The sequence below is a fragment of the Triticum urartu genome, chromosome 7A (genome assembly GCF_056163025.1).
Source record: "Triticum urartu cultivar PI428250 chromosome 7A, HENAU_Tu73, whole genome shotgun sequence".
In the NCBI taxonomy this organism is placed as follows: domain Eukaryota; kingdom Viridiplantae; phylum Streptophyta; class Magnoliopsida; order Poales; family Poaceae; genus Triticum; species Triticum urartu.
Window position 1 is genome coordinate 417,587,514 of NC_141879.1, and position 71,281 is coordinate 417,658,794.

Below are 71,281 nucleotides of genomic sequence, written 5' to 3' on the forward strand. Positions count from 1 at the left end.
TTATTTTTTGCTTGTGATAGAATTCCCGGAGTGCGAAGCGTGTTACTACGGGTCTCTAGGATTCGCGGATCGTCAGCAAGGCAAGTAACACTTTGATCATATCCCATTATTACCCAGTTTTTATGCATTAGTTCCAATCCTCAAACATTGCATGATTAGGATGTCATTAACTTGTGGGTTGGGAAGTAGTTGCTGAGGTAGAACCTATTGCCCTGTTATATTCAAACCCTTGGGAGTTACTTCTACGTATTGCTTATATTGCTATGCTATGCTCGTAGACGTGGTTTGGGTTTGAGTGAAATTCATGTCAGATGTGAGATTGTTAATTAATGGTTCAACTTAAGGTGGCAACTTAATCAAACAACTGGGTGGATTGAGGCACCTGGGAAACCCAGTGTTGTCTGTTTTTTTTTGGAAATCCCGGGGTACCCGTGTGATCTTCCTATGGACCGCCACCAGGCTCAAAGGGAACTGAGATGATTCATGCTAGAAACTTCTGTGTGCAGCCACAAGCTATTATGGGCTCTAGCATAGTTGAGTAAGTTACGTGAAGCTCTTGAAGAGGTAGATCAGCAGGTAGTGGGTTTTGTAGGTTTGGTATGGTCTACCCGGAGTAGAGAGTTAACGTTTCTGAAAGACTGTGTCTCGGTCATCCGTTTCTCAAACACCTAGTAGTGCGAGAAATCCAACGGAGGCGATCGAGTCTTGTGGGGAAAAGTGCGCAAACCTCTGCAGAGTGTACAATCTAATCATGGTTAGCCGTGTCCCCGGTTATGGACAATTCTTGAGTATCTAGTACTTGGGTTATCACATGTATCTCACCATGTTTAATTAATACTGTTGGGTTGTTAATCACTTTAATTGGGATTGAGTTGGGGTTACCTTCTCAATGATGTTTCAACCACCATGATAGTTAAATTAAAATCTATTCCTTTGTTGTAGGGAAAAATTGGCTTTTCGCAAAAACTATAACCATACAGCTTTCCACCAGCCATATGTGCATATAGTGATAGCATTATTTTGTTCTTGCTCTACTGTGTTACTTTGCCAGCATATTCCATGTGATGACCCGTTTTCGGGCTGCAACATATTATGTTGCAGACTTTTCAGATGAGGAGTAAGGTTCGTTAGGTCGTTGCCGTGCAGCTCAGCTATGCCGTTGGAGTTGATGGACTCACCTTATCTTCCAAGCCTTCCGCTGTTATCGCATTAGATGGCCTTAAGCCATATTATTGTAATAAGTTCTCTTTGGAGACATTCGATGTAATAAGTGTGTGATTGCTACTCTGTTATAAATCCTTCGAGTACTGTGTGTGTCAGCATTACCGATCCAAGGATGACACTGAAGCACAGAGTCTTGACCATCTGAGGTCGGGTTGCTACAAGATGGTATCAGAGCACACGCTGAGTGTAGGACACGACCCCTAAGATAAACCCTAGGTCACACTTCTCTTCTCATTTCTGACTCCTCTCCATTTTCTACTCTTTAGGATGACGGAGATGAAAAACAAGTTTGCACAACCGGATGAAGACACACCTTTTGGACGCCACTTGAAGGAAGTCACTAGGTACTTGAACATTGGAATACCAAGCTTCACCGGGACGTACAACGCCACTTTACCAGAAGAAGAGCGCTGGATGATTCAAGTACAAGTTCTAGGAAGGACGTTCTCGCCAACCTCTAAACCCATAGAATTTTCCTTCAACGCACCAACCTGGAGTTTAGGAAAGAGTATGGCAGCTCACATCACCATGGGATGCATAGGAGAAGTGTATCACAGGGATCTCCAGGACACTATCTACCAAATATGTGGGCGCCGAGACAAGCAATGGGAAGTAATCAGCACTAAGAAGGATAGATCCGTTGCAGCTTTCATCCAGGAGTTAAACCAGCACATTCGATGTCAGGAGAACCAGATGTGTGCGGACATGATGGACTTGAATAAGGTGAAGACTAGGATCATCGAGCTGGAGGAAGAACTCAAGTTTACCCACAATGGATATGAGGAGGAAATCAAGACACTACTGGAGAAGAATGACGACTTAGTCAAGAAGATCGGAGTATTCATGGGAGGACCAGCACCAATAGAAGAAGAAGAAGAACCCAAGGAAATACGCCCCGAGGACTACATCATCATCGACGACACCAACTCCGACCCTAGTGATGATGACTTTGAAGACGAAGCTGGAGCAGACATCATGGAGTCTTCCACCGATCAAAATTTCTAGATGACTACCATATATCACTAGTATTCCCCCATGTATTTAGTAGTAGTTGAGCACTTGTGCGATAGTTCTAGATCATTTGTATGCCCTTGCTTGATTGATTGAGTGAAATGATTGTGTTTGTCTCATGTGCATATGGGTAGTGCTTTCTCATTAGACCCCTTTTCTATTCTAATCTCTTCCATCTAAACCCATCAGATGCCTCCGAGACATGACACCGGTTTTGCCTTCCCGCCGGAGCTCACCCAGTTAATCCAGCAGCAGAATGCCTTGATGCAATTGCTAGTTCAAAACCAGGGCAACCACAACAACAACAACAACAACAACAACAACAACAACCCACCGCCAGTGGACAACCTAGCCCGTTTTCTAAGGTTACAGCCGCCGGTATTTTCCAGTAGCACCGAGCCTATAGTTGCTGATGATTGGCTACGCCGTATTGGAAGGGAGTTGACCACCGCAGGTTGCACAGATGCTGAGAGGGTGCGCTTTGCCACACATCAATTGGATGGACCAGCAGCCTCATGGTGGGAGAATTACACAGCCACTTTTCCTGTAGCCAGCGTCACTTGGGACCAGTTTCAGCAAGCTTTCCGCACCGCCCATGTCTCAACTGGAGCTATGCAGATGAAGAAGCAGGAGTTCCGCAACCTACGCCAAGGGAACCGTACTGTGGCTCAGTACGTGGATGAGTTTAGCAAGTTATCACGCTATGCCCCTGATGATGTGGCCACAGATGCCGCGAAGCAGGAGAAGTTTATGGAAGGGCTGAATGATGAGATGAGCATGCAGTTGATGGTAGCAACCTTCAACAACTACCAGGAGTTGGTAGATAAGGCTCTTATGATTGAAGGGAAACAACAGCAGATTGAGAGCCGCAAGAGAAAGTATGGACAAGGGAAGTATAACTCAGGAGCTCAGCAGAAGCCTCGCCTAACCCCGAACTCGGGAGGACTTGTTCACAACCATGGAGGTCACAACCACACTGGAGGAGGATCACATAACCACAGTGGTGCTAAGAATGGGAATGGGAACGGAGCTAACAACAATCAGAACTGCTCCAACCCGTCCACTCCTGCCAAAAGAGACTTAAGTCAGGTTACCTGTTTTAAGTGCGGGAAGACAGGGCACTATGCCAATGATTGCCCCGAAGGAAGGAATGGAAACAGAAATGGAAGCGCTGGGAAGAAGCCCAATCCATTCAACAAAGGACAAGTGAACCACGTTAACATGGAGGAGGTTGAAGAGCAGCCGGACGCGGTAATAGGTAAGTTTTTGGTTAAGTCATTTACCGCTCTTGTTCTTTTCGATACTGGTGCATCGCATTCATACATATCAAGGGGATTCGTGGATAAGTTTAAACTACCAACCCAAACCCTTAGGACCCCTCTTTTAGTGAGTTCACCCGGAGCAGAATATATGGCTAGCCGATGGTGTGACCAGATACCCTTAACCATTGGCACACATGTGTTCCCGTCCGACCTAATTATCTTGGAGTCGCAAGGATTGGATGTGATATTGGGTATGGACTAGATGTCAAAGTATGGAGGAAGCATTGACTGTGCGAGTAAGTCTATTTATCTCACCACCCCGGAGGGAAAAAGGATTAAGTATGTGTCTAGGCATGTGCCAAAAAGGAGCCTAGTGAATGCCCTTACGGGAGTTGTTCAGGAGGAAGTGCCGGTAGTAAAGGATTACCCGGATGTTTCCCAAAGGAGTTACCAGGCATGCCACCGGACAGAGACATTGAGTTTTTGATAGAGCTGTTGCCAGGTACAGGACCCATATCCAAGAGACCCTATCGGATGCCCGCAAATGATCTGGAAGAAATTAAGAAACAAATCAAGGAGTTATTGGAGAAAGGATACATCTGAAGAAGTTCATCACCTTGGGGAGCCCCAGTACTTTTGGATGAGAAGAAGGATAAATCCCTAAGGATGGTTGTTGATTATCGAGCCTTGAATGAAGTGACGATAAAGAACAAGTACCCACTGCCGATGATCAACGATCTGTTTGATCAGTTGCAAGGAGCTAAAGTGTTCTCAAAGATCGATTTACGATCAGGGTATCATCAGTTGAAGATACGAGAGAAGGACATACCAAAGACGGCGTTCACAACGCGATATGGATTATACGAGTACACGGTCATGTCGTTTGGACTGACTAACGCCCCTGCCTATTTCATGAGCATGATGAACAAGGTGTTCATGGAGTATTTGGACAAGTTTGTTGTGGTGTTTATTGATGATATCATGGTATACTCGAAGAACGAGGAGGAGCACAAAGAGCATTTGCGTTTAGTTCTCGAGAAGCTCAGGGAACACCAGTTGTATGCTAAGTTTAGCAAATGCGAGTTTTGGCTGAAGGAAGTCGGATTCCTTGGACATGTTATATCAGGAGAAGGTATAGCAGTAGACCCCAGCAAGGTTCAGTCAGTCACTGAACGGTTGGCACCCACCTCAGTTAGCGAGATCCGCAGTTTTCTCGGACTCGCAGGATACTACCGGAGATTCATTGAGAATTTTTCCAAGATTGCAAAACCAATTACTGAACTGTTGAAGAAGGATACCAAGTTTAAATGGACAGAAGATTGTGAAGCAAGTTTCCAGGAGTTGAAGAGACGTTTGACTACAGCCCCAGTGCTAGTACTGGCAGATATACATAAGGAGTTCCAAGTGTATTGCGACGCCTCTCGCTTAGAACTTGGATGTGTGCTTATGCAGGACGGAAGAGTTGTTTCGTATGCCTCACGACAACTAAAACCTCATGAGTTGAATTATGCTACGCACGATTTGGAGCTAGCAGCCGTAGTGCATGCGTTCAAGACTTGGAGACATTACCTTATTGGAAACCGTTGTGATGTGTACACGGATCACAAGAGTTTGAAGTACATCTTCACCTAGAAGGAGCTGAACCTTAGGCAGAGGATGGTTGGAGCTTATAAAGGATTATGACATGAAGCTACACTATCATCCAGGAAAGATCAATGTCGTAGCAAACGCATTGAGTCGGAAGAGTTATGCTAATATCCTTGAAAGTAAAGGACTGCCGAAGGAATTAGCAAAGGACATCATGGAACTTCGATTAGAGATTGTACCTAGAAGGTTCATTTGCCACAATGGAGGTTCAGTCAACATTGCTGGACAAGATTCGGGAAGCTCAGAAAGATGATAAAGAGATTGCCGAGATAAACGAGAAGATGGGCAAAGGAAAGGCCAAAGGTTTTCGTGAAGATGAGCACAATACCCTATGGTTTGAGGACCGAGTTTATGTGCCCAACAACCAGGAGATCAGGAAGTTAATACTTCAAGAGGCCCATGACTCACCTTACTCGATACACCCCGGAAACACCAAGATGTATTTGGATTTGAAGGAACGTTTCTGGTGGACTGGTATGAAGAAGGATATTGCCGAGTATGTAGCCGTATGTGATGTATGTCAGAGAGTTAAGGCAGAACATCAGAAGCCAGCAGGACTGTTACAGCCTATGCCAATACCCGAATGGAAGTGGGATAAACTTGGCATGGACTTTATCACCGGATTACCCGGGACTAAAGCAGGATATGATTCCATATGGGTAGTAGTTGATCATTTGACCAAAGTAGCTCACTTCATCCCAGTGAAAACCACCTATACAAGTGCAAAGTTGGCCAAGATCTATATGTCCAGGATCGTATGTCTGCATGGAGTTCCGAGGACCAACGTATCAGATCGAGGAACACAGTTTACTTCAAAGTTTTGCCATCAGTTACACCAGACTTTGGGAACGAGATTGGAGTTCAGTACATCGTTTCACCCGCAGACAGATGGACAGACTAAGAGAGTCAATCAAATTTTGGAGGACATGTTGAGAGCCTGTGCACTAGATTATGGATCTAGTTGGGATGACAATTTGCCATATGTAGAGTTCTCATACAACAATAGCTACCAAGCCAGTTTGAAGATGGCCCTGTTTGAAGCCCTGTATGGACGCAGGTGCAGAACACCGTTGATGTGGGATGAGGTAGGAGACCGGCAGTTGTTTGGACCAGACTTGATTAAAGAATCTGAGGAGAAGGTAAAATTGATCCGAGACCGACTGAAGATTGCTCAGTCCAGGCAGAAGAGTTATGCAGACTCAAAACGCAAGGAGGTAACCTACGAAATTGGAGACAGAGCATATCTGCGAGTATCGCCCTTGCGAGGAGTGAAACATTTTGGAGTTAAAGGAAAGTTAGCCCCAAGATTTGTAGGACCGTATCGCATTTTGGAACGGATGTGAGAAGTTGCCTACAAGTTGGAGTTACCCAAGGGATTGTCAGGAGTCCACGATGTGTTCCACGTTTCACAGCTAAAGAAGTGTCATGCTGAGATGGCTGATATACCATTAAGAGATACAGTACCCTTGGAGGCGATTCAGTTGGACAGTGATTTGACTTACGAGGAGAAGCCAGTTAAGATTCTTGAGTTCGCCAGCAGAGTCACCCACAGTAAGGTTATCAAGTTTTGCAAAGTTCAGTGGAGCCACCATACCGAGGATGAAACCACCTGGGAACGAGAGGATGATCTCCGCAAGGACCACCCATACCTATTTTCTAGCTAACCCGAATCTCGAGGGTGAGATTCATCTTAAGGGGGGGTAGGTTCGTAACATCCCAAATTTTCAATTTGGAATGTTATACATAGATCATCCATGAATATCATGATTTATTGCATTCCCTTTCCGCAATCCTCGAAATCCTAAGCAACTCAAGGACCCACGGAGAGAGTTGGGGATTTTCCGGTTTTCATATTTGATTTTTATCAAATAATGAAACGAGGATTTTGATTTTAATAATTTTTCTCTCCGAGAAATATTTCATATTAAATCAAATGAGTGGAGATAATATGACTTCTCCAAAATAATTGAAATATTGGAGGAAAATATTAAAATCATTTATTGGATTTTATTTGGTTTTATTCGGATTTTATTTGCATTAGAAAAATTGCACGTTTTCAAAATTTCATTTTAGGGCCAAGAAAATGTTCAACTCGTCCTAAATATTTTATTTAGACGGTGACAATTTATTTTGGCATTTTTAGATTTTTATTTATTTTATTTTTTTTAGAATTTTATTTCGGTCGGCGAAATTATTTAAAAAAAATTCGCGCCCGACTGGGCCTAAGGCCCAGCCGAGCCAGGCCAGCCCGAGCCGCCACCGCCTCCCGCGCGCGCGCCGCCGCCGCCGACCCGGACTCCCCGCCGCCGCCGCTGCCTTGCCCCCTCCCCCAAGCAACCGCCGCCCCCCTGGAGCCCAAGCCGCCGCCGCCGCAGCCCCTCGCCCCGCCGCCGCAGCCCCGCCTCCCCACGCCGCACCGGAGCCCCGCCGGAGCCGAGCCAAGGTAGCCGCCGCACCGCCCCGGTTTTCTAAAGAAAAACCGTTCGGGTTTTTTCTTAGAAACCCTAGATCCGTTTTTTTCGGATTCGCCGTTTTTTTTTCTCTCGGTTCTTCTAGTTAGCGGATGTTCGTCCGAACATTCGTTTTAACGAACGGTTCCTCGCCCATTATTTACAACTAACGAACGCTCGTTCGTTAGTCTGTTCGTGAGTTTTCTTTTATCGGATTTATTCCGTGATTTTTCTCTGATCGTGATTTCTGATCCAAACTTAGTTTCTGTTTATCTTTTCGCTCGTTAGTCGGAATCAGGCGATTGAAGCGCCTAGAGTTTCATCTCGAAACCCTCTTTCCGTTTAACCAACTCAAACAAGTTTTCTCTACTATAAAATTTGACCTAGTTTCAGATTAGTAAACGAAGCTTCTTTCTTTCGCCGTCTGAGTTTCGTTGCTCCGTTTGATTTGATTCTTTTTGCGTACCGGAATTCTTAAGTTGAACTTTCTGGTCAACCTCTCTTATTTGAGTTTTGCTTGTGCATCGTTGCTTGGTACTTTTGTATGTTATTGTTTGCTTGCGACAGAATTCCCGGAGTGCGAAGTGTGTTACTATGAGTCTCTAGGATTCGCGGATCGTCAGCAAGGCAAGTAACACTTTGATCATATCCCATTATTACCCAGTTTTTATGCATTAGTTCCAATCCTCAAACATTGCATGATTAGGATGTCATTAACTTGTGGGTTGGGAAGTAGTTGCTTAGGTAGAACCTATTGCCCTGTTATATTCAAACCCTTGGGAGTTACTTCTACGTATTGCTTATATTGCTATGTTATGCTCATAGACGTGGTTTGGGTTTGAGTGAAATTCATGTCAGATGTGAGATTGTTAATTAATGGTTTAACTTAAGGTGGCAACTTAATCAAACAACTGGGTGGATTGAGGCACTTGGGAAACCCAGTGTTATCTGTTTTTTTTTGGAAATCTCGGGGTACCCGTGTGATCTACCTATGGACCACCACCCAGGCTCAAAAGGAACTGAGATGATTCATGCTAGAAACTTCCGTGTGCAGCCACAAGCTATTATGGGCTCTAGCATAGTTGAGTAAGTTACGTGAAGCTCTTGAAGAGGTAGATCAGCAGGTAGTGGGTTTTGTAGGTTTGGTATGGTCTACCCGGAGTAGAGAGTTAACGTTTCTGAAAGACTGTGTCTCGGTCATCCGTTTCTCAAACACCTTGTAGTGCGAGAAATCCAACGGAGGCGATCGAGTCTTGTGGGGAAAAGTGCGCAAACCTCTGCAGAGTGTACAATCTAATCATGGTTAGCCGTGTCCCCGGTTATGGACAATTCTTGAGTATCTAGTACTTGGGTTATCACATGTATCTCACCATGTTTAATTAATACTGTTGGGTTGTTAATCACTTTAATTGGGATTGAGTTGGGGTTACCTTCTCAATGATGTTTCAACCACCATGATAGTTAAATTAAAATCTATTCCTTTGTTGTAGGGAAAAATTGGCTTTTCGCAAAAACTATAACCATACAGCTTTCCACCAACCATATATGCATATAGTGATAGCATTATTTTGTTCTTGCTCTACTGTGTTACTTTGCCAGCATATTCCATGTGCTGACCCATTTTCGGGCTTCAACGTATTATGTTGCAGACTTTTCAGACGAGGAGTAAGGTTCGTTAGGTCGTTGCCGTGCAACTCAGCTATGACGTTGGAGTTGATGGACTCATCTTATCTTCCAAGCCTTTCGATGTTATCGCATTAGATGGCCTTAAGCCATATTATTGTAATAAGTTCTCTTTGGAGACATTCGATGTAATAAGTGTGTGATTGCTACTCTGTTATAAATCCTTCGAGTACTGTGTGTGTCAGCATTACCGATCCAGGGATGACACTGAAGCATAGAGACTTGACCATCTGAGGTCGAGTCGCTACAATTGTGAATATCCCTCGATTTAAATGGATCGAAGATCCATACGGTTTATTTGGTTGAGTTTTTAAAACAGGTTGCATGATGACATGATGCAATGCACATGATGCAAGGATGAATGCAACGAACCAAACAAAACACACGATGAATCTTGGAATCCATTGAAGGCATCTGGAGTGCCGGTCTTGGGGCATCCCACCTGCCTCCTCTCTTCCACCACTAGGCCCATGAGGCCCAATAATTTCCCAGGGGGGTTCCGCTAACCCTCGGTTCTCTGAAACTCATCCGAAACAACTCGAACCATTTCGGTGTCCGAATGTAACCTTCCAATATATGAATCTTTATGTCTCGACCATTTCGAGACTCCTCGTCATGTCTTTGTTCTCATCCGGGACTCCGAACAACCTTAGGTCATCAAATCACATAACTCATAATATAAATCATCATCGAACGTTAAGCGTGCGAACCCTACGAGTTCGAGAACTATGTAGACATGACCGAGACACATCTCCGGTCAATAACCAATAGCGGAACCTGTATGCTCATATTGGTTCCTACATATTCTACAAAGATCTTTATCGGTCAAACTGCATAACAACTGTAACACCCCGGATGTAACTTTCCCAATTTGTACTCCAACTCTTGCCGTTTCCGGCGTTAAGTTATATTTATTATCTCGGGTTCGGGTTTTTGTCTCCGTGTGTTGTTGTCATTGTCATGCATCTCATATCATGTCATCATGTGCATTGCATTTGCACACGTGTTCGTCTCATGCATTCGAGCATTTTCCCCGTTGTCCGTTTTGCATTCCGGCGCTTCGTTCTCCTCCGGTGGTCAATTCTACCTTTCTTTCGTGTGTGGGGATTAAACATTTCCGGATTGGACCGAGACTTGCCAAGCGGCCTTGGTTTACTACCGGTAGACCGCCTGTCAAGTTTCGTACCATTTGGATTTCGTTTGATACTCCAACGGTTAACCGAGGGACCGAAAAGGCCTCGTGTGTGTTGCAGCCCAACACCCCTCCAATTTGGCCCAAAAACCATCAAACTCTGCTCCAGGTCCTAGAGCGTTCGATCACGATCGCGTGGCCGAAAACCGCACCTCATTTGGACTCTCCTAGCTCCCTCTATGCCTATTTAAAGGCCCCCCGATTTTCGGATCTCCTCCTACCTCCGAAACCCTAAAAAATCCACCGCGCCGCGCCGGACACGTCCGGTCCGGGCAGACGAAGCTGCCGCCGCCGCCCCGCCCAGTAGCGCGCTGCCACGTGGCACCCGGCGCCCGCCGCCGCCGCGGCCCGCACGGGCCCGAGGCCGGCCCTCTCCCGCGCCGAGCCGGGCCGCCTCACCCGCGCCCGCCGCCGCCTTCTTCCCCGCGCTCGGCCGCCGCCTCGTCGCCCTCCGCCGCCAAGCCCCTCGCCGGCCGGACCCGGCCACCGCACTCCTCCCCGCCGCCTCGCGCTCCGCCGGCCGGAGCCGAGCTCCGCCGCGGCCGGCCATCTCCTCCTCCTCCTCCGGCCTCGCCTCCCCGCACGGATCCGACCGCCCCGGCCGTCTTCTTCTTCTCCGGCTCAACTCCGGCGAGCTCCAGCTCACGCCGCCGAACATCGGGCCGCGTGCCCCCGAAACCCTAGATCCAGATCCGGAGGTTGAATTTTTCCTAAGTCCTCAGAATTTTTGGTTCATATGCCCATGTTCGCGGCTCCGTAACTTTGCATCCGTAGCTCCGATTCATGCATACAGCATATCAAAATGTTCAACTCAGAGAGTACATCATTTCATTCCAATGCATCATTTTCATTTGAGTTCATCTTGATGCCCGAAATTCTGTTAGAAGAGGGCTACTTGAGTTAATTGTCAGATCTGCTACTCCGCTTAGCACTTTTGTCATTTTTGCCATGATTATTGTGTGCATGATATGCCCGTGAGTTCTACATATGTTTTGTTAAGGGTTTTGTCATCTTTCCAGAGGTGCAACCCATGTATTTTTAGGATGTGTGTGGTGACTTGTGCAAGCTTACAAAGTGGTGCACTTGCTAATTCTGTTTTCAGGGACTTAGTAATTTCACTAAGTCCTGGAGCTGTTTATCTCATGATGCCATATGTTCTTGTTGTTTCCTAGTGATCCGTGCCTCTTTTGAGGATGATCAGTAAGGGAGTTTTGTTAATCTTGTAGTGCTCTATCCATCCATGTCTTTGTTTGCAATTCTGGAGCACCCTATCTTGAGTCAATCGAGCTCTACTTTTACTACTTTGTGAATCTGGGCAGATTGTCAACTTGTTTGCAATTTTGCCGGTGATGTTGTAGTTGATCCGTGCATGCTATGCTATTGTTCTTGCCATTTCTAGCTTGCATTTTGTGCCTTCTTGATGGATGTATGCTTGTCTTGCCATGACTTGCTCTGTAGTGAGTGCATCGAGCTCGTAAACATGCCTACTTGAGTTATATTTCAGCATGTGTCAGTTTTTCACTAAGTCTGAAACTGATTATGTTTTTGCCATGTTCACATGCTTGCAATTGTATTTTCTGATCCCTTTTGGCTCAAGGTCACTAAGGGACTTTTGTTAAGCTCTTTAAGTAGCTCCATGCCATGCTTTACTTTGCCATGTTCAGGTCATGTAACATGTAGTTTTGTTGCTCCGAAGAGGGTTACCTGATCTGAAATTCCAGACAAGTGTTAATTTCACTAAGTCTGAGATCTATTTGTCACTTGCATTTTTGCCATGCTTGTTTGAACCTGTTAATGGATGATTTGGCCGTAGCTCAGTGCTAGACTTTTGTTAAGAATCTTGTGTGCATCCCTGTCATGTATTTTGTTGCCATGTTTGGGTGCTGTAGCATGTTCATCTTATTGCATTTAGATGCCTACTTGCTGTAAATCGCAGACCGGTGTCATTTTTGAATCGCTTGCCATTTCCAAACAGTAACTCCGATTCCGGCGTTCTCTATATCGTTTTCAAGCGATTTCATCTCATCTTTCCAGTGGCACACTTGGTTTTCCAAGTTGAGGCCAGGTTCATGCTTTTCCTGCCATATCTTGCATTTTGCATCCTGCATCGCATCCCGCATAGTATATCATCATTGCATCATATTGCTTGGTCTTGCACGTGGTTGATTGTATCCTTATTGCTTGTTTGTCTTGTTTGGGTAGAGCCGGGAGACGAGTTCGCTAACGAGGAGCCCGTTGAGTTTGCTTTTGAGGATCCAGTCAACTCTGACAACTGTGCAGGCAAGATGATCATACCCTCGAAATCACTACTATCTTTGCTATGCTAGTTGCTCGCTCTTTTGCTATGCCATTGCTACGATGCCTAGCACTTGCTTGCAAGCCTCCCAAATTGCCATGTCAAACCTCTAACCCACCATGTCCTAGCAAACCGTTGATTGGCTATGTTACCGCTTTGCTCAGCCCCTCTTATAGCGTTGCTAGTTGCAGGTGAAGATTGGAGGCCGTTCCTTGTTGGAACATTTATTTACTTGTTGGGATATCATTATATTACTTTGTTATCTTAATGCATCTATATACTTGGTAAAGGGTGGAAGGCTCGGCCTCTTGCCTAGTGTTTTGTTCCACTCTTGCCGCCCTAGTTTCCGTCATATCGGTGTTATGTTCCCGGATTTTGCGTTCCTTACGCGGTTGGGTTATAATGGGAACCCCTTGACAGTCCGCCTTGAATAAAACTTCTACAGCAATGCCCAACTTTGGTTTTACCATTTGCCACCTAGCCTTTTCCCTTGGGTTTCGCGGACTCAAGGGTCATCTTATTTTAACACCCCCCCCCCCCCCGGGCCAGTGCTCCTCTGAGTGTTGGTCCAACCTAGAGCACCGTGCGGGGCCGTCCCTTGGCAACTTGGGTTACGTTGGCTCCCATACGCTTAGCTTATCCGGTGTGCCCTGAGAACGAGATATGTGCAGCTCCTATCGGGATTTGTCGGCACAGTGGGCGGTGTTGCTGGACTTGTTTTACCATTGTCGGAGTTGTCTTGAATTACCGAGATACCGAGTCTGATCGGAACGTCTTGGGATTAGGTCTATTCCTTCGTTGACCGTGAGAGCTTGTCATGGGCTAAGTTGGGACTCCCCTGCAGGGATTGAACTTTCGAAAGCCGTGCCCGCGGTTATGGGCATATGGGAATTTGTTAATGTCCGGTTGTAGATAACTTGAACCTTAATTTAATTAAAATGAATCAACTGAGTGTGTTACCGTGATGGCCTCTTCTCGGCGGAGTCCGGGAAGTGGACACGGTGTTGGAGTAATGTTTGCGCAGGTTGCTCTCTAGTTTCTCGCTCGTGCTTTGCCTCCTCTTCTCGCTCTCCTTTGCGAATAAGTTAGCCACCATACTTGCTAGTCGCTTGCTGCAGCTCCACTCATATTTACCTTGCCTTACCTATAAGCTTAAATAGTCTTGATCGCGAGGGTGCGAGATTGCTGAGTCCCTGTGGCTCACAGATTACTATTACACCAGATGCAGGGCCTGATGATTCCGCTCCAGGAGACACGTATGAGCTCAAGTGGGAGTTCGACGAAGACTCTCAGCGTTACTATGTTTCCTTTCCCGATGATCAGTAGTGGTGCCCAGTTGGGGGTGATTGGGACCGTGTCGCATGCTGGGTTCTCTTTTATTTTGGCACCGTAGTCGGGCCATGAGTGTTTGGATGATGTAATGTTATTTATGCACTTGATTGACGTGGCGAGTGTAAGCCAACTATGTTATCTCCCCTTTTATTATTATATTACATGGGATGTTTGTGAAGATTGCCTAACTTGCGACATATGCCTTCAATGCGATTATGTCTCTAAGTCGTGCCTCGACACGTGGGAGCTATAGTCGCATCGAGGGTGTTACAAGTTGGTAATCAGAGCCTTCCCCGACCTTAGGAGCCCCATTGCTTGATCGTTTTTAGCGGCCGAGTTGTGTCTAGAAAAATGTTTTGAGTCATTTAGGAATTATATATCGGAGAGTTTAGGAATTCTTTTTACTTCCCAGCCTCCTCATCGCTCTAGTAAGGCATCCTGACGTAGAGTTTTGACTCTTCTCTTCTCAAATTTCACTAAAAAAATTTAGGATCACGAGGGTATCTTGGAATCGTTCCGATGGTTTTATGATGAGAACATTGTCTTCGTGCCTCCTGTCAGGGGTTTAGTGGAAGTGTCCCGGGGAGTTGAGCTCTGAGGTGTTGTCATCATAATTTTATCGTTGCAGTTCTGGAATACCTAAGTTTAGTACGCCGACATCAAAAATCTCTTTTATGCAGTTCGTTGGTGAGATAACCTCGACGCCACCCAGTACTGGGGCGGCAGTTCGGGAGTATCGCCATAACTTGTATAACGGATGCTTTTCGAAAGTTGAGGTAGATGGTTTCCGAAGTTTTTCTTGGTTATGTGTTGAAGGATGGATACAGCTGGATGTAGGATTTGCTAGTTTGGGTGAGATATTATGCTTCCCCTGTATCCCCAACACCTGATTGCATAACCGGAAAGGTTCGGGAGTTTCATAGGTGGGAATTCTTGTAGCTCTAGTTTTTCTTCCACGAATATTGGTTTGAGATTGGGATTTCTTACCGATTATTCGTTCTTGATCCGTACCTTGTTGATTTATTTCTCTACCTTAATTCTACGTGGCTTCTCAATTTATGGATATGTGATCATTTCAAGAGGAATGCATTCGTTCATTTTGTTCGGATGTGAAGACTATATGTTGCAATTTTCATTCCGTTGGATTCAGCTTCAATACTTATCTGTCAATGCGCTAATGGTGGTCAACCTCTTCAAGATGGCTCCTCCAACACGCACGACTCCGAATCCTGATCCGCCACCACCTCCACCTCCCCCAGAGGCATGGCAAGTTGTGATGGCCGCAACCAATGCAAACACACAGTTGATCATGCAAATTCTCCAAGAGCGCAATCAAGGCAACCAAGGGAATCAAGGCAGCAATCAGAGTCACTTTGCTACACTCAACCAGTTCCTTGCTAACAGGCCAAAGACTTTCAGCAATTGTGTTGAGGCAACCGATGCTGACGATTGGCTTGTGGATCTGTGTAAGCATTTCGAGTGCAGTAACGTCAGGCCTGAGGACTTTGTCAAGTTCGCTTCCTTCCAACTCAAAGATCAAGCTGCAGAATGGTTCCAGCAGTACAAGGATTCTAGAGGTGGACGTGTTATCACTTGGGATGATTTCCGTCGAGATTTCCGAGCTCATCATATTCCGCAGAGCGTGGTTGAAAGCAAGCGTGAGGAATTCCGCAATCTGAAGCAAGGCTCTTTGTCTGTCTATGACTACAACAAGTTGTTCCAGAAGCTCGCCCGCTTTGCCAAGCAGGACGTCCCTGATGAGAAGAGCATGATATATCAGTTCAGGGGTGGTCTCAGAGAAGATATCCATCTAGCTCTTGTTCTCTTTGAGCCCTTGAGGTACGATGAGTTCTACAACATGGCACTGAAGCAAGAGGCTGCTCAGTTGAGGTGTGATGCTTCCAAGAAGCGAGTCAGAGATGTTACTCCTTCTTCCTCTACTCAAGTGGCCAAGCAGCAGAAGTATTGGCTTCCTCCTCCTCCGTTCTGTCAGCCATATCAGCAGAAGAGCAAAGGTGGCAGTGGTTCTTCCCACCCACCCAACCTTGGCTTTCAGAACAAGACTTCGTCTCAAGCTCCAAGATCGAGTGCTCCATATCACCGTCCGCTTTTAGAGGTCACGTGCAACAAGTGCCAACAGAAGGGTCACTATGCCAACAAGTGTTTCAACCAGAGGCGTCTTCCTCCTCCTCCTCATGTCAGATCGGCAAGTACAGCTGTGGTCAAGCATAACCCCAAGCACGCCAAGGTCAACTTGCTGAATGCAGCTCAGGCAGAGGAATCATCAGATGTCATCATGGGTAACTTTCCAGTTAACTCTTTTCCAGCAAAAGTTCTTATTGACACTGGTGCATCGCATTGTTTCATGTCAAGATCATTTGTTTCCAAACATGACTTCGTTTCACAAATGTTGGGTAAACCTATGGGAGTGGTTTCTCCGGCTAAGTCTATGAGGGCTACTTCAATAGTCCCGGATGTTTCTATCATGATGGGTGATTTCAAGTTTCTGGCTTCTCCAATGGTTCTTGGTAACTCGGATATTGATCTTATTCTCGGGATGGATTGGCTTTCTAAGCACAAGGCTCAGCTTGATTGTGCAGCCAGGTAGATTCAATTAACTCATTCGTCTGAGGATGTAATTGTCTTTGCCGCGAATGACGATACCATCCGTCTGTTTTCTCTCAATGAGAAGGGTGAACTCGATGCTATCTCGCAAATTCCAGTCGTTTGCGAATATCAAGACGTCTTTCCAGAAGAGCTCCCAGGAATGCGTCCGCACCGGCCAGTTGAATTCGTTATTGATCTTGAGCCTGGCACGGAACCTGTGTGCAAACGTCCTTACAAGCTCGGACCTAAAGAGTTGAAGGAGCTAAAGAAGCAACTCGATATTCAAGAGAAAATGGGTCTCATCCGGCCTAGTTCTTCTCCGTGGGGTTGTGGTGTTCTTTTTGTGAAGAAGAAGGATGGAACGGACCGACTTTGTGTTGATTACCGTCCAGTGAACAAGAAGACCATCAAGAACAAATACCCACTTCCCAACATCAATGAGCTCTTCGAACAAACTCAAAGGTGCCCAAGTATTCTCCAAGCTTGATCTCCGTATGGGTTATCACCAGATTCGCATTCGTGAAGAAGATATTCCCAAGACAGCATTCAGAACAAGCTTTGGTTCATATGAATACACTGTCATGTCTTTTGGCCTCGCCAACGCTCCTCTGACGTTCTCTCGCATGATGAACTTCATCTTCAACTCCTACACCAATGACTTCGTTTTGGTCTATCTCGACGACATTCTGGTTTTCTCCAAGAACAAGGAAGATCATGCCAAGCACTTGCGTTTGGTTCTTGATAAGCTCAGGGAACATCAGTTCTACGCCAAGTTCTCCAAGTGTGAATTTTGGCTCGATGAGGTTCTTTATCTTGGTCATATCATCTCTGCCAAGGGCATTGCCGTGAATCCTGAGAAGGTGTCTGCAATTGTGAATTGGGAACCTCCTCAGAACGTGAAGCAACTCCGTAGCTTCCTCGGTCTCGCAAGCTATTGCCGAAGATTCATTGAAAACTTTTCTAAGATCGCGAAGCCTCTCTCAAATCTTCTTCAGAAGCACGTCAAGTACGTTTGGTCTCCGGAGTGTGATATTGCTTTCAACACTTTGAAAGAGAAATTGATCACTGCTCCAGTTCTAACTCCGCCTGATGAATCCAAGCCGTACGAGGTCTTTTGTGATGCCTCTCTCCAAGGTCCTGGCGCAGTATTGATGCAAGAGAAGAAAGTTGTTGCTTATACTTCTCGCCAGTTGAAGCCTAATGAGAAGAACTACCCCACTCATGATCTCGAGTTGGCGGCAGTTGTGCATGCTCTTTTGACTTGGAGACATCTTCTATTGGGAAGAAAAGTGGATATTTTCACTGATCACAAGAGTCTCAAGTACATCTTCACTCAGCCTAATCTCAACCTCAGGAAAACTAGATGGGTCGAAATGATTCAAGAGTATAATCCGAGTATCGAGTATACTCCAGGCAAGGCCAATGTGATTGCTGACGCATTGAGCAGAAAGGCCTACTGCAACAGTCTGATTCTCAAGCCTTATCAACCCGAGCTTTGTGAAGCTTTCCACAAACTTAACCTGCAAGTTGTTCCTCAAGGTTTCCTTGCCAACCTTCAAGTCTCTCCTACCTTAGAAGACCAGATTCGCCAAGCCCAGCTACTTGATGCAATGGTGAAAAATGTGAAGATTGGGATTGCCAAGAGCCAGTACAAGTGCTACCGCCTTGACGACAAGGACACTCTCTTCTTCGAGGATCGTATTGTTGTACCCAAAGGTGGCCTCCGTAAAGTGATCATGAACGAGGCTCACAATTCTGTCCTCTCCATCCACCCTGGGAGCACGAAGATGTATCAGGACCTTAAGCAAGCTTATTGGTGGACTCGAATGAAGCGCGAGATCGCTCAATTCGTGAATGAATGTGATGTCTGCAGAAGAGTGAAGGCAGAACACCAAAGGCCAGCTGGTCTCCTCCAAACTCTTGCCATTCCAGAATGGAAGTTTGACCACATTGAAATGGACTTCGTGACTGGGTTTTCTAAGTCCAAGCGTGGCAATGATGCTATATTCGTTGTCATCGACAAACTCACCAAAGTGGCTCACTTTCTGCCTATCAAAGAGTCGATCACTGCAGCTCAATTGGCGGAACTCTATACCTCTCGTATTGTCTCTCTGCACGGTATTCCACAAGTGATCTCTTCAGACTGTGGCAGCATCTTTACCTCGAAGTTTTGGGATTCTTTTCAGAAGGCCATGGGCACCAACATCCGCTTCAGCACAGCTTTCCATCCGCAAACTAGCGGTCAAGTCGAGCGTGTCAACCAGATTCTTGAAGATATGCTCAGGGCTTGTGTGATCTCCTTCGGCATGAAGTGGGAGGATTGTCTTCCTTATGCTGCATTCTCCTACAACAACAGTTTTCAAGCAAGTTCGGGCAAGGCCCAATTTGAAATTTTGTATGGCAGGAAGTGTCGTACCCCTCTCAACTGGTCTGAAACCGGTGAACGTCAGCTTTTGGGTAATGACTTAATCACAGAGGCAGAAAAAATGTGCAAAGTCATTCGTGATAACCTCAAAGCGGCCCAATCCCGCCAGAAGAGCTACTATGATAGTAAGCACCGTGATTTGGCTTTCGAGATCGGAGATCATGTTTACCTCTGCGTCTCTCCGATGAAAGGTACTCGTCGCTTCGGTATCAAAGGGAAGCTTGCCCCTAGATACGTGGGACCTTTCAAGATTGTCAGCAAGAGAGGCAACCTCGCCTATCAACTCGAACTTCCTTCAAACTTTGCAAATGTTCATGACGTGTTCCATGTTTCTCAGCTTCGAAAGTGCTTCAAGACTCCTGACCGCACCGTCAACTTCGAGGACATTGAGCTCCAAGAAGATCTCTCTTATCGTGAGCACCCAGTTGCTATTCTTGAAGAGACTGAACGCAAGACTCGCAACAAGTCGATCAAATTTCTCAAAGTCAAGTGGTCACACCATTCCGACCGTGAAGCTACCTGGGAACGCGAGGATCACCTCCGTTCTGAGTACCCGGCGTTCTTTCAGTCCTAGATCTCGGGACGAGATCTTTTCGTAGTGGTGGAGTGTTGTAACACCCCGGATGTAACTTTCCCAATTTGTACTCCAACTCTTGCTGTTTCCGGCGTTAAGTTATATTTATTATCTCGGGTTCGGATTTTTGTCTCCGTGTGTTGTTATCGTTGTCATGCATCTCATATCATGTCATCATGTGCATTGCATTTGCATACGTGTTCGTCTCATGCATTCGAGCATTTTCCCCGTTATCCGTTTTGCATTCCGGCGCTTCGTTCTCCTCCGGTGGTCAATTCTACCTTTCTTTCGTGTGTGGGGATTAAACATTTCCGGATTGGACCGAGACTTGCCAAGCGGCCTTGGTTTACTACCAGTAGACCGCCTGTCAAGTTTCGTATCATTTGGACTTCGTTTGATACTCCAACGGTTAACCGAGGGACCGAAAAGGCCTCGTGTGTGTTGCAGCCCAACACCCCTCCAATTTCGCCCAAAACCCATCAAACTCTGCTCCAGGTCCTAGAGCGTTCGATCACGATCGCGTGGCCGAAAACCGCACCTCATTTGGACTCTCCTAGCTCCCTCTATGCCTATTTAAAGGCCCCCCGATTTTCGGATCTCCTCCTACCTCCGAAACCCTAAAAAATCCACCGCGCCGGACACGTCCGGTTCGGGCGGACGAAGCTGCCGCCGCCGCCCCGCGCCAGTAGCACGCCGCCACGTGGCACCCGGCGCCCGCCGCCGCCGCGGCCCGCACGGGCCCGAGGCCGGCCCTCTCCCGCGCCGAGCCGGGCCGCCTCACCCGCGCCCGCCGCCGCCTTCTTCCCCGCGCTCGAACGCCGCCTCATCGCCCTCCGCCGCCAAGCCCCTCGCCGGCCGGACCCGGCCACCGCACTCCTCCCCACCGCCTCGCGCTCCGCCGGCCGGAGCCGAGCTCCGCCGCGGCCGGCCATCTCCTCCTCCTCCTCCGGCCTCGCCTCCCCGCACGGATCCGACCGCCCCGGCCGTCTTCTTCTTCTCCGGCTCAACTCCGGCGAGCTCCAGCTCACGCCGCCGAACATCGGGCCGCGTGCCCCCGAAACCCTAGATCCAGATCCGGAGGTTGAATTTTTCCTAAGTCCTCAGAATTTTTGGTTCATATGCCCATGTTCGCGGCTCCGTAACTTTGCATCCGTAGCTCCGATTCATGCATACAGCATATCAAAATGTTCAACTCAGAGAGTACATCATTTCATTCCAATGCATCATTTTCATTTGAGTTCATCTTGATGCCCGAAATGCTGTTAGAAGAGGGCTACTTGAGTTAATTGTCAGATCTGCTACTCCGCTTAGCACTTTTGTCATTTTTGCCATGATTATTGTGTGCATGATATGCCCGTGAGTTCTACATATGTTTTGTTAAGGGTTTTGTCATCTTTCCAGAGGTGCAACCCATGTATTTTTAGGATGTGTGTGGTGACTTGTGCAAGCTTACAAAGTGGTGCACTTGCTAATTCTGTTTTCAGGGACTTAGTAATTTCACTAAGTCCTGGAGCTGTTTATCTCATGATGCCATATGTTCTTGTTGTTTCCTAGTGATCCGTGCCTCTTTTGAGGATGATCAGTAAGGGAGTTTTGTTAATCTTGTAGTTCTCTATCCATCCATGTCTTTGTTTGCAATTCTGGAGCACCATATCTTGAGTCAATCGAGCTCTACTTTTACTACTTTGTGAATCTGGGCAGATTGTCAACTTGTTTGCAATTTTGCCGGTGATGTTGTAGTTGATCCATGCATGCTATGCTATTGTTCTTGCCATTTCTAGCTTGCATTTTGTGCCTTCTTGATGGATGTATGCTTGTCTTGCCATGACTTGCTCTGTAGTGAGTGCATCGAGCTCGTAAACATGCCTACTTGAGTTATATTTCAGCATGTGTCAGTTTTTCACTAAGTCTGAAACTGATTATGTTTTTGCCATGTTCACATGCTTGCAATTGTATTTTCTGATCCCTTTTGGCTCAAGGTCACTAAGGGACTTTTGTTAAGCTCTTTAATTAGCTCCATGCCATGCTTTACTTTGCCATGTTCAGGTCATGTAACATGTAGTTTTGTTGCTCCGAAGAGGGCTACCTGATCTGAAATTCCAGACAAGTGTTAATTTCACTAAGTCTGAGATCTGTTTGTCATTTGCATTTTTGCCATGCTTGTTTGAACCTGTTAATGGATGATTTGGCCATAGCTTACTGCTAGACTTTTGTTAAGCATCTTGTGTGCATCCCTGCCATGTATTTTGTTGCCATGTTTGGGTGCTGTAGCATGTTCATCTCATTACATTTAGATGCCTACTTGCTGTAAATCGCAGACTGGTGTCATTTTTGAATCGCTTGCTATTTCCAAACCGTAACTCCGATTCCGGCGTTCCCTATATCGTTTTCAAGCGATTTCATCTCATCTTTCCAGTGGAACACTTGGTTTTCCAAGTTGAGGCCAGGTTCATGCTTTTCCTGCCATATCTTGCATTTTGCATCCTGCATCGCATCCCGCATAGTATATCATCATTGCATCATATTGCTTGGTCTTGCACGTGGTTGATTGTATCCTTGTTGCTTGTTTGTCTTGTTTGGGTAGAGCCGGGAGACGAGTTCGCTAACGAGGAGCCCGTTGATTTTTCTTTTAAGGATCCAGTCAACTTTCACAACTGTGCAGGCAAGATGATCATACCCTCGAAATCACTACTATCTTTGCTATGCTAGTTTGCTCGGTCTTTTGCTATGACATTGCTACGATGCCTACCACTTGCTTGCAAGCCTCACAAATTGCCATGTCAAACCTCTAACCCACCATGTCCTAGCAAACCGTTGATTGGCTATGTTACCGCTTTGCTCAGCCCCTCTTATAGCGTTGCTAGTTGGAGGTGAAGATTGGAGGCCGTTCCTTGTTGGAACATTTATTTACTTGTTGGGATATCATTATATTACTTTGTTATCTTAATGCATCTATATACTTGGTTAAGGGTGGAAGGCTCGGCCTCTTGCCTAGTGTTTTGTTCCACTCTTGCCGCCCTAGTTTCCGTCATATCGGTGTTATGTTCCCGGATTTTGCGTTCCTTACGCGGTTGGGTTATAATGGGAACCCCTTGACAGTCCGCCTTGAATAAAACTTCTCCAGCAATGCCCAACCTTGGTTTTATCATTTGCCACCTAGCCTTTTCCCTTGGGTTTCGTGGACTCAAGGGTCATCTTATTTTAACCCACCCCCCCGGGCCAGTGCTCCTCTGAGTGTTGGTCCAACCTAGAGCACCGTGCGGGGCCGTCCCTTGGCAACTTGGGTTACGTTGGCTCCCGTACGCTTAGCTTATCCGGTGTGCCCTGAGAACGAGATATGTGCAGCTCCTATCGGGATTTGTCGGCACAGCGGGCGGTGTTGCTGGACTTGTTTTACCATTGTCGGAGTTGTCTTGAATTACCGAGATACCGAGTCTGATCGGAACGTCTTGGGAGGAGGTCTATTCCTTCGTTGACCGTGAGAGCTTGTCATGGGCTAAGTTGGGACTCCCCTGCAGGGATTGAACTTTCGAAAGCCGTGCCCGCGGTTATGGGCAGATGGGAATTTGTTAATGTCCGGTTGTAGATAACTTGAACCTTAATTTAATTAAAATGAATCAACTGAGTGTGTTACCGTGATGGCCTCTTCTCGGCGGAGTCCGGGAAGTGGACACGGTGTTGGAGTAATGTTTGCACAGGTTGCTCTCTAGTTTCTCGCTCGTGCTTTGCCTCCTCTTCTCGCTCTCCTTTGCGAATAAGTTAGCCACCATACTTGCTAGTCGCTTGCTGCAGCTCCACTCATATTTACCTTGCCTTACCTATAAGCTTAAATAGTCTTGATCGCGAGGGTGCGAGATTGCTGAGTCCCTGTGGCTCACAGATTACTATTACACCAGATGCAGGGCCTGATGATTCCGCTCCAGGAGACGCGTATGAGCTCAAGTGGGAGTTCGACGAAGACTCTCAGCGTTACTATGTTTCCTTTCCCGATGATCAGTAGTGGTGCCCAGTTGGGGGTGATTGGGACCGTGTCGCATGCTGGGTTCTCTTTTATTTTGGCACCGTAGTCGGGCCATGAGTGTTTGGATGATGTAATGTTATTTATGCACTTGATTGACGTGGCGAGTGTAAGCCAACTATGTTATCTCCCCTTTTATTATTATATTACATGGGATGTTTGTGAAGATTGCCTAACTTGCGACATATGCCTTCAATGCGATTATGTCTCTAAGTCGTGCCTCGACACGTGGGAGCTATAGTCGCATCGAGGGTGTTACAACAACATACGTTGTTCCCTTTGTCATTGATATTATTACTTACCCGAGATTCGATCGTCGATATCATAATACCTAGTTCAATCTTGTCACCGGCAAGTCTCTTTACTCGTTCCGTAATACATCACCCCGTGACTAACTCATTAGTCACATTGCTTGCAAGTCTCATAGTGATGTGCATTACCGAGAGGGCCCAGAGATACCTCTCCGATACTCGGAGTGACAAATCCTAATCTCGATCTATGCCAACTCAACAAACACCATCGGAGACACCTATAGAGCATCTTTATAATTACCCGGTTACATTGTGACGTTTGATAACACACTAAGTATTCCTCCGGTATTTGGGAGTTGCATAATCTCATAGTCATAGGAACATGTATAAGTCATGAAGAAAGAAATAGCAATAAACTAAACGGTCATAGTGCTAAGCTAACGGATGGATCTTGTCTATCACATCATTCTCTAATGATGTGACCCCGTTCATCAAATGACAACACATGTCTATGGCTAGGAAACTTAACCATCTTTGATTAACGAGCTAGTCAAGTAGAGGCATGCTAGGGACACTCTTTTTGTCTATGTATTCACACATGTACTAAGTTTCCGGTTAATACAATTCTAGCATGAATAATAAACATTTATCATGATATATGGAAATATAAATAACAATTTTACTATTGCCTCTAGGGCATATTTCCTTCAGTCCCCCACTTGCACTAGAGTCAATAATCTAGACTACACAATAATGATTCTAACACCCATGGAGTCTTGGTGTTGATCCTGTTTTGCTCCTGAGAGAGGCTTAGTCAACGGGTCTGCAACATTCAGACCCGTATGTATCTTCCAAATCTCTATGTCTCCCTCCTTGACTTGACCGCGGATGGAATTGAAGCGTCTCTTGATGTGCTTGGTTCTCTTGTGAAATCTGGATTCCTTTGCCAAGGTAATTGCACTAGTATTGTCATAAAAGATTTTCATTGGACCCGATGCACTAGGTATTACACCTAGATCGGATATGAACTCCTTCATCTAGACTCCTTCATTTGCTGCTTCCGAAGCAGCTATGTACTCCGCTTCACACGTAGATCCCGCCACGACGCCCTGCTTAGAACTGCACCAACTGACAGCTCCACCATTCAATAAAAATACGTATCTGGTTTGTGACTTAGAGTCATCCGGATCAGTGTCAAAGCTTGAATCGACGTAACCGTTTACGACGAGCTCTTTGTCACCTCCATAAACGAGAAACATATCCTTAGTCCTTTTCAGGTATTTCAGGATGTTCTCGGCCGCTGTCCAGTGATCCACTCCTGGATTACTTTGGTACCTCCCTGCTAAACTAATAGCAAGGCACGCATCAGGTCTGGTACACAGCATTGCATACATGATAGAACCTATGGCTAAGGCATAGGGAATGACTTTCATTTTCTCTCTATCTTCTGCAGTGGTCGGGCATTGAGTCTGACTCAACTTCACACCTTGTAACACAGGCAAGAACCCTTTCTTTGACTGATCCATTTTGAACTTCTTCAAAACTTTAACAAGGTATGTGCTTTGTGAAAGTCCAATTAAGCGTCTTGATCTATCTCTATAGATCTTGATGCCCAATATATAAGCATCTTCACCAAGGTCTTTCACTGAAAAATTCTTATTCAAGTATCCTTTTATGCTATTCAGAAATTCAGTATCATTTCCGATCAATAATACGTCATCCACATATAATATCAGAAATGCCAAGGCTTCTTATGATATGCATTACTGAGAGGGCCTAGAGATACCTCTCCGATACTCGAGTGACAAATCCTAATCTCGATCTATGCCAACTCAACATACACCATCAGAGACACCTGTAGAGCATCTTTATAATCACCCAGTTACGTTGTGATGTTTGATAGCACACTAAGTATTCCTCCAGTATTCGGGAGTTGCATAATCTCATAGTCATAGGAACATGTATAAGTCATGAAGAAAGCAATACCAATAAACTAAATGATCATAGAGCTAAGCTAACGGATGGGTCTTGTCCATCACATCATTCTCTAATGATGTGATCCCATTCATCAAATGACAACACATGTATATGGCTAGGAAACTTAACCATCTTTGATTAACGAGCTAGTCAAGTAGAGGCATACTAGGGACACTCTGTTTGTCTATGTATTCACACATGTACTAAGTTTCCGGTTAATACAATTCTAGCATGAATAATAAACATTTGTCATGATATAAGGAAATATAAATAATAACTTTATTGTTGCCTCTAGGGCATATTTCCTTCATCCTTATCATTGTCTTAGGCCTTGGTTCCCTTCACTTTCTTAGTTCCATCGGGCCTATATGGTTTAGTCGTCGAGTAAGGGGTTGGGCTCCTTCTGTCATCACCAAGGACATCTTCTTCATCCTCCACCACCACACTTTTCTTCTTCGAAGCATCGAAAACTTCTATGGTTTTCCACTTCTCCTCATCCTTGAGCTCTTTGTAACTATGTTGAAAAGTGAAAGCTCTTCTTTTCTTCTTCCTCTTCTCTCCTTTGTTGTTCCTATCTCGAAATAATCCTTTTGCAATCATTTTCTACCAAAAAACAACCAACATGTCATCATCAAACTAGTCAACATTTCAGCAATTGCGGAAAGTAGAGAAAGCAGACAAGAACAAATGATTATTACCAAGTCACTATCACCGCAACCACTTGGGTTCATGCGATCAACACTTGCCAAGAAATCTGCCCACTTTTGACATTCGGCGTTGATGGTGCCCCAACACTAATGAAGGGAGTCACTTGAGCAATAGTGGTCACTAGTGTTGCGCGCATCGAAGTACTCCTTGATGCTTTGCCAATAAATGTTGGTGGATTGGTCGGTCCCAACGGTTGCATCTTGAGAGACTTTCTTCCATGCGATGTAATTTGCAGTTCTTCCCTTCATAACGAAGCCCTCATCATCCATGTCGAGATTGTCGTCACCATATTTTGGAGTTTCATATTCTTGTGATGCATAATCATGTGAATAATCATCATTTGTCACATTTTCTGCGCACATGAAAGTTTCATCATCGAGACTACAAATGGACGTACACGTAATCAATTTCACATTCTATTGGAATCGATAATTGAAACGACAAAGAAATGCACAAACAGTTTTTTTACCTTTGCGACATATCATCGAACACATTGGATGCGGTAGTCGTCGGTGTGGACACATCTTCCTCCATGGCCAGCGGCGGCAGAGGAGGAGGTTGATGAGAAGCTCTATGGCTAGAGGAGGACGCCAAGGTCGGCGCCGACTACAAATCGCCCGACGTAGCCGCGTCCGGCTTCGAGATTTTGCCGACCGAGGTTGGTACCCCGTCGGGTTGTGGTTCCGTGCCGCTGAACGCTTCACGCCTCCACCGCATGGCTTGGTGGCCCGCTGCTTCTTTGCAGCCTCCGGCATGATGGTGACCGGCCGGGTGGGGCAAACCTAGGGCGGCGGCATCCACATTGGGGAAGGTTGGCGCGGAGGAGGTGGCCGCGGCGAGGTGGGTCAGGGCACCGGCGGCGGAGTCGGAGAAAGCGATAGGGTCATCGGCATCGGCGGGAGGCGGACGGGCGGGAATCTGACGACGGCTAGTCGCGAGGAAGACAAATGAACGACAGTTGGGCAGTTGGTGGGCGGTTGCGTTTTTACATCTTCATATGGTGGAGATGCAAATTTGCACTGTGAAGTGTTGTAGTTTACATCTTTGAGAAATGGAGATGGTATGCTATTTTTTCTTTACATCTACACCATCTATTGGAGAGGTGGTGTAAAAGGTAGTTATTTTTACGTATACATCTTCTATTATAAGATGATCTTATCTTACTAGTAAGATTTTAAAAATAGCAGTGTGTTGTAACACTTTGATGACAATCGTTTTTCCTGGCTAACGCGATTGTAAGGCGATTAAAGTTTGGTCGCCGCCGCCGGCGGCAGTTACCGCCTACCCGGCCACTGCCCTCGCTGGGGTCATGTGCTCCTCTCGGCTGTGAACTTGATGCCCTGATGAGAGAAGGAGAAGAGTTGTTCTAGCATGGGCGTTGTTATCTCTGCGATCTGCTACAAACTGTTTTGAAGGATCTGTTGCCTGCACAATCTTTGTCCCAGCACGTGTCTAGCAAAGCTGGTTATCAGTCCCGCGCAACTCCGTTTGCCTTACAAAGGTGTTGTGATTGGTTTTTGTCCCTCTGTATCGTGCTGATTACGGTTGGTTTTCTGATTTCTGTTCGTTTGCTAAATCGACTTGTTCCGGAACCTGACCAGGAGCAATGAAATTTCTTAGCTGGAATTGTCGTGGTCTTCAACAGGACGCATCCGTTAAGGCCCTTCTTGATGTTAATTCTCGAAGGAAACCTGATGTTTTATTTTTGTCCGAAACACACCTAGAAGAATACCCGGCTGATTGCTTAATGAGGCGACTAAAGATGGACCACAAAGAAGTCGTCCGGAGTGACGGCCGAAGTGGTGGCCTCTTACTACTATGGAAGAAAGATGTCAATATATCGTTGCGGTTTAAGTCAGATAAGTTTATTGATGTCTTGGTGGATTCAGGAATAGATGATGCATGGAGATTTACCGGCATGTATGGGGAGCCGAGCTGGGCAGAAAATCATCAGACATGGCAAACTTTACGTGATCTGAATACTTGTGGCAATCTGCCATGGTTGATGATGGGAGACTTGAACGAAATCTTGTACTCCTTTGAGAAGGAAGGGGGCAATCCAAGGCCCCAACGTTTCCTGAAAATGTTTCGTGATGCATTATATGCTTGTAATCTCGAGGATTTTGGTTTTATTGGTGACAAGTTTACTTGGAAAAGAGGTAAGATTAGGGAGAGGCTGGATAGGGCCTTGACGAATGAGACATGGAACAATAAGTTCGCTGATGCAATATTGACAAACCTTGAATATAACAAGTCTGACCATCTTCCTATACTCATGTGCATGGGGGAGGGGAGTGCGCCTGATCTGGATCCTACTACAGTACTACGTTTTGAGGCAAGGTGGTTGAAAGAGGAGAAATTCAAGAACGTGGTACAAGAAGCATGGGATCGGGCTAGTCCAAATTTGTTGGACAGTGTCCTGACGGAGCAGTTGAGCTTTGTGCACGGACAATTACATCGTTGGGACAAAGCGATTTTAAAAAGCCCAAAGTGTAAGCTGAGATCTATTTAGAGTGAGCTTGAGAAAGTAACTCGGCTAGAGATGAATGACAGGAACATTGCTAAACAAAAGGAGTTGTCAGAAGAAATAGAGAAATTATTAGAACAAGAAGAAGTGTACTGGTCACAAAGGAGCAGATTGAACTGGTTGAAATTTGGTGACCGCAACACTGCGTACTTCCACAACTACGCTAGTATGCGACAACAGCGAAACAAAATTAAGAAGTTGAAGGACAATCAGGGGGTTTGGCAAGAGGGGTTTGCACATTTAAACCCCGTGATCTCGAATTATTTTGAGAGTTTGTTTGCTTCGGAGGTGGATGATGTTGACCCTGGGTTACTAGAGAAGGTCGTTCCTCGGGTAGACCAGGCGATGAATGATGTATTGAGCGAGCCCTACTCAGTGGAGGATGTTAAGCGAGCACTTTTTTCTATTGGTGATTTGAAGGCCCCAGGCAAAGATGGTTTGCATGCTTTATTCTTTAAAAAATGTTGGTACATCCTTGGGGGCGATTACAGAAGAAGTGCTTAAGGCAATCCATCAAAAAAAATCATCCCAGAAGGGTGGAATGACACTATCATGATTCTCATTCCGAAAGTGGACGATCCAGAGAAGGTAACACAGTATAGGCATATCAGCTTGTGCACTGCTCTTTACAAGATTATATCTAAGATGATTGATGTTCGTCTAAAGAGCTTGCTTGATGATGTTATATCTCCTGTCAAAAGTGCCTTCGTCCCTGGACGCCTTATTACCGATAATATTCTTGTCGCATATGAGAGTATGCACACAATCAAGAATAAGAAAAAAGGAAATTCCGGTTATTGTGCGGTCAAGCTTGACATGCATAAAGCATACGACCGAGTCGAGTGGGTTTTTCTTCAAAATATGCTGCTTCGGTTGGGTTTCCAACAAGACTTCGTTGATCTTCTTATGGCTTGTGTCTCATCAGTTAAATATAATGTGAGATTTAATGACCAGGAGACGGAACGGTTCATTCCTTCTAGGGGACTCCGTCAGGGGGACCCTCTCTCTCCGTACTTATTTTTGCTGTGCGCGGAAGGGTTATCAAGTTTATTGGCTCATGCAGAGGAGGTTCGTGGCATTGAGGGGGTAAGGGTATGCAGAAATGCACCATCAGTTTCACACTTGTTATTTGTTGATGACTCCTTAATCCTCATGAAGCTGATTTGATTAATGCAACCTTATTGAGACAAGTACTTGATCTTTATTGTGCAAACTCTGGTCAAATGGTTAGTGAAGCTAAGTGTAGTATTTTCTTCAGTCCAAATGTGGATGTCCAACTAAAAGCTGATATATGTACTGAACTCAACATCATGACTGAACCAGTGTCTGATAGATATTTGGGCCTTCCTGCCATGGTGGGTGTCAATAGAAGTGACAACTTCATGTATTTGGTAGAGAGGGTGATTGACAGACTGCATGGCTGGAAAGAAAAGATCTTATCCCTTGGGGGTAAAGAGATCCTGATTAAAGCTATAGTTCAGTCCCTCCCAGTTTTTGCCATGTCAGTTTTCAAGATCCCAAAGAAAATTTGTAAGGAAATTACTGATGCCATTGCTGGGTTTTGGTGGGGTGATACAGAGGAGAAAAATCAGATGCATCGGTGGGCATGGTGGAAGATGTGTATTCCCAAGAAAAATGGTGGCATGGGGCTCAGAGACCTACACACATTTAATCTAGCTATGCTTGCTAAGCAAAGTTGGAGATTGATATCATATCCCGAAACTCTGTGTGCTCGTGTGCTACGAGCTAAGTATTACCCTGATGGGAATCTATTAAAGGCGGGTCCTAAGAAGGGATATTCATTTACTTGGCAAAACATTATAACAGGTTTACAAACTTTCAAGAGAGAGTATATCTGGAGAGTGGGTTCAAGAAGTCTAATCAATATTTGGGAAGACCACTGGATCCCTGGTAGCCCATCCAGGAAGGTGATTTCAAGGAGGGGTATGTGTCTTCTGCAAACGGTAAATGAATTGATTAATCCATGGACAGGAAGTTGGGATGAAGTGTTGATTCGAGAAAATTTTATCTCAATGGATGTTGAACGAATCTTGAAGAGCCCGTTGAGCACACATTTAACTAAAGACTTTATTGCCGGGCACAAGACTTGGTCGTTCTCATTTTCAGTCCGGTCTGCATACTATACGGAGTGGGAGCACCAGTTTGGAGCGCGTATAAGAAGATGTGATGATGGACCATCTACTTTAAACCCAGTTTGGGAGATTCTTTGGAAGCTACAAGTGCCCAGCAAAATTAAAATCTTTGGCTGAAAGGCGTTGCATGGAATTATTCCGGGTATGTCTGTTCTGGAAAACCGTCACATTCCAGTCTCTACGCTCTGTCCGATCTGTAAAAGGGGTGCAGAAGACCTGAAGCACCTCATGTTTACTTGTGATCATGCAAACGAAGTTTGGCTGTTCTTGGGCCTTTAGGAGACGATTGCACATGCTGATGCATTAGACCGGTCTGGATGTGTCATCCTTGAGAGTTTACTTCGAGATAAAAGGCAAAAGTCTATGATATTGAAACATATTGGCTTCCAAGAGATCATATTGGTTGGTGCCTGGTACATATGGTGGCAACGAAGGGAGTCCGTGAAGGGGGAAGTGGTGGCGAGTCCTCCTAAATCGGCACTGGCTATACATACAATAACAACGAATTATGCCGGGGCTTCGAGTGCTAGCCAAATTACTGAAGGGAAGTGGTCTAAACCTTGTCACAACATGTATAAGATGAATGTGGACGCATGCTTTATGGAGGATGGATGCGGGGCTACTGCGGCCGTTCTTCGAAACCACCATGGACAGGCTTTGGCTGGTTCATCGTCCCTGGTTAGTCACGTTCTCGGTGCCGCTTCCGCTGAGGCGATGGCATTGAAAAATGGTATGATGCTTGCAGACCAACCTGGATGTTCCAGTATCACTTTTGAATCAAACTGCCTCGAAATTATCTTAGCATGCAAGAGGGAAGTGGACATTCTGAGTCCTTATTCGGCGATTTTGAATGACTGCTTTATATTAGTTCAAAGAATCGGGTCTGTATCTTATGCTCATTGTTCAAGAGGGGCAAACCAAGTGACACACAAGTTAGCTAGATGTTGTTATGATTCTAATTCTGTAATCTCGTGGGATAATGATCCTCCACAGTTTATTCTAGCTGAACTTGTTTCTGATGTATCCCTTATTTGAGTTGAATAAAGTGTGCCACAGGTTTAAAAAAAAATGGTTTTTAAAAATAGCATCCACTTAGAAGCAGCCAAACAGAGGCTTCCTAACACCCAACGAATAAACCGGAGCCAGGTGGATTGGTCTGGCCCACATGGCGGCCCCACGTGATACGCCGCCCGCGGATGGCGCGTAGCTACTTCCCGCAAGGCAAAAAAGCACGGAAAGGAAGAAGATTTGGGCGGAGAGCATCACGGCCAATAATGCCGCAACGCGTCTCCCCCCTGTCTGTCTCTTTCATCCCCCCTCTCTCTCGCTGTCGTCGTCGTCCCTTCCATCCCCGCCACCACCACCTCCTCCTCCTCCTCCTCCTCCTCCTTCTTCCAAGATCTCCTACACCACTTTGTCTCTTCTTCTCCCTCCCCGCAAACTCCCCTTGACCCCTTCCAATTCGATCCCGTTTCGCGCTGCTGGTTTGGCCGGGTATCTTGGCTGCTTCCATCGGATTTGGATAAAACAAACACCGGAAGGGAAAGCGGGACGCTGCTATCCTCCCTCCCATTGCCGCTCCTGCTCTGAATCGTGTCCAATTCCACGCATTTTTTCCGGGCGGGTCGGGGTTCGTTGGCGCCGTGCGGATCCGTTACGGGAGGTCGTCGGCGTGCGTTCCTGTCCGTCCTTGGTTCTTCTTGGCATGAGCGTTGGGGAAGATGGGGCTGGATTACTACAGCGTGCTCAAGGTCAACCGGAGCGCCACGGAGGACGACCTCAAGAAGTCGTACCGCCGGCTGGCCATGAAGTGGCACCCCGACAAGAACCCCGGCGACAACAAGGCAGAGGCCGAGGCCAAGTTCAAGAAGATCTCCGAGGCCTACGAGGTACTGCTATTCTAATCAAAACCCATTTGCTCTCCCATTTATCCTTCTTACAAATGCCGCTTGCAACCATCATACTACTATCTGTTTCGACTGCGATCTACAAAGCGTTGCAGCCATGTCAGTTTATGGGCATTATGTGTCGTTTGTTATGTCAATCTTGACTTTTCCACACAAAAAACAAATGCTAATCTGATTGCAAGAATCCTACTTACGATAATAAAAATGCTAGCATGTCAACTGTCAAGATAATTCTGTTAGGTTGATCTCTCTCCCATTTGAACCCAACGGGTCGAACAGGCCCCTGACTCGCGCCCTGATCAGGGGCGCCCAACCAAACCATGGTTGGTGGGCCCCTGTGACCCGTGCTATATAACAGAGGTGGGGGCCGGGGCACGACTCACGAGGTTAATCGCTGCCACAATCCCCACCTACAATCCCTACCGATCTAGGGTTAGCGCAGTGCTCACGGGAAGCTCCTCCACCGCCGCCCTCGTCTGGATAAGCAGAAGGTAGGTCTACCGGAGAATCTAACCTATCCGATCCAAAGCGATCTAACAATGGTATCAGCCAGATCGGGTTAGACTTTTTTGGTTGAAAAGAAATCACAGAAAGAAATCCCTCCCCCAAAGAACCCTAGCAGGGCAGAGTAAAGAAAAAAAATAAGTAAACCGGAGCATGGCCTCGGGCCTCGCCGGCAAAGAGCGCCGCCGTACGGCCGCGCCTGTTCCTCTTGATCCCCACACGCATCGGCAAGCCGAGGTGCGGGGACGAAGAACCACCCCGTGAGGGGCAAAGTACACCGCAGCCAAACCGCTCGACGGCGGCGCGCTCACCGCAAGGGGGACGTGCAGCCGGCGAGGGGGATGGCCACGACGTCGCATCGGAATCTTGCCGGATCTCTCTCTCTCTCTGTGTGTTCTTGTAAACGGTGGCAGAGAAGAAGAAAAGAAAAAAAGGGAAAGGCCGCGCGGGGCGGCGCGGTGGTTTTCATGCCGTTGCCGGCGGCCGGGGCGAAGCTCCTCCACCGGTGCCGTCGCGCGTAGTGGAGCAGAGGAGGGCTCAACCCCGCCTCTCTCTTTGTTACAGGAGGGTTCAGGGAGGAACAGAGGGCGGAGTGAAAAGGAGGCCCGCGCAGCGCGGTGGCCGGTCGACGCCGTCGTCGGCGCCCTGGGCGCGGCGCGGTGCCACGGCGAGCGGCACAGTAACGAAGGGCGAGAGAGAGAGATTGAAGAGAGAACAGAATGGGGGCGCTAGGTTTCGGGTCGGGGGACTCTGTCCCGTTTTTGTTCGAGTGCAAAGCGCGCCAAACCGTCCGATCAAATCCGACGTCGCAGATTGAAACCCTAGCGTAGAAGCGGGCCAGCTGGGCCGCCGGGGAGGTGAGGCCACAGCCGCGCGCTGGACCGGGCTGTTTTCGGCCAGGTGCGACGCGCGGAGCGCGCACGAGCAGGCCACGGGCCTGCTGCAATATATATATATATATATAGTTTTCTGTCCAGTTTTTTTGGGCAGATTTACAAAAGCTTTTCTATACAAATTTTTCCAACGAAGATTCTGTTTAGAAAATAGAAAAGAAAAAAAAGTAAACAGGAAAAGTTCTGAAAATGAAAATAGAAAATTTTCATAAAAAGAAAAGTTCATGAATTTTATACAGAAAATTAAAAAGTTCATGAATTTTTTATTCATGTTTTTTCCTGCGTAAATAATTAATAGTGCTCTTTTACAAAGAAAATAAAAGTTTAGATATAATTATATTTAAAGAGCATATTAAAGTAATTATTGAAATGAAATGACTATGTTATTTTTATGACCAACGTTGTTAATAACATGATCATGTTTTATTATTGAAAATAAAAGTACTCTTTTAAAAGTGAATAGAACTAGAGTAAAAGATTAAATTGTTGCTTCTCTAAATGCATTTTTGAACCAACCGGTTACAATTCCTTAGAGAATAAAATAGTACAGGATTGTTTTTCAAATAGAATATTGTAAAGTTTCCGCTGCAAAGTAAAAGGTTTATCCTCCAATTAAATTGGAACCAACGGGAAAATTTAATTGAAAGAAATGCTCTTAGCAATGTTTTTTCCATGTGGGTGAAATAAGATGCAGATAGTTTCCGCTATGACAAAAGAAAGATATTTGTTTTAAAGTTAAAATATGGTATTGTTATTTTCTGACCAACGTTGATGATAATAGTGCTATAATTCTATGAGTCTTATGTTCAAAGTTTAAATCTCTGATAAATTTTGTATCAAAGTGGTCAATTTTTAGAGAATAGATAAAGATCAAGAAGTGCTCTTGAACTAGAGAAACGTATATTTCTTATTCCCGCTGCAATAAAGTTGATGATGATGATTAATTCTTAGCAAAGTTGTTTAATAGAAATACTATCATCACATTGTTTATGAGCTATATGCATTATTTCCATTTCCGCCCAATGGTGATATGGAATTAATGTAGAAGGATGATGTTTATTCTAATTCTGCCACAACGGTGTTTTAGAATACAAAAGAAAGTTTCAAAAGTTTAATTTGCATTTTTTTAACCAGACCAACGTAGGGTTATTTTTATGCCCATTATTGTTGATTATTGGCTAAGTTTTCTCAGACTAAAAGTTTTCCATGCTTCCATTCTGGGTACTTGTGACCCGAAAGATGACCAAGAAAGGTCATAACGTGAGGGAGTATGTTCTCTCTAAAGAATGGCATCAAAAGAAAAGAGATAGATCATTGAGAGTCTTGGTTGATGAATGTCTTTCATGTACTCTCTATGAAGAAGATTTTTCAGTCAACATGATTTGAAATGAAACAAGCAACATGCGTGTTTAATTTGACCAACGTCGGATCAAGCATGTGTGTCAAAGAGCATTTGGATTTATTACTAAATTTGATGATTGAATATGCAGTCATAAGAGCCAATTCTGGCATTTATATTCCCTTACAGGGAATTACCCGCATGGCGGGAAAAAGATGATTTATGATAAAACCTGCATGACGGGAAAAGTCTGGGAAAATACCTGCGTAACGGGGTAAAGTTGACATAATATTATGTCAAAAATCCCGTATGGCGGGAGAAATTCTGGCAAGAGAAAGACATGATAACTCATGTGCTTTTAATGTATCCCACTCTAGGAGAAAAGCATGGAGTAGCTGAAAGGTGCAGCCGTACACTTATGGATATGGTGCGCAGCATGATGAGTTATTCCAACTTGCTATTGGGATTATGGATGGAGGCACTTGAAACCTCCATTCACATTCTTAATACGGTACCAAGCAAGTCGGTGCCCAAAACACCGTGCGAGCTATGGACAGGAAGGGTGCCCTCCCTACAACACTTCAGGGTGTGGGGGTGCCCTGCTGAGGCCAAAATGTTTAATCCAAACATTGCAAAGTTAGATTCCAAAACAGTGAGTTGTCAATTCATTGGCTATCCAGACAGATCAAAGGGTTTTCGTTTCTACTATCCAGACATATATACAAAGTTTGTAGAAACAAGACATGCAGTCTTCTTAAAGGACGAAATGATGAGGGGGAGCTTGGTAGCTCGAAAAATTGATCTTGAGGAGAAGAGGGTGCATGCACCTAGATTCAGGAGCCATTTTTCTCACTATTAGTTGCAACTCCACCCATGACAACTATGGGGGTAGACCCGGAACCTGTCCGTCAGGAGCTGATTGAACCTGTTGTTGAGCATGAAAGGGAGGTGCAATAGCAAATTTTAGAAGAAGTGCTAGAAGTTGAGGCACAGAATGTGCCAGAAACTGAGGCCCTTAGAAGTTCGAACAGAAAAAGATCCCACCTCATATGAAGAAGCCATGAGTTCATCGAAGTGGATGAAGGCAATGGAAGACGAGATGAAATCGATGAGTTCCAAAGATGTTTGGGACTTATAGGAAATTCTTAAAGGAGCCAAAACAGTAGGCTGTAAATGGGTCTACAAAATTAAGTATGACTCTAAAGGGAATATAGAAAAGTATAAAGCACGGCTCGTGGCAAAAGGATTTACACAAAGAGAAGGGATAGATTACAATGAGACATTTTCTCCAGTCTCATGTAAGGATTCCTTCAGAATCATAATGGCATTAGTTGCTCATTTTGATTTAGAGTTACATCAAATGGATGTTAAGACGGCATTTCTGAATGGTGATTTAAAAGAAAAGGTCTACATGAAACAACCCAAGGGTTTTATCATGGAAGGCAAGGAAAATATGGGATGCCGCCTGAAGAAATCCATTTATGGATTAAGACAAGCCTCTCGGCAGTGGTATCTAAAGTTTAATCAAATGATTAAAAGTTTTGGATTTAAAGAAAATATTGAGGATAATTGCATTTATGCAAAGTTTAAAAATGGGAAATATATTTTCCTAATCTTGTATGTGGATGATATCCTGCTTGCTAGTAGTGATGTTAGTCTACTACAAGAAACAAAGAAATACTTATCCTCAAATTTTGACATAACAGACCTTGGTGAAGCATCATATGCTTTGGGCATAGAAATTCACTGAGATAGGAACAATGGAGTCTTAGGACTATCGCAGAAAGCATATTTAGAAAAGGTTCTTAAAAAGTATAATATGCATGCGAGTAAAGCCACACCTGCTCCTATAGTCAAGGGCGATAGTTTTGGGAAATTCCAATGTCCCAAGAACCAGTATGAGATCGATCAAATGAAAGCTGTACCATATGCTTCGGCAGTTGGCAGCTTACAGTATGCACAAGTGTGCACTCGCCCTGACTTAGCTTTTATCACCGCGGTACTCGGTAGATATCAAGAGAATACAGGCATGGAGCACTGGAAGATGGTAAAGAAAGCATTGCGTTATGCGCAAGGCACGAAGGACTACATGCTAATATACAGGAGAAGTGATTCCCTAGAGATAAAAGGGTATTCAGACGCAGATTTTGCGGGGGACAGAGATGATAGAAAATCCACGTCAGGATACGTCTTCACTCTCGCTGGGGGAGCTATTTCGTGGAAAAGCTCCAAGCAGTCGATAGTTGCATCATCCATGATGTATGCAGAATTTATAGCATGCTTCGAAGCCACGGGGCAGGCGATATGGCTAAAGAAATTTGTACCCGACTTGAAAGTGGTAGATTGTATTCACAAACCACTAAAGATGTACTGCGACAACCAACCCGCGGTATTCTATGCTCACAACAACAAGTCGAGTAATGCTGCCAAAACAATAGAGATAAGGTATTATGTTGTGAAAGATAAAATCCAGGATCAAACTATAAGTCTCGAGCATATAAGGACAAAGGATATACTTGCGGATCCGCTAACGAAAGGCTTACCACCCAATGTGTTCAAGGAACACTTAGCCGGCATGGGTTTAAGGGAAAGCCTTATGATTCCTGGATAGGCCCAAAAGGAACAGAATTTGTTTCTGAACATAACGTATGTTGTAGCTGTATGATTCTATCGGCAATTAAGCTGTGACGATGAAACATGCTCTATGTACCAATATGTGATGAAACAAATAAACTAGAAAGTATAGAGTTAAAAGTAAAGTTGAGATCAAGGGGGAGAATGTTAGGTTGATCTCTAACCCAACGGGTCGAACGGGCCCCTGACTCGCGCCCTGATCGGGGGCGCCCAACCAAACCATGGTTGGTGGGCCCCTGTGACCCGCGCTATATAACAGAGGTGGGGGCCGGGGCACGACTCACGAGGTTAATCGCTGCCACAATCCCCACCTACAATCCCTACCGATCTAGGGTTAGTGCGGTGCTCACGGGAAGCTCCTCCACCTCCGCCCTCGTCTGGACAAGCAGAAGGTAGGTCTACCGGAGAATCTAACCTATCCGATCCAAAGCGATCTAACAAATTCTACTCAAATCGCAGGATTTTATGACCAATATTAATCTTGATTTTTGCACACACAAATATACTACTCCTATATTATGCCTGCCTTCTAATCTGTTTGCAAGAATTTTATGATTAAAATGTTTACATGCTTTATGGTGATGCTTCAATGTAATGCTTGCGCAGATTGCTGGATTTCTTTTATGATCAACATCTACTGCCTTTCAGGTTCTGAGTGATCCGCAGAAGAGGACAGTATATGATCAATATGGGGAGGAGGGCCTGAAGACCTCCGCGGACGCCGGTAGCTCGTCGTCATCTATGAATGGCTCCACCAACCACCGCTTCAATCCTCGGAATGCCGAGGACGTCTTTGCTGAGTTCTTCGGCAGCAGCAAGCCTTTTGAGGGGATGGGGCGAGCCAAGTCGATGAGGTTCCAGACAGAAGGCGCCGGCACCTTTGGTGGGTTCGGTGGTGGCACCGAGAGCAAATTCAGATTATACAATGATCCTGTCGGCGCCAGCTCTAGCCAGCCCCGGAAGCCACCGCCCGTGGAGACGAAGCTTACCTGCACGCTTCCAGAGCTATACTCTGGTTCGACACGCAAGATGAAGATATCCAGGAACATTGTCAAGTCTAATGGGTAATCGGACTGATTCCCTGTGATATTTCCATGAATTTCTATCCTGCATTCCAAACTGGCCCCATACTGGAGTCAGATGGAGATGTCAAGAACATGATGGCTGATGCATATCCATTTCATTTCTCCCATATGACCTTTTTCTTACCTGCTCATTTTTGAACAGGCAACTGGGCACTGAATCGGAGATTCTGACAATCGATATAAAACCTGGATGGAAGAAAGGGACCAAGATCACATTTCCGGACAAGGGCAATGAGCAGCCGAACCAGCTTGCCGCCGATCTCGTCTTCGTCATCGACGAGAAGCCTCATGATGAGTACACGAGGGAAGGCAACGACCTGCTGATCTACCAGAAGATCGACCTGGTGGATGCATTGGCAGGAACCACAGTGAATCTGAAGACCCTTGACGGGCGTGACCTGGTGATCAAGCTGACAGACGTGGTAACACCGGGATATGAGCTTGCAATCGCCAAGGAGGGGATGCCTATTGTGAAAGAAAATGGGAGGAGAGGCAATCTGAGAATCAGGTTCGATGTTGATTTCCCGAAGAGGCTGTCATCGGAGCAGCGGCATAATATTAGGAAGGTTCTTGGAGGGGGAGGGCAGCCTCAGCAGTAATGATGACGTTCCGGAAGCAAATTCAGCTCTCCCATAGTTGTCCATGAAATGCAGACTAATTCAGATGATCTTCTTTGGTTGGCTTGTATGTCTAGTTACTTTTGGTTTGCGGGCACTTGTTCCTGATCTGCTCCTTTGTTGAAGAAATAGCGATAGTAATTGTTGACTACTCCATACAGATTACGGTGTAATGTTAATTTGTTCACTTATTGAGTCACATATTTCAATAGTCCTTGAAAATTGTACAAATTCCAATCTTCTCCTTCCTTTGTGAATTATCATGTGTTGCAAGTAAAAGAGTGAAAGCATTTTTTTTCAGTTCTAATGTGTTTTGTGAATTATTATGTAGTTTGATGAACAATGCCAAATTTACCATGATTGGCATGGCAGGATTGGAGTCTTCTAGTTCATGCAAGGAGAAACTTGATAGGTTTGATGAGGTGTAATCGTATATACTGTACCCCCCCCCCCCCCCCCCCTAAATAATATGATAATGACAAGCAATTCACAAAAGATGCAGTCGCTCGTTATGATGCCTAAGAAGATCGCCATCAGCACTGAAGTTGTATCCTGTGGGAATAATAAAAAGGCAAAGTTGATTTTTAACTCAAAAGAAGAAAAAACCGTTGGGACTCCATATCTGTATGTATCCGTAAATAGCAATGGCCATGCTTGAATTGTGGCCTCATCGCTCTGAAAAGGAAACCGTTGCATTTTGCGGCTCCGTTTCCACGTGGTAACGGCGGTGATGAAGCCAGCGGAGGAGGAAAGGGAAAGCCAGGAGCCGCCGGCGACGGTTGGCATCGTCACCGGGGAAACAGCGGCCTGTCGCTGTCAGGGTGTACGCCGACGGCATCAACGATCTCTTCCACTTCGGCCATGCTCGCGCGCTCGAACAGGCCAAGAAATCGTGAGAGCTCTCCTCCCCTTCCTGCTTTCACAGTTGCAAACCTCCTTCGGTTCTGAATTATGATGTCCTTGTTTGCAACTCTTGTCTCTGTCCTACGCAGTGGTACAAGGGCAAGACCGTCATGACCGATGACCGAGGAGGAGCGCTACGAATCGCTTCGTCATTGCAAGCATGCATCTCACATTTTTTTTGGGGGGGGGGGGGGGGGGGGCTCAAAATCTCGTCCTTTTTAGCAATGCAATGCAATTTTTCTCTTTACATTATGCTATGAATCTCATTGAAGGTGGGTCGACCAAGTCATACCTGATGCTCCCTGGGTTATCAACCAGGAGTTCCTCGGCAAGCACTGCATCGGCTACATCGCGCACGACGCGCTTCCGTCAGTATATACTTATTTATATGTAACAAATACCACCTATCCACTTTGCATACTTCCAAATCATCTACTCCCTCTGTTGCTAAATACTATAAGTCTTTCTAGAGATATCAATGCGCACTACATACGGAGCAAAATGGAGTGAATTGCGAAAAACCACTACATTGAAGCGTAGGTTTGCAGGAAAGACTCTTCTACGAATTTGTGCCAGAAAACACTGATTTAGTCCTAATCTTTTGCAAAAAACACTGATCAACCGTTTTATGCATTTTAACCTTGATTATGACATGTGGGGCCATGGTATTTTTGCATAGTCACCATTCGGGTAAAAGTACAAAACGCAATCAGCTCCTCGTCGCCGGCCTGCAGCAGAGGCATCGGCGCTCATGGTCCTCGTCGCCAGCCATGGCCACACCGTCCAGAGGGGGGGAAGGCCAACTCCACCGCACGACCCTAAATCTATACCCATTTTGTCCGGATTTTGTCCGTATGGGGTAGAAATAGGGAGAACAAACGCCGGACAGAGGCCGCACAAACTCGCTGCACGCAGCGCTACTACCCCATTTTCACCCCATACGCCGTGGTCGTGGATGCACGTGGTGGGTCAGGTACAGAAAAGGAGAGAGTGACATGTGGGGTCGAGGCGGACACAGACGGACGACAAGGACGCGAAGACGTCCGCTTTCTGTTCGCTTTGGCCCCAAACCGAGAGCAACTTTGGTCTGGAAATGGGGCAAAAGCGGACACGGGCCGGACAAAACGTCCGTATGCTCCCATGTGCTGGGTCGTTTGATTTGTCCGTTTTACCCCAAACGGACACAAACGGACGATTTGGGGTAGAAATGGGTCACGCGGTGGAGTTGGCCGAAGAGGTTGGCTCGTCGCCGTTGGCTGGTGGTGCCGCATGTGGTGGGACGAGCACCAGAGGACGAGGCGGTGGCTGGTTCATGCACGCGGCAGCGCTGCTGGCTTGGAGTCGCCATGCGCTTGGTACCGTCGGCCACCGCGCGCTCACCGTTGAGGTCGCTGCTTGCTGCAGCTTGCGCGCCGCCGTCGCTGCTTGTGCCGAGCTGCGCGGCACTGCTAGTGCTTGCTTCCCTGGGAGGTCCGGGTCAAGGGCGCCGCCGCCGCTGCTTCCTCTGCTGGGAGGGCGGGGTCAAGCATGCCGCCGCTTGTGCCCGAGCTGTGCGTCGTCGGCGCCGCTTGCTCCGTCGGGAGGCAGGGGTCGCGCCCGAGCTGCCTGCCGCCGCTTGCTACGCTTGCACCCGAGCTGCACGTCGGGGTCGTAGCCGGGAAGGGAGGTGGCGGCGCTGGGAGGGCGGGGGCGCGCCGGGAGGGAGATGGCGGCGCTGGGAGGCGGGGGCGCGTCGGGAGGGAGGTGGCGGCGCTGGGAGGCGGGGGCGCGCCGGAGGGAGGTGGAGAAGCAGGGAGAGGGTAGTTTTTTAGGGGAGAATTTTTTAGAGAGGGGAGAATATTTTGGCAAAAAGACCGTTAGGCACATCAGCAAATGGTGGGCTTCATCTATCATAATCGTCATCAAATGGGCTAAAGCCATCAACTAGTGTTTTCTGTAAAAGATTAGAACAAGAATCAGTGTTTTCGGGCACAAATTCGTAGAAGAGTCTTTTCTGCAAACCTACGCTTTAATGTGGTGATTTTTTGCAATTCACTCAGCAAAATGAGTTAATCTACACTCTAAAACATGATTATATACATCCGTACGTGGTCTTTATTGGAATCTTTAAAAAGACATATATTTAGGAACGGAGCTAGTAGTATGAAGCACGCTTTGACGCATGCAAGAGGAAGAAGAATTATAGTTCCATCCATTCCATGCAGTATGTGTTTGTAACCATTTGATCAGTTTGTGTAACTAACTTCATGTGCTTTGTTCCAAGTATGCAGACACTAGGAGCTGCCAATGATGTCTACGAATTTGTTAGAATATCCAAATCTCCTCATTCTCATGACCTTATATATAAACTGGGAATGTCTGATTTGTGTGCTGTTTGTGCAGGTCAAGTCCATTGGGAGGTTCAAGGAGACCAAGCGCACGGATGGCATCTCGACATCGGACATCATCAAGAGGATCTTGAAGGACTACAACCAGTACATCATGCGGAATCTCACCCGGGGTTACTCCCGAAAAGACCTCGGTGTGAGCTATGTCAAGGTGCCTGTCCATTCCAGTCCCTCAATAACTTCTCAAAAAGACAAGGAACAAAATCAAGCACTTCCCTTTTACTGTAATAATGTGACCAGGAGAAGCAATTGAGAGTGAACATGGGCATTACCAAGCTAAAAGAGAAGGTCAAGGAGCATCAAGAGAAGGTGATCGATCCAACCTATTCCTCCGTTTCAAAATAGATGACCCAACTAAAATTAGTACAAAAGTTGAGTCATCTATTTTGGAACGGAGGGAGTACTTGACAAAGCACACCCAATCTGGGACACTAGTCTTCACGTGATTTTATGGCATTGACTTTTTGACATATGCAGTTTCACAGCGCCGCAAAGATAGCTGGGAAGCAATCCTGTGGAGTGTATGGAGAATACTGACCGTTGGATCGTCGGGTTTCTTGAGAAGTTTGAGGAAGGTTGCCACATGATGGTAATCAATCCTCGAGTAACTTATCCGCAGTTTGTCAGCACACTATTACTTTGCGATCATGAATTGTATTCGGTTTGTTCATTTGACAGGAAACTGCGATTAAAGATCGAATTCAGGAGGGGCTCAAGAGGCAAGCCAAGTCGGAGTCAAACCTTTCTGGATCAGACTCAGATTCACGAAGATGTTTTGCATTCCTGTAGTGTGTAGTACAATGAGATTAGAATGCTGTTATAGCCTTGTCGGAGATCTATTTAGAGTAGGGGATTGTGTACTATTTAGAACAAAAATATTTCAGGTGATTGATTAATCTTGTTCGATACACAGTTGCTCATTTTGGACCTTACATCCTAGATGAATTGCTCGGATAAACTTGGATTTGCACGACATGTTCTTCATCTTATGAATATGTTTTGTCAACCTATGTGCTATTGCTAACAACCACCAGTTGTAATCTTCCTCTTTTTCTTTCATTTATCAAGATAGAAGGATAAAATTTTCAGTTAGTACTGGATACTAATTGAGAAGACACCATTCATTTTTATAGTTTCTTCAGATTTAGATAAGCTAGAACTAGCCTATTTTCTGAATCCATGGTAATATATATTTTTACCTGAAGATTGAAGTCGGTGCACCAGGTGCAGGAATAAAGAACTTAATTTCAAACCTGCCGATTGAGTAATCTGTTTCTTCAGAGATGTTCTTTCAGGAAACAAATCTGATATTAATATTTATAAAAAACAGTACATATTTATCAGATACAAATGAAAAACAAAAGAGGTCCTAAATGCTTTCATCTTTGACCGGAGAACCTGCATAAGCCTGAACTGTCTAACACGCTTCACCGTTCGCACATCGGCAGGAGACACGCTGCAAGTTTTGGAGGCATGGGATCTGGTACCACCATTCTGTTTCGGAGATGTTGAATCAAATAGTACTTGTTATCTTGATTCACATTTCTACTATGAGATTAAATCAATTTCCACTGTATGTCTGAATATGCAAGAATTCAGCAGAGGCAGTTCACCCACATTCACCGTCAACTTTGTGTTTTACATCAGAATGCTTGCTGTTGAGGAGACAGTTGCCTTGAATGATTTCATAGTCTCATTGCTAGGCTTCACCTGTGCCCTCGAAAATACACGCATACCCTCTGCAAAATAGTAGGAGTAAATTTTAAGGATGTCACTAAGCCATGCAGGAAAGTTTTATGGTTTCAATAATTGTGTGTGTAATAGTTTGAGAAAAAACACAGCAAAAGCTGATCATTCTAGTAGTTGCACAAGATTAGGAAGTAAGGAAGCATCCAAATATAATTTTATCTTATTGTTCTTCCTTCTATCACGAAGTCACTAACATGAATGAATGCAAGTCATGCAAACTAGACTCCGATTTTGGAGCTTCGTCACAACCAAGCAAGTTCACAAGAGCAATAGTAGTAACAACCAGGCCAAAATATTTTATGGCAACAGAAGTGTTGACAGAAATGAGGAGATGAAATGTGCATCAACCTCAAGCACCCAAATGCTTATAAGATATTCTGCCGTGAACAATACAAATCCAATTAGATAAAGTACCTGCATTGCTCCAAAACAGACAAGAATTAAGGCCCACGGCAAGTTACATCACTGAAGTTGTGTTCATAGTTAACCATAATAATGTAATGCAGACGAACGTACCCCGACAAACATATCCGTGTTTAAAACCTCGATAGCCACAAGAATTCCCCTGATTTCAGGTAAAGAAACAGTACTGAACTATTGCAGTTGGAAACTTAACAAGAAAACAGCACTGTGGTTATTAGACTTACGTAAGAGTTTTCCCCATGAATATTATCGGCGGAGCAATTGCAGCAATAACACAAAACCCAACATGCACCTGGCACATATCAAGCCGTCATTATGCTCATCTTACGTTACGGATGAAAGATGAATATCGAGAAAAATGCAATAGAATCAAATGTTTAGATTATTAGCATACGGACAGCTAAGTGCATAAAACTACCGAGTAGAAGACGAAAAACTGGGCAAATGTCACCACGCTATCAGTTCTGGCTTACAAAACAAGAGAATCCAGTTAGCAAATTTTCATTTGCACAGAGCATTGTCTGAACAATTATTTACTTCGAGCTGGTAGTTAAAAAAGAAACCTCATGGCCTGGTACAGAGGCCTGTACCATAGGATGTATGAAAGAGGACATCCAAATGCAGCATAGATGATGGCAAGGAGAAAAAGAACAATATCTGCCATAAAAAGGATAAGAAAAAGATGCACACTGAAAAAAAATGTTCGTGAGGCAAAATATTAGCACCTTCCCCGTGAATTGATTCAACTAAGACAGCAAATACATTCCAACTGAGACATACAACAATTCCTGCAAAAAGAGCAGCCGATGAACAAGTTCATCGTGAAGACTATCAGCAATAAATCCCAAGTAATTGGAGAAAACTGTTGGAAGGTGAAGTACCTAGCCAACTAGCAAATGCTGAATATTGCAACTGGTGAGCATGGGTTGGTATTTCATTGGCTATGTCATGATGTATGACAGGGAAGAATGGTGGCCAATTTTTCACTTCGATGGTGACACCAGTTGCACAAACAGATGTGTTTTTCAAAATGCGGTCAAAACATTAAACCATGACGGAGATGTAATGGTGATCTAGTAGAACTACCTCTGTTCATTGCATTCTCCCTCTATATGATATCCTGCAAAGAATGTGACACTTCTGAGAGAATTTTTAAGAGTCACTTTTGAGCAAATTGGTTAGCTTCACATGATAGTTTCTTTTTAAAATATTCATCTACAGAAATGAACACTATAGGATTTGTAAGTGAAAAAGGTGATCGAACCCGCTCCCTCCTCTTCAAATCCTCCTCCCATGATAAGAGCTCTTGCTCCCGCTTCTTCGGATCCTGCATGAATTGGACTTATCATCAACTGTACCAAAAAAACTATATTATCATGTTATATGGACAACGAGTCAATAGTATATATGTACATATAATGGGATGTCGATGGTGGCGTCATGCTTGCCACTGCCTCCAAAGCCCGCTGGGATCCATGATTTCTTTGCTGGAGCTGGTGCTGATAATTTCCAATTCTGAAAAACGCCGCAAATGAGCAAATGATATCATCTTGATACTTGAATAAATTCTTAGAAAGTGATATACTGAAATAACACCCTGCTTAGACTCAGGCCGCATACTGAACTAATGTACACTACTTCGGGTAAAATAAATAAATTAGTACACATAAGAAATTATCAAATCAGATACGACCAATGGAAATTCAAGATATAAGAGTTGAATGTTGCGACTAAAATTTCAACCTATCCACCAAAAGAAACCCTGAAGCCAGACCATAAGCAGAACTTGTCATCATAGATCACAGGATAAATCTTCCTCTCTCTTTTTTTAGAAGATAATCTTCCTAACTAGGGCATTTTGATCTAGAGCAAGTTCTTGATTTGGGGTGAGAATGTAGGATGAACTGCGCATACAATTCAGAGGCTTATATTAAAAAATCAATTGTGAGAGACAAAATACAATATCATTGGAAAAGGCACGGATTTTCTGAACCAAAGTTGATCTGGACATGAAAACTCGAATGTTTGCAATGGGAAATGTCTCATCAAAACCTGAACAAGACCAAGAAACATGGGAAGTCAGGAATACCGCGGTAGGATTGACATTCTCGTCTTCGAGCGGATAGGTGCTAGGAGACATTGAGAAGATCCCTAAGGCATGAATAAATCCCTGCGTTGTTTGCCTTTGGGATGGGCCACAATCTATTCTAAGTTGTGCATGACCAGTCAAAGGTTATTTCCAGTTAATGGTGGCCGTTGGCACCTTGGCACCTTGGCACCGGTCAATACTTTCCAATCTTGCCCCTAGGCCTGGCGTGCTTCACATATTTTCCTTCTTTTACCCTTCAATGTGGCAAATGCATGAATTGCAGAAGAAACTAATTCACACAGAATTCAGGAAAATCCAGCGTTCCGATTCCAGATCGGTGGTTGGTTTTGTCCTTCTAGGCAGTTTATGGCATGCACGTCACAGGCAGCAAGGGGTTAAAAAAGGCCTTTTGTTCTTCCTATATCCGCAACTAACATATGATTTCCCATAAACATTGGTCAAGACAACGCAAAGGAACATCATACGGAGAAAGAGAAATGATCTCGATGACCAGCACAAAGGAACATCATACGGAAAAAGGGAATTGATTTCAATGGCCAAATGTTCACTAAGCAGCTTCTAAAATCAATTTCATGTTCCTTCCCTCTCAACCCTTTTATCCAGAGTGCAGGGAGTTTGATACGGAAAGTGCGTTAATTCAGGAAATGCCGACAAATGTCAGCTATAGAAAATCAATTCGAAGTTAATGCAACATTATTATGTCACAAAAAGTAGGATGACAGTCAAAGACAATATTTTGCCATCAAGCGCAATACACAGTACATTGGCATACATTGTGAACCCAATGAGCATGCAGCAACTCCAAATTCTGCTGTGGTAAAGGATGGTATCTTCTCTACTTAGTGATGGTGGTCTTGAACATAGCGAAGGCCGCAGTATTTGCACACAGCAGGTGCATCCAGATCAAGGCATATGTACTCAATTGGATGGCCAAGGGCAGGGTTTTTATCTGTAATCCAAATGGAAACAGTCAGCTTTGCAGAAAATGCATGATCATGAGTATATCAGCATTCGCAAGCAACAGTGTGGCCAAAGCATGATGGTGACAATGTGTAAAGGTGGGAAGTGTTTGATTGATTTACCCCCTTCACATGCGGCAATTCGCCCTTCAACCTTGATTGGTGGCACCTCATTGATAAGTTCCATTGGAGATTTCTTGCTTGTGTCCTGCAATAAATAAAATGAAAGATTTTTTTATAAATAGTGATGACACAAGTCAGAAAAAATCACCCAATGCAACCAATAGACCTCATATGTCAGCTAATTATGCTACTTAAGGTGTGAATATCACATGACAAACTCCTTAAAACTGCTCTATCATGGCCTGGAACTTTTCCTGACTAACTGGTAGAAGGGAGAACTAGAGATGTGACAGTTAAACATCTGTAGGTCATGAAACGAAATCAAGCAATACACATCTCTTGGGAAGAACCTATCAATGGTCTGTCATGCTTCAGCCAAAGCTAAGGACACAAACTAGAAAGATACACAAGATAACAATGTATAGAAATAGTACAACAGGATGAGCTTGCATATTATGAAATAAGCAAAAGGATCAGAAGATCTCATCAAGCAAAGGACTACAAAAGCTTAACCAGGGATAATTTCAGTCCATAAACGTTAAACCCACTGAACCTTCATTCATTTAAACTTCTTGTCGATTTCACAAGATCATCAGATATATTGATAGCTACTCACAAAATGTCGATTTCACAAGATCAGAAGCACGCCGCCCTGGAGCGTCACACTGCACAGCCACCGCCACGCCTTGGCAGGACCTGCGCTTCATCACGGCGCTGTGCTGGGCACGGCTGCGGTGGCTGGATGAGGTGGTTTCCTGCGGCGGCGGCTCCTTCGACGTGGGGCAACTCTGTGCAGCGCGGCTGCTCCTCCGTGATGCAGCGTGGGTCCTGCCAAGGCGTGGCAGTGGCTGTGCAGTGCGACGCTCCACGGCGGCGTGCCTCTCGTTCGCCATGCCAGCGGTGGCAGCAAGGCGAAAGGCTCCGGTGGGCCTGGATCTGGGAGGTCCTCCACCAAATCTGGGTTTTGTCGGTCCTGTATGGCCGATGGGCCTGGGTTGGGCTCATCTGATGGGTCGATGCAGATGGCAGGGATGGCAAGTGGCAGTTTGGTGGTCTGGCCGTTCTGTGCGGGCAGAGGGTCTGGCAGCGCCGAGCAAAAGCTTAGCTTCTGGTTGTTGGCCAAGGCAGGCGTTGCCTTCTTCTTCAAGACATTGTTGAGACGCGGTGCAGGCTCTCCATCCAGACCACTCCAGGGGAAACCCTAGATCTGCTCGTGATCGGACGATAGTGGCATCAAAGCGTCATGCTGCCCCTTGGGGGCATCGTTCTTGGGGTGGTGACCGGCTGGAGGGACCAGTGGTTGCATGAGGATGGTGGGGTCGTCGCAGTGGTCGCCGCGGTGACCGGTGGAAGATGGCAGTGTTGGTGACAAGGCTTTTGTGGCAACGATGATGAGGGTGAGAGATGTCGGGGTCGTGGCAATGGCTGCGGTAGTCGGCTCTTCTCCGGCGTGTTCATGAGTTTGCCTCGGATTGTCTGTCACTCTGAAGTCAGAGCTGCGGCGGCGGGGTGCATGTGGCAACGATGATGGGTGGCAGGTGGTCTGTTCGGCGATCTTCTCTAGCACCAGCCTAGCACATTTCTCCTTCATAGCTCTCCGTCGGAATCGGAGCTGTGTTGTCCTCATCGCAGGTTGCTGGGTGATTGGCAGGATCTTCATGTGGCTTCGCACTGCCTCTATGGTGTGGCTTGGCTCGGTGGTCGTCTGCGGTGAAGTCGGAGTCGCTTCTCAAAGAGTGGGTATGATTATATCATGTGCCAGGGGAGAAGTGATGACGATGACACCTCCGCGCTACCTCGACTAGGCTTCCTTCGCAGCGGCGTGTGTGGGTTATCTTATGTGTGCCGCTCAGCGGATTGTAACGGTTTTCACCCGGTTTTCCATTAATTAACCGTGCAGTTCTCTTCTTCTTAATTAATGGATGAGGCAAATCTTTTGCCTCCGTTTCAAAAAAGAAAAAACTCACAAAATGTTGGTCTCATCAACTTGCTCATGTGTTTAGCTGTAGCAGCAGATTGTTTACATGACTCTGCTACCTCATAACTGAAGGATGGGTCAACCAGAGGAATTGGTACAGTTGAACGTGCAGATTCATAGCTTTCAGTTGTAAGCATTCATAGGTGCATCACCGTTCCTAACACTGTCAGCAAATTTATGACAAGGGTGGGGAGTTCCAAACTGATCACATGATTAGTATCTGAAAATGAAATGGACCAAATAGATATATCCACTCATAACATGTGCTATCAACGAGCTTACACTTATCATAGCAAGCCGAAAGATGAGAGTGATCTAAGACATCCAGATCTACCAACAAAACAGCTGAAGCCATTAGACACACACCTAGCATCAAGCAGCCCAAAAGTGTCTCAAAGGAACACAGATTGACCTAAGCTAAATGGGGAATCCAAAATTAATCATGCAACTACGCACCTAAACAAGGGACACACGCTATACCGATGGCAAAAATCGCACGCTGGACACGAAAAGGCGCGACCTTTCGCACCCGATTGGGTGGATCGTACGAGAAATGAGGTAACTTCTAGAGGCCTGGGAATCTGATCCAACCGGATCGGAATCTAGAGAGCGGAGACGAGGGGATGGGTACCTGCATCCATTTGGCGGTGTGGCTTCCAACGACGGCCGCGGCGCCGACTGCCTTCTCCGTGGCGAGGCCCCGCGCCGCGCCAGCGCGGCGGGTGCCGGTTAGGGTTCTGAGGAGCGTCGGGAGCAGCCTCCTCGTTGCGGTCGCCATGGCTGATGACGCGGGGGGGGGGGGGGGGGGGGGGGGGGGGGGGGGGGAGGGTATGCAGGTCTCGGGTGAGTTTGGGAGCAAATGGAGACGAGTTCCTTTGCCCTGCAAATTTATTTATGTTCATAAAAAATACATGTAACCTTTTTTTTGAGAACTTAAGTACATGTAACTTTATTTACACTAGTCATTGCAGGCAGACCTGGCCAAATGGGCCGGCATAGCTCGGGCTGACCCATTAACGTACCTGGTACGGCACAGCCCATAGTAGCCCGTTTATGAATGGGTCGTGTCGTGGCGGCACGCGTGGTGCCCTTCTACGGGAGCTCCTTAACGGGTCTCCCTATTTGCCCCGGCAAATACATGCCCCATCGCACAAGGGACGATGCCACGGGCAATTCCTAAACGGCGCCCGTTATAGGCTTAGCGGTATAGGGCGCACATCCCCTTGTCCGCGCTGGGCCAGCCCACGTTCAATTCTTTTTTCTGTTTTAAAGAAACAAAAAACAACGCATGTACATGTCATGGCTCGAACAAAGGATCACCAGGTTAAACGGTCGCTACCGTAACCAACCAACTACCAGCCTTTTACATGTCTAGTTATAGCTTTTTACTTCTTTTGTTCTCTTTTCTTGCAGGAACGGTTTTGTTCCTTTTTTCATTTTTATTCATTTCCATTTTACTTTTTTATTTCTAAACTTTTTTTATAATACATGATTTTGTGTTTTGAATTCGTGAACCTTTTTTGAAATTTGATGAACTTTTTTTCAAATCCGATGAACTTTTTTCAAATGTGATGAACTTTTTCAATTTTTTTCGAATGCGGTGAACTTTTTTTCAAATTCGATGAACTTTTTTCAAATGTGATGAACTTTTTTTCAAATTCGATGAACTTTTTTCAAATTTTATGAACTTTTTTTCGAATGCGGTGAACTTTTTTTCAAATCTGATGAACTTTTTTCAAATATGGTGAACTTTTTTCAAATTCGATGAACTTTTTTCAAATGCGATGAACTTATTTTCAAATTCAATGAACTTTTTTCAAATGCGATGAACTTATTTTCAAATTCAATGAACTTTTTTCAAATGCGATGAACTTTTTTTCAAATCCGATGAACTTTTTTCAAATCCGATGAACTTTTTAGTCAAATCCGATGAACTTTTTTCAAATCTGATGAACCTTTTTTCAAATCCGATGAACTTTTCCAAATTCGACGAACTGTTTTTTAAATTTGTGAACCTTTTGAAATTCATGTCCTTTTTATAATGCGCTACTTTTTTCGATTTTTTCGTGTGTTTTTTCTGTTTTTTAAAAGTCAATGTTTGACCAGTCAACTGGTCAACCACGACCAATCACCGCGTTCGACCGAACGAGAAAACACGATCGATGGAACCAGTCAACGATATTTGTCTAGTTGTTGGGCCGGCCCACGAGCTCAGGCGCATGTGCGCCAGGATGCAGAACCGGCGCTTAAAGCGCCCGTTAGGCGCTCCCGATGCCACGTTCTGTGACAAATACATGCCCCGTCGCATAAGGGACACCGATAGGGCCGGCCCATTCAGTGCACTGCGAATATGAGTGTGAAAAATTGCAAAAATCGTAGCGTGCGGTGGCTAGGAATTGAAAACGGGTCCGCAAGCTTGCGCGAGCTAGGTGCCAGCCACTGCGATAGAACGGACCTACGGACAGAAATACAGCGAAAACCTCTAAGAAACTAAGTACAGTTCCGGACTTAACACTGTTTGACAAAATCCCGATTTTTTCCAAATTTTGAATAATTTTTTGAACGTAACATTTTATTTCACAAACACCAACAAATTTTATGAAAACGAACAAATTTTCAATTTTCCAAACATTTTTTGAAAGCATGAACATTTTTTGAATTTGTGAACAATTTTTTAAAGCACGAACATTTTTTGAATCTTGAGAACAAATTTTTGAACGGAGAACAATTTTTTAAAGCACGAACATTTTTTGAATCTTGAGAACAAATTCTGAAACAGAGGACAATTTTTGAAAAATTCCGAACAAATTTAAAAGCACGAACATTTTTTTAATATGTGAAAAAAAATTGAAATCCGTTACATTTCGGAATTTTGAAAGCTTTGCACTTTTTTGTGTAACGAGAACAATTTTTGAATTTTGAGAACAATTTTCCGGAAACTGAACATTTTTTGGAAACATGAACAAAATTTGAATATTTTGATTTTTTTAAGAGAAGAAAAGAAAAGGAAAGAAAGCAAACAAACAGAAAAAACAAGAAAAAAAGAAAAGAAAAAAGAAACAAAAATAAGTAGAAACAAAAAAGAAAACCAGAAAACCCAATTCAAGAACCTTCTGGAAGGTTCCCAAAACTGGCCAGGAACCGTCCAGAATGTTCCTAAAACCGGAAAATGATCCCACCTAAAAAAGAGCTAACTGGCCTGGCCTATTTACTATCGAACATGTGCGGTAGGTCGACAACTTGCTACAGAATGCGGTGAATAGGGTTTTCGCTCCTTAACCGCCGGCTAGGAGAACCGGAGAGCTCCTGATCAACGCTCTTGAGCGTCACAATGAAGACCATTCGCTCAAACGGGCCGGCCCATTACCAGGCGACAAGCAAACGTAATAAAAAATGTCATAAAAAATTACAGTGATGGATGGATTCGAACCCGTCACCTATGCTAGATAGCCGTGTCTAGTTAAATTACAGCGTTAAACTAAAAGTATTGTACAAAGGCAGATTTATTTTTTAATCATTCCTTTTGAAAATGAATAATGTTTTCTTAAACAAATTTTGAAACTCAAACAAAATTTTGAAACGTGGTTTTTTAGAAAAAGAAACACGAACAATTTTTTTGAAAAACCAGACGTTTATTGAACTTATATATATATATATATATATATATATATATATATATATATATATATACGATGAATAATATTTAAATATACATTGAACATTTTCAAAAAAATCACAAATTTGAAAAAGTTCACGGTGATTTTGAAAAAAGTTCACAAATTTTAAAAAATCCATTGATTTTGAAAAAAGTTCACAAAATCGAGAAAAGTTCATCAATTTGAAAAAAATCATCAAATTTGAAAAGTTCATCATTTTTAAAAAAATCATCGATTTGAAGAAAGTTCATGGATTTTCAAAACAATTGTTCATGAATTCAAAAAAAGTTTAGCAAATTTTCAAAAAATCATGAATTCATAGAAAGTTCACGGAATTTTCAAAAATGAATCATGTTTTTTGAAGAAAAAAATAGAACAAAGGAACAAGAAAAAAGAGAAAGGAAAAGAGAGGAAAAGAATAAAAAGGATGTAACTAGTCATATGGAGGTGAGTTGTCTGGTTGGCTACCGTAGCTAACACTGACAAGGAGGTTATGGGTTCGAATCACACCTCGCGTGCAATTTTTGTGGGGTTAAAATGGAAGAAGAAGAAGAAGAAGAAAAGAGTATATGGGCTAGCCCAGAGCGGAGGTGGATGTGCGCCAAGTTGCGAAATACATTATAACGGATGGTTAAGGCGTCGTGTAGGAATTTGTCACTTCTAGACGAAACATGACACATTAGTTAAACACAATGGACCATAGCATGTTAATTCCTTGTGGGTTGTGTGCTTTTGGGCCAATTAGACTGTTTTGAGGGCTTTTGGGCTTGTATATCAAAAATAATCTGAAAAACGTGTCATGTCATGTCGGCACATGGGTCTATCCTCGCGGCCCAAACACGGCCATTTAGCCACATATCGTGCTGGGCCTATGACATGTCGGGCATGCATGCTAATTGGCCGGCACGGCAGACATGGCCCAGGTGGGCAGTGTGATTACACGTACATTGTTTTGGTTGCATAGAAAAGGTACATTGTTTTGGATCTAAGATCTAAGAAACTAGGAGATACCCCTCACGTTGTTGCGATAATTTATTGATGAAAATTTGGGTTGACTAACATAAGAACTAAAAAATACATTTTCTTGATTACTATGTATAGTTGTAACAATGTTTATTGAATATAAGTAGAATAATTGAATGACAAATATTTTCCCATGTATGGTTGAATATTTGATGGTTTGTTTACCATGCATGATTGCATGTTGAGGTGGGCTTTATCCAATTCATAATTGTATGGTGAAATGTCATGATTGAATGTTGAGATAAATAGGTTAGTGGGGATGACTCTCTTATGTATATAAGGTTACAGTATAACTCTCAGAACTAAGAATTACAACAAAATCTTTTGAAGACATCTTCATGATATCAATTTTTGCAAGCTAAAATGTCAAGATTTTAGTAAAGGGACTGCAATTGAATTAGAGAAGCTACACTGAATTTAGTTACCAACAAAGGTTTCTAGAAGTCCCTCGTGTCCTCCATAAAAAAATCTGAGAAGTCATGAACGATGAACATGCTTGGACTGGAATGATCCCCTAGAGTGTAGGTCGTCGACCCATAAAAACATTACAAGCCGTGAACGATGACTGCTAGATGTTGACAAAGACTCTAAAAGTTTTTAAATCTCATATCCCTCGCCTCCTAATGCCAAGATGGCATCTGAAGGTGAGAGGGCCAAAAGTTCCTAGCAGCAGCCACCAAGGTTCTTTGCAATGCGATCAATCTGGAACCCTGCAAATTTAGCTTATTTCTTAAAATAAGCCTGGCCCATTAGTTCATTAGTTTGTCCCAATCTTGTTGGGCCTATGTTTATCTGACCAGGCCATGTATAAAGGAAAGTGCCTAGGAAGTAGCTTAATAAGCTATTTTAATTTTAAACATCAATTGCTTATCTCTATAGTAAGGATGCATAATTCAGCGCCTAACATCAATAAATAAGCATCAAAGCTTAGGCAAAAATTGACTTTATTTTTCATCTGGTTCTCTAACCACCTTACATTGTAAGGTGACTTAGTGCAATGACAGATTATCCATCCTATCCTAATGTCATGCATGAACCAGGAGCAACACAAACCCCCTGTTGGCCTGCAGCAAAACCACCAAATTGTTGTCAACCCCTAAAGACCATATCTCGTCTCAACCTTTTTGTTTCTAGTCAATTGGTGATAAGAACTAATGTTGGTCTGGTCAAGCTACCATTTGGCAGCACATAGACGTGCACGCTCGCGTGCACATGCGAAATGTTTCCAGTGAGTCTATGAAGAAGAGAGGGCTTGACCTATTAGTGGATCTATAAGGATAATTATTCTAATTTGATTAGTTAACTCTGACAGGTTGTTTTCAGAGTGAGTTGCATGGAACATGCACTTTAGGGAAGTCTATACCCGTTTACTCTACTTTGGGGGAAATTTTCAAAGAACCACACCTTTTAGGCTAATCATCAACAAACAACTCAAAACTCCTTATCAGCAAAACTAAGGGCGAATCCAACGCGAATCATCAAAATGGACACACCAAATGTCTGCGGACACATCCAGATGTGTCCAAGAATATGGATAGGGGGCGGCCATCCAACCAGAGTCCACAAATCTCCGTCCCTGCTCTAGGCTCCTCCACTTGACATGTATATCTAGATCGATACCAATTTAAGCATATATTTAATAGTTGCAAACACACACACAATCAGAAAAAAAGCATCAATTAATCAATAAGTTTTTACATCCAATCAATCCCAAAAGTTTCTAGCCCGACTGTATGTGGCAAAAATTCACTCTCTGACACTCTCCATTTGTCCAAAGTGCTTCAACAAGCCCGCGCGATAGGCTAGGACAATCTTCGCCGCCTCGGGATCTGATTCAGGCGTCTTCATGAACAACATCTTGGAGTCCTCCAAAGCAACCTTCATCTCTATATTCTTCTCTCTACGAACTTGCTAAACATATCAGATGTTTTTTGTTCCTTCATTTCATGGTGCTTGATAGATGCCTCCTCCTACTTCGCCATGATGTCCTCACTCTCTGTCATCTTAGCCATCGCCCCTTCGCACTTCTCCTTCTCATCGCCCCACTTCCTCCCCAGGTTTCTAATCACCTTCCTAGCCCGAGCAAGCCCTTCTTGTGTTGGAACCTTTATCTTCATTTGCCTTGGCACCTTGGCGGTCTTGACGATATTGGTAGTAGCGGTGAGCCAATTGCTTTGTAACGCCCGGATAATTAAGCTATAGTAATCCCATGTTTATGGTGCTATGTCATCATTTTTAGTGTTGCTAAATCCCCCTTGACTCCATTCGGTTTAAATTCAAATTTAAATTAAAGTCAAAATTTAAAGTTTTCAAAATGTCAAAACTAAAATGCTCATAATGTTGCAAATATTCCATAACTAATTGTGGAGGAGAAACCACATTGTTATAAAATATTTAAATGCACTAAAATAAATAAAATAGGGGTTAAAACAATTATTAAATGCTTTTAAATAATAAACAAATATAAACCTATTTTTATTAAAGTGTCAAATTATTTGTTGTGGTGGCATAATTAATAAGACTAATTTAGGGGCTAGTTCTATATTTCTACAAAAACTAAAATAAAATGAAACTAATAACAAAACAAAAACTATAAAAAGAAAAAGTAAAAGAAAAGGAAAAAAGAAAACAAAGGCAAAGGCCAGCCTCGGCCCAACTGGCCGGCCCAGCCGCCCCCTTCTTATCCCCACTCCCTCGTGACCTAACCCACGACCCCCCACGTTCCCCACTCCCTCTGCCCCCCGATCCAGATCGGGGCAACGGCTCCCTGACCCCATCACCACTGACGCGCTCGCCGTCCCCATCGCCAACGCCGCCAGCCGACGCCCGCCCCACCGCGTCCCCGTCGCCTCCACACCGGCGCCGCCACGCCGACCCCATAGCGTGATACGTCTCCAACGTATCTATAATTTTTTTATTGTTTCATGCTATTATATTATCTGTTTTGGATGTTTTATATGCATTAATATGCTATTTTATATTATTTTTGGGACTAACCTATTCACCTAGCCCAGTGCTAGTTCATGTTTTTCCTTGTTTTTGAGTTTCGCAGAAAAGGAATACCAAACGGAGTCCAAACGAAATAAAACCTTCGTGATGATTTTTCTTGGACCAGAAGACAACCAGGAGACTTGGAGATGAAGTCGGAGGAGCCATGAGGCGGCCACAAGGATGGAGGGAGCCCCTAGGCGGGTAGGGCGCGCCCCACCCTTGTGGGGCCATCGTGTGTAACGCCCCAAGACCGGAGCTTCAGATGCCTTCCTTTTATCTCGTTGTCGTTGTGTGTTTGAACTGTTTGTTGCCATGATTGGATGAGTGTCATTGTCATATTTTGCTTCTTGCATCATGTTCATCATTTGGTTATATTGCATTGCCATGCTCATCATTGTTATGTTGCATTTGTGCCTCTTGTATTTTTGCATTCTCATAATCATCATGTGCATTGTCATATTCATGCATGTCACATTGTTGGATGCTCCATGTATGATCATGCATCATCACCACCTCCTTCCTTCTTCTTTCTTTCATTTTGGCAAGTGACCTTTTCCCCTCCTCGATAAATGTTCTTTCTTTTCCTGATGCTAGTTCACCATGCCTAAACCCCCTCTGTCAAATTTCAGATTCTTTGGAGTTGTTTCAGTTAGGTTCAAAAATGCCTCAAGTTTGAATCATATTTAAACTTGTTTTATTTTTCTACCTCTAAAAATGTCCAAACCAATTTTATCAAATAGGGCATGAATTCAGGGTCATGAGGACATTTTTATATTTCTCATACACCTCTCCTTTTCCCCTATGTTTTTCTCTTTATTTTCTCCTTGAAGAAAATTAGGGAAAAGGAAACAACAGCTTTAGGCCAGCCGCATCCCATTTGGGCCTCTCCGCCCGCGTCGGCCCACCTAGGCCAACTCCCGCGCCGGCCCACCTAACCCTCCTAACCCTAGCCGCTCAACACCTCCACCCCTCTCGTTCCCATCCGCCGCCACCCAATCCTGCATGCATCGAGCGAGGGAGAGCCCCGCTCGATCCCCTTCTTCCTCGAGGCTCTTCCCCGATCCCCGTCTCTCCCTCGTCTCCCTCTCCCCAACCCCCTTCGCTCAAGCCCTGCGTCCTTGCCGAGGCAAGCGCCAAGTTCCCTTGCAAGCCGCCGCCCGGATCAGGCCGTCCCCGCGTCGTCCCTGCCGTTAAGTTCGTCGCCCACAACGGCGCAGCCGCCTCATTCCCCTGCTTCACCAGAGTTCCTCGCAGCAAGACCCTTCCTCGAGGAGCGCCGCTGTCCTGCTGCCATGTTCCGCCGCTGCTGGCTGCCGCCCCGTCACCACGCGGTTCTCCTCGCTGCACCTCCCCGAGCTGGAGCCTCATCTCCTCCCTGCGCCCTTCGCCAAGGCCGCCCGTCCATGGCTGCTGCGCAGCCCCGACCTTCACCGCCGCCCGCTGGAGTAGGCCAGTGCCTCCGCTATCGCCACCGGCGACCGCGCCACCCAGACCCTCGTGACCTCAAGTCCCTCGCCGTACGAGCTGCTCCGCTTTGCCGTCCCTGCTCCGAACTGCAAGCTCCGCCGCCGCTCACCCTTGGCGCCATGGCCTCTGCCTCCTTTGGATGACCCGTTGCCGCCGTGCATAACTTCTGCCGTGCCCTGTTGTGCGTGCTCTTCGCAGCCTGTCACTGTTGACGTCAAGACCGTGGGTGCCAAGTTCCTCTTCCAAAGTCGTCAAAGTGCACGAGGACCTCGATGTACGACTACACGATGACGCGCCAAGTTCCCCTCCGACCATGTACAACTGCTCACGCTAAAGATCGCGTGTACCTCTACCGTTGCCAAGTACCTCTCGGATCCGACAAGTACCCCGATGACATGTGTACCACTACGCCCGAAGACCTTGGATGCACCAAGTTCCACTCCGATATGTACCACTATCATCCTCGAAGACTAGTGTAACGCAAGCGTCAAGTTCCTCTACCGATGACTCGAACGACTACGAAACGTGTACCACTACCGTCGACCCGCGAAGACCCCGAGGACGTCAAGTCCCGTGTCGTGACCCCGAACATCTGTAGACTTGAATGACTACTTCCTCTATGAACCTGAACCGCTCCGAGAATGCACCCTTGGAAGGTTTAACCGCCGATACGATAACCCGTGGACGTTTGCTTGCGATGTTTGAGATGCTCGTGTTTGCACCATGTCCGAAATGTCACTTGTTTCCTTGTCGCCGACTCGTGGGAACCCGGCATCCGGGATCACCCCACCATCCTTGCTTGACACGCTCCCGCCACACTTCTTTTTGCACCGGTATCTCCATGAGCAACCGGAACATTGTCGTGGCACCGTTTTCGTTACCGTCGCCATGGCACCCTTTCTTTCCACCACGATGACAAATGCTTCACAACATGCTCTTATCAACATTGTCACAAAACTGCATAAAACTTGCACATGCCATTCGCATCATGATAATAACATTTAAATGTTTAAAATTGTTGTTGCACCAAAATTGCTAAATGCATATGTGGATTTACCTAAATAGTTGTTTGTTATTTCCGGCCTCATTTAAACTTGCCTAAATGTTTACTTTACTTATGCTCCACCTCTTGCCATGTTAAGAACATTTAATATTGTTGGGTACATAAACGAGAGAGAACTAAATAATTGATGTGGTGTTCCGTCAATATGCATCCCGATGCATATTGAGCTCCACTTAACTTGTAGTGTTGTTTGTGCACTTTGCCATGCCATGCTTCATTAAACCGGACATGCATCATACTTGGTTGTGCATCATGCCATGTTTATGTGATGGTTGTTTACTATGTTGTTTGCTTCTTTCCGTTGTTACTTCTTCGGGTTAGTTCCGATAATGTCACGTTTGTGAGGATCGGTTCGACTACGTCCATTTGTCTTCTTCATGGACTCGTTCTTCTTCCTTGCGGGATTTCAGGCATGATCATACCCTCGAAATCACTTCTATCTTTGCTTGCTAGTTGCTCGTTCTTTTGCTATGTCGCAATACCTACCACTTGCTTTATCGTGCCTCCCATATTCCCATGTCAAGCCTCTAACCCACTTTTCCTAGCAAACCATTGTTTGGCTATGTTACCGCTTTGCTCAGCCCCTCTTATAGCGTTGTTAGTTGCAGGTGGAGATGAAGTTTGTTCCATGTTGGAACATGGATATTGTTGGGATTTCATTATTATATCTTGTTTACTTTAATGCACCTATATACTTGGTAAAGGGTGGAAGTCTCGGCCTTATGCCTGGTGTTTTGTTCCACTCTTGTCGCCCTAGTTTCCGTCATACCGGTGTTATGTTCCTTGATTTTGTGTTCCTTACGCGGTTGGGTGTTATGGGAATCCCTTGACAGTTCGCTTTGAATAAAACTCCTCCAGCAAGGCCCAACCTTGGTTTTACCATTTGCCACCTAAGCCTTTTTCCCTTGGGTTCTGCAGACTCAAGGGTCATCTTTATTTTAATCCCCCGAGCCAGTGCTTCTCTAAGTGTTGGTCTAACCTGAGCGATGTCCGGCGCCCCCTGGCAACCAGGGTCTATGCCAACCCGACGTCTGGCTCATCCGGTGTGCCCTGAGAATGAGATATGTGCAGCTCCTATCGGGATTTGTCGGCACATCCGGGCGGCTTTGCTGGTCTTGTTTTACCATTGTCGAAATGTCTTGTAACTGGGATTCCGAGTCTGATCTGGTCTTCCTGGGAGAAGGAATATCCTTCGTTGACCGTGAGAGCTTATGATCGGCTAAGTTGGGACACCCCTGCAGGGTTTTGAACTTTCGAAAGCCGTGCCCGCGGTTATGGGCAGATGGGAATTTGTTAATATCCGGTTGTAGAAAACTTGACACTTAACTCAATTAAAATGCATCAACCGCGTGTGTAGTCATGATGGTCTCTTTCCGGCGGAGTCCAGGAAGAGAACACGGTCTCGTGTTATTCTTGAATGTAAGTAGTTTTAGGATCACTTCTTGATCACTTCTAGTTCACGACCATTGCATTGCTTCTCTTATCGCTCTCATTTGCGTGAGTTAGCCACCATATATGCTTAGTGCTTGCTGCAGCTCCACCTCACCACCTTTTTCCTACCCATAAGCTTAAATAGTCTTGATCTCGCGAGTGTGATATTGCTGAGTCCTCGTGACTCACAGATACTTCCAAACAGTTTCAGGTGCCGATGATACCAGTGCAGGTGACGCAACCCAGCTCAAGTGGGAGCTCGATGAAGATCGTGTTCGTTGTGTTGTTTTGTTTCCAGTTGATCAGTAGTGGAGCCCAGTCGGGGCGATCGGGGATCTATTGCATTAGGGGTTGTCTTTCTTTATTTGGTTCCATAGTCGGACCTTGATTGTATCTGGATGATGTAATGCTATATTTATGTATTGTGTGAAGTGGCGATTGTAAGCCAACTCTTTATCCCTTTCTTATTCAGTACATGGGATGTGTAAAGATTACCCCTCTTGCGACATGCCTACTATGCGATTATGCCTCTAAGTCGTGCTCCGACACGTGGGAGATATATCCGCATCGTGGGTGTTACAAGTTGGTATCAGAGCCTTCCCCAACTTAGGAGCCCCCTGCTTGATCGAATTGCTGACGTTGTTGAGTCTAGAACAAAATGTTTTGAGTCTTAGGATTATATATATCGGAGAGTAGGATTATTTTTACTTCTCAGTCCCTTCGTCGCTCTGGTGAGGCCTCCTGACGTAGAGTTTTGACTCTTCTCTTCTCAAATTTCATGAAAAAAATTTAGGATCACACGGGTATCTTGGAATCGTTCCGATGGTTTTGTGACGAGAACATTGTTCTTGGTGCCTCATGACATTTAAGGGTTGTGGCAGTGTCCCGGGGAGTTGAGCTCCGAGGTGTTGTCGTCACAATTTTATCATTGTAGTTCTGGAATACATGATTTCGCCGACATCGAAAATCTCCTTTATGCAGTTGTTGGTGAGATAACCTCGACGTCACCCAGTACTGGGGCGGGAGTTCGGGAGTATTGCCATAACTTGTATAACGGATGCTTTTCGAAGGTTTAGGTAAATGATTTCCGAAGGTTTCTTGGTTATGTGTTGAAGGATGGATACAGTTGGATGTAGGTTTTGCTAGTTTTGGGTGAGATATTATGCTTCCCCTGTATCCCCAACACATGATCGCATAACCAGAAAGTTTCGGGAGTTTATAAGTGGGAATTCAAGTAGCTCCTAGGATATCTTTCTTACAGATGTATGATATGAAATTGGGGTTCGACATCTAGTGGTCCGCCTATCCACGGTTGGTTTTACAATGGTCTCGTTGTGTCTTAAAGAGTCCTTGGCTATGCTGACTCGGGGACGCTTCGTATGTCATGTGCACTGCCTTGTACATGATGGTGCTGTACGATCGAGCCCGTGTGGGCCCCACCACGAAAACTTCAGACGAAATCTCTATCATATGTTTGTTCCGGCTTTTTCTCCAAGCCAATCCTTTGTTTTGTTTTGAGTTGTGGTATTCGAGTTGCTTCAATGTCAAGTGTTGATTCCATACCTTCCCTAAGTGGTGTTCTCACATTTCTATGTGAATACTAATCCTTCTTGATAATCGAGATTGTCATGTCAATCCTTTTCAACCGGCGTGTTTCTTTTCAAGTGGATCCGATCATTTTTCAACATCCGCAAGATCAACTCAGTTTTTCATCAATGGTGTTTGTTTCATCTGTCCCAAGTTGCCTTTGTTTTTCCTGCCCTCCCACCCTTTTTCTTCGAGGACTCGGATTTCTTAAATCAAGTATCCATCTTATTGAGGTGAAGTCTCTCCATTCTTTTCCGTCAATATTCTTATCTGGTGATTCTCATGAAGATGCTCTACAAGTTATCATTCTTCGTTCTCTTTTCTTCTCCGATGGATCCAATTCAAGCTTTGTTAATCATATCTTTTTCCTCGTTTCAAATACCTTCTCATGCTGGTGCACCTCATAATCATTCACTTCTCGTTATTCATTTGTTTGGGAGTGCTAAAGATATCTTAGAAGGCTTGTCTTTTCATTCAAGATCCGTTCAAACCTATCTCGAGGTTGTTATCTTATTCAAGCCATTTAACTGAACCGACGCAATCTATCTTTTAAATCACTCAACGGTGTTTCTTTTGAGTGGGCCCTAACCCACAGGTTTTTTCCCAGGATCTTACCTGACTCTTCTAATCTTCCTGGAGTTACTCTCAAATCCTTTTCCAAGTTTGATGTAAGAATGAATTATCATCAGTCATATGTATTTCTCCAAGATCTATCAAATTCTTATCACCATTGGCTCAACCTTTAAATTCGTCATCCCGGAGTATCTCAAAAATTCATGGTGGTGCTTCTCGTCGTCATTCTCGGATTTTGAAGTCTGAAGAAGATTTTTTCTCTCTCATTCTTGCTCCATTCTCTTCAAGATTCATGGTTCTAGCTTTATGCCATTCTCTCATAATTGTTTTCAATTGTGAGAATTATTTTCACCCATCTGGAGCAGTTCAGGAGTCTTTTCATTCTGATTCTCCGGAGCCCATCACCTCAGAATTATTCATGCCAGCTTTCAGCTATTGTTCTCCAAATCTTACCGGTGCATCATTCAAATATCCTCTAATCAGCTCATGATCTCTTCTTTCTCTTGTATATAAATTCTCTCAAGTATCTTCGTTCATTTTCCAATTCTTCCTGGTGATGCATTTGTTTTCTTCGTTCATTCTTTTAATCCTTATGGTGGTTTGTGCAAGAGTTCTCTTCCTTGGTCATCATATCAATTTATTTCTTGTTTCAATCCTACCGATGGTTCATCGAAGGCCTCTTCAAGTTGGTGCTATATCTATCTTAATCCTTTCTACGAGAATAAGTAGTATGCCAAATCTGTTGCTTGTCATCAATCTAAAGTGGTGAAGGAGACGCATAACGCAATTCTTATTATTGCTTCATCCAAGTGATCTATTTTATTCTCTCCAGAGTTGTTCTTCATGTCACATTCTCGGTTCAAGTGCTTCATACTTTCCCAGAGTTCTTTTCAACTTTCCCTTTCGTTTGATTATTCTTTTATTATCAGAGTTCTTCATGGAGGATCAACATGGTGGCTCATCAAGGATTCTTTTCATTTTTCTTTTGTTCTTTAAGATTTCTCTCGAAGTTATGATCCGCTAAGCTATACTCCAAATAAATATGGTGCTCAACACATGTTTTGTTTTGAGGAGTTCAAGCATTCTTTATCTTGCATTTTGAAGTGCAATTATTTCTACCTTATCATTTGAGGTGGTGTTATGTCACTCTTGATAATTTTCCTTCGGGTTTCATGATTCACAAGTTTTCAAAGAGTGACATATTTAAATCCATCATTTTCTCTTTGCTCAAGAGATCTTTTCTACCAATCAATCCTTTTGTTGATGCTATCTTGGAAAAATTCACCTAAAGCCTTCCATTGGGAATGCTGCTATCATGGTGTTTGTCAATGATCCAAGTTTCTCCTTCTCTTCTCGGTGAAGAAGTTTTTTTTCATCTCTTCTTTGTTCCCGATCAATCATTGTTTTTTGTTAGTGGTAGAATTTCACCTCAAGATTTGAGATGTTTTCCATAAGCCCACAACAAGCTTACTCTTTTCGTTGTTGGTTTTCCAAGAACTCCGTTCGACCCTTTTCCTAAAGATGCTTTTTCAAGCTCATTTGAGGTAGAAGATGTTGTTTTCTCCTCCGTTCTTTTGATTCCATTCTTACAGTTGTTCCGCAGGCAGTGTGTTGTTGATTTCATCAAGTATCCTCTCATCTTGTCAAGATCATATTCTATGCCTTCTGTTTCCAACCGGAGTGTTGTCATAATCGATCTTTATCGTCCTTGTGCATCTCGTTTCAATTGGAGTGCTTGCATGTACTGCTTGCCCATTGCAACCCCTTTTCTCATGTCTTTCAACCTACAGTGTTCTCGTGATGTTCCTTGCTCCTCTTATCTAACGGAGTGCTTTCAACTTTGTTCATTTCCGCTATATTATTTTCTCAATGTTGCTTAACCTCTCAAGGTTTGTTGATTTCACTCGTTTGTCAAAGAAGCAACTTAGTTTTACCTCTTCTTTTCCTCTTCCGTTTCCCTCCGGTGCCATCCTAGATCTCGGGACGAGATCCTCTCGTAGTGGTGGAGTGTTGTAACGCCCCAAGATCGGAGCTTCAGATGCCTTCCTTTTATCTCGTTGTCGTTGTGTGTTTGAACTATTTGTTGCCATGATCGGATGAGTGTCATTGTCATATTTTGCTTCTTGCATCATGTTCATCATTTGGTTATATTGCATTGCCATGCCCATCGTTGTCATGTTGCATTTGTGCCTCTTGTATTTTTGCATTCTCATAATCATCATGTGCATTGTCATATTCATGAATGTCACATTGTTGGATGCTCCATGTATGATCATGCATCATCACCTGCTCCTTCCTTCTTCTTTCTTTCATTTTGGCAAGTGACCTTTTCCCCTCCTCGATAAATGTTCTTTCTTTTCCTAATGCTAGTTCACCATGCCTAAACCCTCTCTGTCAAATTTCAGATCCTTTGGAGTTGTTTTGGTTAGGTTCAAAAATGCCTCAAGTTTGAATCATATTTAAACTTGTTTTATTTTTCTACCTCTAAAAATGTCCAAACCAATTTTATCAAATAGGGCATGAATTCAGGGTCATGAGGACATTTTTATATTTCTCATACACCTCTCCTTTTCCCCTGTGCTTTTCTCTTTATTTTCTCCTTGAAGAAAATTAGGGAAAAGGAAACAACAGCTTTAGGCCAGCCGCAGCCCATTTGGGCCTCTCCACCCGCGTCGGCCCACCTAGGACAACTCCCGCGCCAGCCCACCTAACCCTCCTAACCCTAGCCGCTCAACACCTCCACCCCTCTCATTCCCATCCGCCGCCACCCAATCCCGCATGCATCGAGCGAGGGAGAGCCCCGCTTGATCCCCTTCTTCCTCGAGGCTCTTCCCGGATCCCTGTCTCTCCCTCGTCTCCCTCTCCCAATCCCCTTCGCTCAAGCCCTGCGTCCCTGCCGAGGAAAGCGCCAAGTTCCCTCGCAAGCCGCCGCCAGGATCAGGCCATACCCGTGTCGTCCCTCCCGTTAAGTTCATCGCTCGCAACGGCGCAACTGCCTCGTTCCCCTGCTTCACCGGAGTTCCTCGTAGCAAGACCCTTCCTCGAGGAGCGCCGCTGTCCTGCTACCATGTTCCGCCGCTGCCGGCTGCCGCCCCGTCACCACGCGGTTCTCCTCGCTGCACCTCCCTGAGATGGAGCCTCCTCTCCTCCCTGCGCCCTTCGCCAAGGCCGCCCGTCCATGGCTGCTGCGCAGCCCCGACCTTCACCGCCGCCCGCTGGAGTAGGCCAGTGCCTCCGCTATCGCCACCGGCGACCGCGCCACCCAGACCCTCGTGACCTCAAGTCCCTCGCCGTACGAGCTGCTCCGCTTTGCCGTCCCTGCTCCGACCTGCAAGCTCCGCCGCAGCTCACCCTTGGCGCCATGGCCTCTGCCTCCTTTGGATGACCCGTTGCCGCCGTGCACAACTTCTGCCGTGCCCTATTGTGCGTGCTCTTCGTAGCCTGTCACTGTTGACGTCAAGACCGTGGGTGCCAAGTTCCTCTTCCAAAGTCGTCAAAGTGCACGAGGACCTCGATGTACGACTACACGATGACGCGCCAAGTTCCCCTTCGACCGTGTACAACTGCTCACACTAAAGACCACGTGTACCTCTACCGTTGCCAAGCACCTCTCGGATTCGACAAGTACCCCGATGATATGTGTACCACTACGCCCGAAGACCTTGGATGCACCAAGTTCCACTACGATATGTACCACTACCATCCTCGAAGACCAGTGTAATGCAAGCGTCAAGTTCCTCTACCGATGACTCGAACGGCTACGAAACGTGTACCACTACCATCGACCCGTGAAGACCCCTTGGACGTCAAGTCCCGTGTCGTGACCCCGAACATCTACAGACTTGAATGACTACTTCCTCTACGAACCCGAACCGCTCCGAGAATGCACCCTTGGAAGGTTTAACCACCGAGACGATAACCCGTGGACGTTTTCTTGCGATGTTTGAGATGCTCGTGTTTGCACCATGTCCGAAATGTCACTTGTTTCCTTGTCGCCGACTCGTGGGAACCCGACATCCGGGATCACCCCACCATCCTTGCTTGACACGCTCCCGCCACATTTCTTTTTGCACTGGTATCTCCATGAGAAACCGGAACATTGCCGTGGCACCGTTTTCGTTACCGTCGCCGTGGCACCCTTTCTTTCCACCACGATGACAAATTCTTCACAACATGCTCTTATCAACATTGTCACAAAACTGCATAAAACTTGCACATGCCATTCGCATCATGATAATAACATTTAAATGTTTAAAATTGTTGTTGCACCAAAATTGCTAAATGCATATGGGGATTTACCGGAATAGTTGTTTGTTATTTCCGGCCTCATTTAAACTTGCCTAAATGTTTAGTTTACTTATGCTCCACCTCTTGCCATGTTAAGAATATTTAATATTGTTGGGCACATAAACAAGAGAGAACTAAATAATTGATGTGGTGTTCCGTCAATATGCATCCCGATGCATATTGAGCTCCACTTAACTTGTAGTGTTGTTTGTGCACTTTGCCATGCCATGCTTCATTAAACCGGACATGCATCATACTTGGTTGTGCATCATGCCATGTTTATGTGATGGTTGTTTACTATGTTGTTTGCTTCTTTACGGTGTTGCTTCTTCGGGTTAGTTCCGATAACGTCACGTTTGTGAGGATCGGTTCGACTACGTCCATTTGTCTTCTTCATGGACTCGTTCTTCTTCCTTGCGGGATTTCAGGCAAGATGATCATACCCTCGAAATCACTTCTATCTTTGCTTGCTAGTTGCTCGTTCTTTTGCTATGTCGCGATACCTACCACTTGCTTTATCGTGCCTCCCATATTCCCATGTCAAGCCTCTAACCCACTTTTCCTAGCAAACCGTTGTTTGGCTATGTTACCGCTTTGCTCAGCCCCTCTTATAGCGTTGTTAGTTGCAGGTGGAGATGAAGTTTGTTCCATGTTGGAACATGGATATTGTTGGGATATCATTATTATATCTTGTTTACTTTAATGCACCTATATACTTGGTAAAGGGTGGAAGGCTCGGCCTTATGCCTGGTGTTTTATTCCACTCTTGCCGCCCTAGTTTCCGTCATACCGGTGTTATGTTCCTTGATTTTGCGTTCCTTACGCGGTTGGGTGTTATGGGAACCCTTGACAGTTCACTTTGAATAAAACTCCTCCAGCAATGCCCAACCTTGGTTTTACCATTTGCCACCTAAGCCTTTTTCCCTTGGGTTCTGCAGACTCAAGGGTCATCTTTATTTTAACCCCCCGGGCCAGTGCTTCTCTAAGTGTTGGTCCAACCTGAGCGATGTCCGGCGCCCCCTGGGCAACCAGGGTCTATGCCAACCCGACGTCTGGCTCATCCGGTGTGCCCTGAGAACGAGATATGTGCAGCTCCTATCGGGATTTGTCGGCACATCCGGGCGGCTTTGCTGGTCTTGTTATACCATTGTCGAAATGTCTTGTAACAGGGATTCCGAGTCTGATTGGGTCTTCCTGGGAGAAGGAATATCCTTCATTGACCGTGAGAGCTTGTGATGGGCTAAGTTGGGACACCCCTGCAGGGTTTTGAACTTTCGAAAGCCGTGCCCACGGTTATGGGCAGATGGGAATCTGTTAATATCCGGTTGTAGAAAACCTGCCACTTAACTTAATTAAAATGCATCAACCGCGTGTGTAGCCGTGATGGTCTCTTTCCGACGGAGTCCGGGAAGAGGACACAGTCTTGTGTTATGCTTGAACGTAAGTAGTTTCAGGATCACTTCTTGATCACTTCTAGTTCATGACCGTTGCATTGCTTCTCTTCTCGCTCTCATTTGCGTGAGTTAGCCACCATATATGCTTAGTGCTTGCTGCAGCTCCACCTCACCACCTTTTTCCTACCCATAAGCTTAAATAGTCTTGATCTCGCGGGTGTGAGATTGCTGAGTCCTCGTGACTCACAGATACTTCCAAACAGTTTCAGGTGCCGATGATACCAGTGCAGGTGACGCAACCTAGCTCAAGTGGGAGCTCGATGAAGATCGTGTTCGTTGTGTTGTTTGGTTTCCAGTTGATCAGTAGTGGAGCCCAGTCGGGGCGATCGGGGATCTATTGCATTAGGGGTTGTCTTTCTTTATTTGGTTCTGTAGTCGGACCTTGATTGTATCTGGATGATGTAATGCTATATTTATGTATTGTGTGAAGCGGCGATTGTAAGCCAACTCTTTATCCCTTTCTTATTCAATACATGGGATGTGTAAAGATTACCCCTCTTGCGACATGCCTACTATGCGGTTATGCCTCTAAGTCGTGCTTCGACACGTGGGAGATATAGCCGCATCGTGGGTGTTACATCGTGCACCTCATGACCTAATTTATTCACCTATATATTCTCATATATCCCCAAACCAATAGAGGAATCCACGAAAACATTTTTCCACCGCCGCAACCTTCTGTACCTGTGAGATCCCATCTAGGGACCTTTTCCGGCACCCTGCCGGAGGGGGATTCGATCACGGAGGGCTTCTACATCAACTCTATTGCCCTTCCGATGAAGCGTGAGTAGTTTACCTCAG

At 45.1% G+C, this 71,281-nt stretch overlaps 3 protein-coding genes and 1 pseudogene across 8 annotated transcripts; 2 read left to right on the forward strand and 2 right to left on the reverse strand.

Moving 5' to 3' along the window:
* The first annotated feature begins 32,588 nt into the window (after window positions 1-32,588).
* On the forward strand, window positions 32,589-40,623 carry LOC125519746 (DNAJ heat shock family protein). Its single transcript, XM_048684493.2, has 3 exons — window positions 32,589-33,226; window positions 39,263-39,678; window positions 39,842-40,623. Exons 1-3 carry the CDS (start codon window positions 33,059-33,061, stop codon window positions 40,296-40,298), a joined length of 1,041 nt encoding a protein of 346 aa, XP_048540450.1. The 5' UTR covers window positions 32,589-33,058; the 3' UTR covers window positions 40,299-40,623.
* Window positions 40,624-41,046: 423 nt separating this feature from the next.
* Window positions 41,047-44,407, forward strand: LOC125518803 (choline-phosphate cytidylyltransferase 2-like; annotated as a pseudogene).
* Window positions 44,408-44,880: 473 nt separating this feature from the next.
* On the reverse strand, window positions 44,881-48,265 carry LOC125521883 (secretory carrier-associated membrane protein 4-like). 6 transcript variants are annotated; one of them, XM_087534419.1, is made up of 12 exons: window positions 47,868-48,265; window positions 47,192-47,293; window positions 47,043-47,105; window positions 46,865-46,898; window positions 46,660-46,764; window positions 46,504-46,566; window positions 46,342-46,435; window positions 46,197-46,242; window positions 46,003-46,070; window positions 45,872-45,920; window positions 45,704-45,769; window positions 45,209-45,345 (listed from the first exon to the last, which is right to left on the reverse strand). In XM_087534419.1, the coding sequence occupies exons 4-12, from the start codon at window positions 46,872-46,874 to the stop codon at window positions 45,313-45,315; spliced, it is 534 nt and encodes a 177-aa protein (XP_087390545.1). In that variant the 5' UTR covers window positions 46,875-46,898; window positions 47,043-47,105; window positions 47,192-47,293; window positions 47,868-48,265; the 3' UTR covers window positions 45,209-45,312. The 6 variants fall into 6 exon arrangements, 5 of the variants coding, with proteins under 5 accessions (XP_087390548.1, XP_087390547.1, XP_087390545.1 ...); XM_087534422.1 differs by lacking the exon at window positions 46,660-46,764 and having other exon boundaries at window positions 44,881-45,345; XM_087534418.1 differs by having other exon boundaries at window positions 46,865-47,105.
* Window positions 48,266-48,524: 259 nt separating this feature from the next.
* LOC125521882 (NADH-ubiquinone oxidoreductase-like protein) lies at window positions 48,525-51,759 on the reverse strand. The gene is made up of 3 exons (XM_048686946.2): window positions 51,580-51,759; window positions 48,971-49,055; window positions 48,525-48,837 (listed from the first exon to the last, which is right to left on the reverse strand). The coding sequence occupies exons 1-3, from the start codon at window positions 51,724-51,726 to the stop codon at window positions 48,728-48,730; spliced, it is 342 nt and encodes a 113-aa protein (XP_048542903.1). The 5' UTR covers window positions 51,727-51,759; the 3' UTR covers window positions 48,525-48,727.
* Between the last annotated feature and the right edge of the window lie 19,522 nt (window positions 51,760-71,281).

Bases quoted from the DNA above. Each gene is read 5' to 3' on its own strand.
- LOC125519746 (XM_048684493.2), top strand. From the start codon at position 33,059: ATGGGGCTGGATTACTACAGCGTGCTCAAGGTCAACCGGAGCGCCACG. The intron at 33,227-39,262 runs GTACTGCTATTC...ACTGCCTTTCAG, and splicing joins AGATCTCCGAGGCCTACGAG to GTTCTGAGTGATCCGCAGAA. The intron at 39,679-39,841 runs GTAATCGGACTG...ATTTTTGAACAG, and splicing joins AACATTGTCAAGTCTAATGG to GCAACTGGGCACTGAATCGG.
- LOC125521883 (XM_087534419.1), bottom strand. The intron at 45,921-46,002 runs GTAAGTCTAATA...ACCTGAAATCAG, and splicing joins TTCATGGGGAAAACTCTTAC to GGGAATTCTTGTGGCTATCG. The intron at 45,770-45,871 runs GTACGTTCGTCT...GGAGCAATGCAG, and splicing joins ACACGGATATGTTTGTCGGG to GTACTTTATCTAATTGGATT.
- LOC125521882 (XM_048686946.2), bottom strand. From the start codon at position 51,726: ATGGCGACCGCAACGAGGAGGCTGCTCCCGACGCTCCTCAGAACCCTA. The intron at 49,056-51,579 runs GTACCCATCCCC...TATTTATTGCAG, and splicing joins ACACCGCCAAATGGATGCAG to GACACAAGCAAGAAATCTCC. The intron at 48,838-48,970 runs GTAAATCAATCA...TTTGGATTACAG, and splicing joins AATTGCCGCATGTGAAGGGG to ATAAAAACCCTGCCCTTGGC.